Source organism: Gadus macrocephalus, chromosome 22 (assembly GCF_031168955.1).
Source record: "Gadus macrocephalus chromosome 22, ASM3116895v1".
NCBI lineage: Eukaryota > Metazoa > Chordata > Actinopteri > Gadiformes > Gadidae > Gadus > Gadus macrocephalus.
In genome coordinates this window covers 7,960,951-8,033,039 of record NC_082403.1, presented here as the reverse complement: position 1 = coordinate 8,033,039, position 72,089 = coordinate 7,960,951, and the positions used below count along the sequence as shown (strand labels likewise).

General features: G+C 43.2%; 1 protein-coding gene and 2 long non-coding RNA genes across 3 annotated transcripts; all 3 read right to left on the bottom strand.

The window, feature by feature from the left end:
* Window positions 1–19,522: 19,522 nt before the first annotated feature.
* LOC132450712 (oxysterol-binding protein-related protein 10-like) lies at window positions 19,523–71,261 on the bottom strand. The gene is made up of 13 exons (XM_060042769.1): window positions 70,667–71,261; window positions 58,914–59,086; window positions 55,065–55,144; window positions 53,029–53,097; window positions 48,366–48,584; window positions 41,482–41,710; window positions 37,720–37,877; window positions 27,173–27,319; window positions 26,148–26,664; window positions 24,305–24,491; window positions 23,164–23,346; window positions 22,793–22,946; window positions 19,523–21,523 (listed from the first exon to the last, which is right to left on the bottom strand). The coding sequence occupies exons 1-13, from the start codon at window positions 70,936–70,938 to the stop codon at window positions 21,479–21,481; spliced, it is 2,433 nt and encodes an 810-aa protein (XP_059898752.1). The 5' UTR covers window positions 70,939–71,261; the 3' UTR covers window positions 19,523–21,478.
* Window positions 23,551–24,298, bottom strand: LOC132450800 (uncharacterized). Its single transcript, XR_009523922.1, has 2 exons — window positions 23,841–24,298; window positions 23,551–23,797 (listed from the first exon to the last, which is right to left on the bottom strand). It is a non-coding gene; the product is annotated as an uncharacterized LOC132450800 (long non-coding RNA).
* On the bottom strand, window positions 33,521–36,595 carry LOC132450797 (uncharacterized). The gene is made up of 2 exons (XR_009523919.1): window positions 34,596–36,595; window positions 33,521–34,547 (listed from the first exon to the last, which is right to left on the bottom strand). It is a non-coding gene; the product is annotated as an uncharacterized LOC132450797 (long non-coding RNA).
* Window positions 71,262–72,089: the final 828 nt, after the last annotated feature.

Genomic DNA, 72,089 nt, shown 5'->3' with positions numbered 1-72,089 from the left:
CTGATTCGATACTTCAAAGTTCGCATTAAATTAGGGGTATGGAAACGCACCTACTAACGATTGCCCGCTTGCCCGGGGCAAGTAAAAAAAAAATTTGGGCAAGTTGAGACTTTTTCTGGTTGCCCGAACGGGCAAGTGGATTTTTGGGTGGATGTTAATATAAAGGCTATTTATTCAAATGTTTTTAGAAACTGCAGAACAAACTTTTGTTCCGCAAAAACACACAAAATAGAAGTATTTGCAATTGATCAGCGCTCTGTCTTCTCTTCTCTCGGAAAGCGAGTTAACAGACACGCATCGCTTCAGTGCGAATATAGCCCCTCCTTCTGTCACTCACTCGCAGTGCGTTCTCTGGCCGTGATTCGTAGGTGTTAGCTAAAGGTTAGCCAATACAGCTAGCATCTCAAGTGCAGCGCCTCTGCGAACGGTTAGGTAGAAGGAAAATGGAGTAGTGATGGAGGACTGCAGTTTGGAAGTACTTTGAGGCAAATTATCAAGGAAAGTCATATGCAAGAACACGGTTTTGAGTTTCATAACTGTGCACATGCACAGAAATAGTGATCTTTTTCACGAAATTGGACCCTCCACCATTTGTGAGGGACCAATTTCAACTACCGTAACAGCGCCGCGCCAATCAACTGTGACTGGCTTGCTGCAGAGTGTGAGCGTCTTGGGAATACCTGGACAATATAATGGATATAACATGGACACATAAGACAATCAATATTCAGTATTTTTATGGATTTATTGTACAAATTGCCTGAAAAGATGCACGTTCCAGGATAAATTGAAAAGCTCCCGTAAGGGCTGAGATGGCAGAGGACAGCTGATTTGGAACGGAACAACAGCTGTTCGCTTTCATGGGGGAAAACTAAGGAACTTCAACCTACTTAGGCCTACTAATTAACGTTCAAAAGCTATTAAATCTTCAACAAAATATGCAGACACTGTCAAAATCAGTTCCAGGGAGTATATAGGGATTATTAATGTTGTTTTTGATGGTGTTTTTTTCTGGAACGAGTATTCGAATATTCGTTCAGAAAAACCAACGAGTAGGCCTATTCGAAGCCTGAAAAATGGCATTCGGGCCAGCCCTAATGTTGTTTATTATTGGTTGTCATGAAAAAAAAACATAAAGGGTAACACTGTTGTCTTTGTCAAATAAAATATAAGGGGTAACACCATCGTGTTTTATTGGTCGTCATGAAAAAAAACATAAGGGGTAACAACACTGTAGATATTTATCAATTAAAACATAGGGGGTAACACTGTCGCTTTTATCAGATGAAATATGAGGGGTAACACTGTTGTTTTTTATTGGTCGTCATGAAAAAAACCATAAGGGGTAACACTGTTGTTGTTTATTGGTCGTCATTAAAAAAAAACATAAGGGGTAACACTGTTGTTTTCTATTGGTCATCATGAAAAGAAACATAAGGGGTAACACTGTTGTCTTTGTCATATAAAATATAAGGGGTAACAACACTGTAGATATTAATCAATTAAAACATAGGGGGTGTGGCATCCCGCCCCTGAAGCCTCGGCCTTCCCGGTCCCGTGGGACCGTGAAGGACGGGGTGTACCACCCCCACCCACCAGCCGGCGACGGAGAGCACCGGGTCCTTCCCCCCAATCAGCGGGATGGGGGACACCTGGCGGCTGGGAGGAGGAAGGCCCGGAGCCACTATAAGAGAGGCAGAGACACGCATGGACGGGAGAGGCAGAGACACACATGGACTGCAGAGGCTTGAGGCCCACGGAGACCCAAGCGCACCCTTATCCTGTCTTTTATAATTGCAATAAACGCCGAAGTCGGCTTAAACCAACCGTTGCCACCTGTTTTCCTGAATCCCGGCCCATTCTCCAAGCCGGATACCACAGGGGTAACACTGTCGCTTTTATCAGATGAAATATGAGGGGTAACACTGTTGTTTTTTATTGGTCGTCATGAAAAAAACCATAAGGGGTAACACTGTTGTTTTCTATAGGTCATCATGAAAAAAAACATAAGGGGTAACACTGTTGTTTTTTATTGGTCGTCATGAAAAAAAACAAAAGGGGTAACACTGTCGATATTTATCAATTTAAACATAAGGGGTAACACTGTTGTTTTTTATTGGTCGTCATGAAAAAAAAGATAAGGGGTAACACTGTTGTCTTCGTCATATAAAATATAAGGGGTAACACCATCGTGTTTTATTGGTCGTCATGAAAAAAAACATAAGGGGTAACACTGTAGATATTTATCAATTAAAACATAAGGGGTAACACTGTTGTTATTTATTGGTCAACATGGAAAAAACATGAGGGGTAACTCTGTCGTTATTTATCGGCCGTCATGAAATAAATGTAAGGGGTAACACTGTTGATATTTATCAAATAAAACATAGGGTTTACACTGTTGTTTTTTATGGGTCACCATGAAAAAAAACTTAAGGGGTAACACTGTTGTTTTTTATCGGTCGTCATGAAAAAAAACATAAGGGGTAACACTGTTGTTTTTTATTGGTCGTCATGAAAGAAAACATAAGGGGTAACACTGTTGTTTTTTATTGGTCATCATGAAAAAAAACATAAGGGGTAACACTGTTGTTTTTTATTGGTCTTCATGAAAAAAAACATAAGGGGTAACACTGTTGTTTTTTATTGGTCGTCATGAAAAAAAACATAGAGGGTAACACTGTTGTTTTTTATTGGTCGTCATGAAAAAAAACAAAAGGGGTAACACTGTCGATATTTATCAATTTAAACATAAGGGGTAACACTGTTGTTTTTTATTGGTCGTCATGAAAAAAAAGATAAGGGGTAACACTGTTGTACTTTATTGGTCGTCATGAAAAAAACATAACACTGTTGTCTTTGTCATATAAAATATAAGGGGTAACACCATCGTGTTTTATTGGTCGTCATGAAAAAAAACATAAGGGGTAACACTGTAGATATTTATCAATTAAAACATAAGGGGTAACACTGTTGTTATTTATTGGTCAACATGGAAAAAACATGAGGGGTAACTCTGTCGTTATTTATCGGCCGTCATGAAATAAATGTAAGGGGTAACACTGTTGATATTTATCAAATAAAACATAGGGGTTACACTGTTGTTTTTTATTGGTCATCATGAAAAAGTACAGAAGGGGTAACACTGTTGATATTCATCAAAGAAAACATAGGGGGTAACACTGTTGTTTTTTATTGGTCATCATGAAAAAAAATATAAGGGGTAACACTGTTGTTTTTTATTGGTCGTCATGAAAAAAAACATAAGGGGTAACACTGTCGTTTTTTATTGGTCGTCATGAAAAAAAAACATAGGGGGTAACACTGTTCTTTTTTATTGGTCGTCATGAAAAAAACCATAAAGGGTAACACTGTTGTTTTTTATTGGTCGTCATGAAAAAAAACATAAAGGTTAACACTGTTGTTTTTTATGGGTCATCATGAAAAAAAACATAAGGGTTAACACTGTTGTTTTTTATTGGTCGTCATGAAAAAAAACATAAAGGGTAACACTGTCGTTTTTTATTGGTCGTCATGAAAAAAAACATAAGGGGTAAGACTAGTTTTTTATCGGCCGTCATGAAAAAAAACACAAGGGGTAACACTGTTGTTTTTTATTGGTCATCATGAAAAAAAACATAAGGGGTAACACTGTCGATATTCATCAAAGAAAACATAGGGGGTAACACTGTCGTTTTTTATTGGTTGTCATGAAAAAAAACATAAGGGGTAACACTGTAGCTTTTTATCGGCCGTCATGAAAAAAAACATAAGGGGTAACACTGTCGATATTCATCAAAGAAAACATAGGGGGTAACACTGTCGTTTTTTATTGGTCGTCATGAAAAAAAACATAAGGGGTAACACTAGCTTTTTATCGGCCGTCATGAAAAAAAACATAAGGGGTAACACTGTCGATATTCATCAAAGAAAACATAGGGGGTAACACTGTCGTTTTTTATTGGTCGTCATGAAAAAAAACATGAGGGGTAACACTGTCGTTTTTTATTGGTCATCATGAAAAAAAACATAAGGGGTAACACTGTCATTTTTTATTGGTCATCATGAAAAAAACATAAGGGGTAACACTGTCGTTTTTTATTGGTCATCATGAAAAAAAACATAAGGGGTAACACTGTTGTTTTTTATTGGTCGTCATGAAAAAAAACATAAGGGGTAACACTGTCGTTTTTTATTGGTCGTCATGAAAAAAAACATAAGGGGTAACACTGTCGTTTTTTATTGGTCGTCATGAAAAAAAACATAAGGGGTAACACTGTCGTTTTTTATTGGTCATCATGAAAAAAACATAAGGGGTAACACTGTCGTTTTTTATTGGTCATCATGAAAAAAAACATAAGGGGTAACACTGTCGTTTTTTATTGGTCGTCATGAAAAAAAACATAAGGGGTAACACTGTCGTTTTTTATTGGTCGTCATGAAAAAAAACATAAGAGGTAACACTGTTGTTTTTTATTGGTCGTCATGAAAAAAAACATAAGGGGTAGCACTGTTGTTTTTTATTGGTCGTCATGAAAAAAAACATAAGGGGTAACACTGTCGTTTTTTATTGGTCGTCATGAAAAAAAACATAAGGGGTAACACTGTCGTTTTTTATTGGTCATCATGAAAAAAAACATAAGGGGTAACACTGTTGTTTTTTATTGGTCATCATGAAAAAAAACATAAGGGGTAACACTGTTGTTTTTTATTGGTCATCATGAAAAAAACCATAAGGGGTAACACTGTTGTTTTTTATTGGTCATCATGAAAAAAAACATAAGGGGTAACACTGTTGTTTTTTATTGGTCGTCATGAAAAAAAACATAAGGGGTAACACTGTAGATATTTATCAATTAAAACATAAGGGGTAACACTGTTGTTATTTATTGGTCAACATGGAAAAAACATGAGGGGTAACTCTGTCGTTATTTATCGGCCGTCATGAAATAAATGTAAGGGGTAACACTGTTGATATTTATCAAATAAAACATAGGGGTTACACTGTTGTTTTTTATTGGTCATCATGAAAAAAAACATAAAGGGTAACACTGTTGTTTTTTATTGGTCATCATGAAAAAAAACATAAGGGGCAACACTGTTGTTTTTTATTGGTCGTCATGAAAAAAAACATAAGGAGTAACACTGTTGTTTTTTATTGGTCTTCATGAAAAAAAACATAAGGGGTAACACTGTTGTTTTTTATTGGTCGTCATGAAAAAAAACATAAAGGGTAACACTGTTGTTTTTTAGTGGTCGTCATGAAAAAAAACATAAAGGGTAACACTGTTGTTTTTTATTGGTCATCATGAAAAAGTACAGAAGGGGTAACACTGTCGATATTCATCAAAGAAAACATAGGGGGTAACACTGTTGTTTTTTATTGGTCATCATGAAAAAAAATATAAGGGGTAACACTGTTGTTTTTTATTGGTCGTCATGAAAAAAAACATAAGGGGTAACACTGTTGTTTTTTATTGGTCATCATGAAAAAAACCATAAGGGGTAACACTGTTGTTTTTTATTGGTCATCATGAAAAAAAACATAAGGGGTAACACTGTTGTTTTTTATTGGTCGTCATGAAAAAAAACATAAGGGGGTAACACTGTTGTTTTTTATTGGTCGTCATGAAAAAAAACATAGGGTGTAACACTGTCGTTTTTTATTGGTCGTCATGAAAAAAAACATAAGGGGTAACACTGTTGTTTTTTATTGGTCATCATGAAAAAAAACATAAGGGGTAACACTGTTGTTTTTTATTGGTCGTCATGAAAAAAACCATAAAGGGTAACACTGTTGTTTTTTATTGGTCGTCATGAAAAAAAACATAAAGGGTAACACTTGTTTTTTATTGGTCATCATGAAAAAAAACATAGAGGGTAACACTGTTGTTTTTTATTGGTCGTCATGAAAAAAAACATAGGGTGTAACACTGTCGTTTTTTATTGGTCGTCATGAAAAAAAACATAAGGGGTAACACTGTCGTTTTTTATTGGTCATCATGAAAAAAACATAAGGGGTAACACTGTCGTTTTTTATTGGTCATCATGAAAAAAAACATAAGGGGTAACACTGTCGTTTTTTATTGGTCGTCATGAAAAAAAACATAAGGGGTAACACTGTCGTTTTTTATTGGTCGTCATGAAAAAAAACATAAGAGGTAACACTTGTTTTTTATTGGTCGTCATGAAAAAAAACATAAGGGGTAACACTGTTTTTTATTGGTCGTCATGAAAAAAAACATAAGGGGTAACACTGTCGTTTTTTATTGGTCGTCATGAAAAAAAACATAAGGGGTAACACTGTCGTTTTTTATTGGTCATCATGAAAAAAAACATAAGGGGTAACACTGTTGTTTTTTATCGGTCGTCATGAAAAAAACATAAGGGGTAACACTGTTGTTTTTTATTGGTCGTCATGAAAAAAAACATAAGGGGTAACACTGTCGTTTTTTATCGGCCGTCGTGAAAAAAACATAAGGGGTAACACTGTTGTTTTTTATTGGTCGTCATGAAAAAAAACATAAGGGGTAACATTGTCGTTTTTTATTGGTCGTCATGAAAAAAAACATAAGGGGTAACACTGTTGTTTTTTATTGGTCATCATGAAAAAAAACATAAGGGGTAACACTGTTGTTTTTTATTGGTCATCATGAAAAAAACCATAAGGGGTAACACTGTTGTTTTTTATTGGTCATCATGAAAAAAAACATAAGGGGTAACACTGTTGTTTTTTATTGGTCGTCATGAAAAAAAACATAAGGGGTAACACTGTAGATATTTATCAATTAAAACATAAGGGGTAACACTGTTGTTATTTATTGGTCAACATGGAAAAAACATGAGGGGTAACTCTGTCGTTATTTATCGGCCGTCATGAAATAAATGTAAGGGGTAACACTGTTGATATTTATCAAATAAAACATAGGGGTTACACTGTTGTTTTTTATTGGTCATCATGAAAAAAAACATAAAGGGTAACACTGTTGTTTTTTATTGGTCATCATGAAAAAAAACATAAGGGTTAACACTGTTGTTTTTTATTGGTCATCATGAAAAAAAACATAAGGGGCAACACTGTTGTTTTTTATTGGTCGTCATGAAAAAAAACATAAGGAGTAACACTGTTGTTTTTTATTGGTCTTCATGAAAAAAAACATAAGGGGTAACACTGTTGTTTTTTATTGGTCGTCATGAAAAAAAACATAAAGGGTAACACTGTTGTTTTTTAGTGGTCGTCATGAAAAAAAACATAAAGGGTAACACTGTTGTTTTTTATTGGTCATCATGAAAAAGTACAGAAGGGGTAACACTGTCGATATTCATCAAAGAAAACATAGGGGGTAACACTGTTGTTTTTTATTGGTCATCATGAAAAAAAATATAAGGGGTAACACTGTTGTTTTTTATTGGTCGTCATGAAAAAAAACATAAAGGGTAACACTGTTGTTTTTTATTGGTCGTCATGAAAAAAAACATAAGGGGTAACGCTGTCGTTTTTTATTGGTCGTCATGAAAAAAAACATGAAGGGTAACACTGTTGTTCTTTATTGGTCATCATGAAAAAAACATAAGGGGTAACACTGTTGTTTTTTATTGGTCGTCATGAAAAAAAACATAAGGGGTAACACTGTCGTTTTTCATTGGTCATCATGAAAAAAACATAAGGGGTAACACTGTTGTTTTTTATTGGTCGTCATGAAAAAAAACATAAGGGGTAACACTTGTTTTTTATTGGTCATCATGAAAAAAAACATAAGGGGTAACACTGTTGTTTTTTATTGGTCATCATGAAAAAAACCATAAGGGGTAACACTGTTGTTTTTTATTGGTCATCATGAAAAAAAACATAAGGGGTAACACTGTTGTTTTTTATTGGTCGTCATGAAAAAAAACATAAGGGGGTAACACTGTTGTTTTTTATTGGTCGTCATGAAAAAAAACATAGGGTGTAACACTCGTTTTTTATTGGTCGTCATGAAAAAAAACATAAGGGGTAACACTTGTTTTTTATTGGTCATCATGAAAAAAAACATAAGGGGTAACACTGTTGTTTTTTATTGGTCGTCATGAAAAAAACCATAAAGGGTAACACTGTTGTTTTTTATTGGTCGTCATGAAAAAAAACATAAAGGGTAACACTAGTTTTTTATTGGTCATCATGAAAAAAAACAGAGGGTAACACTGTTGTTTTTTATTGGTCGTCATGAAAAAAAACATAGGGTGTAACACTGTCGTTTTTTATTGGTCGTCATGAAAAAAAACATAAGGGGTAACACTGTCGTTTTTTATTGGTCATCATGAAAAAAACATAAGGGGTAACACTGTCGTTTTTTATTGGTCATCATGAAAAAAAACATAAGGGGTAACACTCGTTTTTTATTGGTCGTCATGAAAAAAAACATAAGGGGTAACACTGTCGTTTTTTATTGGTCGTCATGAAAAAAAACATAAGAGGTAACACTGTTGTTTTTTATTGGTCGTCATGAAAAAAAACATAAGGGGTAACACTGTTGTTTTTTATTGGTCGTCATGAAAAAAAACATAAGGGGTAACACTGTTGTTTTTTATTGGTCGTCATGAAAAAAAACATAAGGGGTAACACTGTCGTTTTTTATCGGCCGTCGTGAAAAAAACATAAGGGGTAACACTGTTGTTTTTTATTGGTCATCATGAAAAAAAACATAAGGGGTAACACTGTCGTTTTTTATTGGTCATCATGAAAAAAACCATAAGGGGTAACACTGTTGTTTTTTATTGGTCATCATGAAAAAAAACATAAGGGGTAACACTGTTGTTTTTTATTGGTCGTCATGAAAAAAAACATAAGGGGTAACACTGTTGTTTTTTATTGGTCGTCATGAAAAAAAACATAAAGGGTAACACTGTTGTTTTTTAGTGGTCGTCATGAAAAAAAACATAAAGGGTAACACTGTTGTTTTTTATTGGTCATCATGAAAAAGTACAGAAGGGGTAACACTGTCGATATTCATCAAAGAAAACATAGGGGGTAACACTGTTGTTTTTTATTGGTCATCATGAAAAAAAATATAAGGGGTAACACTGTTGTTTTTTATTGGTCGTCATGAAAAAAAACATAAGGGGTAACACTGTTGTTTTTTATTGGTCATCATGAAAAAAACCATAAGGGGTAACACTGTTGTTTTTTATTGGTCATCATGAAAAAAAACATAAGGGGTAACACTGTTGTTTTTTATTGGTCGTCATGAAAAAAAACATAAGGGGGTAACACTGTTGTTTTTTATTGGTCGTCATGAAAAAAAACATAGGGTGTAACACTGTCGTTTTTTATTGGTCGTCATGAAAAAAAACATAAGGGGTAACACTGTTGTTTTTTATTGGTCATCATGAAAAAAAACATAAGGGGTAACACTGTTGTTTTTTATTGGTCGTCATGAAAAAAACCATAAAGGGTAACACTGTTGTTTTTTATTGGTCGTCATGAAAAAAAACATAAAGGGTAACACTTGTTTTTTATTGGTCATCATGAAAAAAAACATAGAGGGTAACACTGTTGTTTTTTATTGGTCGTCATGAAAAAAAACATAGGGTGTAACACTGTCGTTTTTTATTGGTCGTCATGAAAAAAAACATAAGGGGTAACACTGTCGTTTTTTATTGGTCATCATGAAAAAAACATAAGGGGTAACACTGTCGTTTTTTATTGGTCATCATGAAAAAAAAACATAAGGGGTAACACTGTCGTTTTTTATTGGTCGTCATGAAAAAAAACATAAGGGGTAACACTGTCGTTTTTTATTGGTCGTCATGAAAAAAAACATAAGAGGTAACACTTGTTTTTTATTGGTCGTCATGAAAAAAAACATAAGGGGTAACACTGTTTTTTATTGGTCGTCATGAAAAAAAACATAAGGGGTAACACTGTCGTTTTTTATTGGTCGTCATGAAAAAAAACATAAGGGGTAACACTGTCGTTTTTTATTGGTCATCATGAAAAAAAACATAAGGGGTAACACTGTTGTTTTTTATCGGTCGTCATGAAAAAAACATAAGGGGTAACACTGTTGTTTTTTATTGGTCGTCATGAAAAAAAACATAAGGGGTAACACTGTCGTTTTTTATCGGCCGTCGTGAAAAAAACATAAGGGGTAACACTGTTGTTTTTTATTGGTCGTCATGAAAAAAAACATAAGGGGTAACATTGTCGTTTTTTATTGGTCGTCATGAAAAAAAACATAAGGGGTAACACTGTTGTTTTTTATTGGTCATCATGAAAAAAAACATAAGGGGTAACACTGTTGTTTTTTATTGGTCATCATGAAAAAAACCATAAGGGGTAACACTGTTGTTTTTTATTGGTCATCATGAAAAAAAACATAAGGGGTAACACTGTTGTTTTTTATTGGTCGTCATGAAAAAAAACATAAGGGGTAACACTGTAGATATTTATCAATTAAAACATAAGGGGTAACACTGTTGTTATTTATTGGTCAACATGGAAAAAACATGAGGGGTAACTCTGTCGTTATTTATCGGCCGTCATGAAATAAATGTAAGGGGTAACACTGTTGATATTTATCAAATAAAACATAGGGGTTACACTGTTGTTTTTTATTGGTCATCATGAAAAAAAACATAAAGGGTAACACTTGTTTTTTATTGGTCATCATGAAAAAAAACATAGAGGGTAACACTGTTGTTTTTTATTGGTCGTCATGAAAAAAAACATAGGGTGTAACACTGTCGTTTTTTATTGGTCGTCATGAAAAAAAACATAAGGGGTAACACTGTCGTTTTTTATTGGTCATCATGAAAAAAACATAAGGGGTAACACTGTCGTTTTTTATTGGTCATCATGAAAAAAAAACATAAGGGGTAACACTGTCGTTTTTTATTGGTCGTCATGAAAAAAAACATAAGGGGTAACACTGTCGTTTTTTATTGGTCGTCATGAAAAAAAACATAAGAGGTAACACTTGTTTTTTATTGGTCGTCATGAAAAAAAACATAAGGGGTAACACTGTTTTTTATTGGTCGTCATGAAAAAAAACATAAGGGGTAACACTGTCGTTTTTTATTGGTCGTCATGAAAAAAAACATAAGGGGTAACACTGTCGTTTTTTATTGGTCATCATGAAAAAAAACATAAGGGGTAACACTGTTGTTTTTTATCGGTCGTCATGAAAAAAACATAAGGGGTAACACTGTTGTTTTTTATTGGTCGTCATGAAAAAAAACATAAGGGGTAACACTGTCGTTTTTTATCGGCCGTCGTGAAAAAAACATAAGGGGTAACACTGTTGTTTTTTATTGGTCGTCATGAAAAAAAACATAAGGGGTAACATTGTCGTTTTTTATTGGTCGTCATGAAAAAAAACATAAGGGGTAACACTGTTGTTTTTTATTGGTCATCATGAAAAAAAACATAAGGGGTAACACTGTTGTTTTTTATTGGTCATCATGAAAAAAACCATAAGGGGTAACACTGTTGTTTTTTATTGGTCATCATGAAAAAAAACATAAGGGGTAACACTGTTGTTTTTTATTGGTCGTCATGAAAAAAAACATAAGGGGTAACACTGTAGATATTTATCAATTAAAACATAAGGGGTAACACTGTTGTTATTTATTGGTCAACATGGAAAAAACATGAGGGGTAACTCTGTCGTTATTTATCGGCCGTCATGAAATAAATGTAAGGGGTAACACTGTTGATATTTATCAAATAAAACATAGGGGTTACACTGTTGTTTTTTATTGGTCATCATGAAAAAAAACATAAAGGGTAACACTGTTGTTTTTTATTGGTCATCATGAAAAAAAACATAAGGGTTAACACTGTTGTTTTTTATTGGTCATCATGAAAAAAAACATAAGGGGCAACACTGTTGTTTTTTATTGGTCGTCATGAAAAAAAACATAAGGAGTAACACTGTTGTTTTTTATTGGTCTTCATGAAAAAAAACATAAGGGGTAACACTGTTGTTTTTTATTGGTCGTCATGAAAAAAAACATAAAGGGTAACACTGTTGTTTTTTAGTGGTCGTCATGAAAAAAAACATAAAGGGTAACACTGTTGTTTTTTATTGGTCATCATGAAAAAGTACAGAAGGGGTAACACTGTCGATATTCATCAAAGAAAACATAGGGGGTAACACTGTTGTTTTTTATTGGTCATCATGAAAAAAAATATAAGGGGTAACACTGTTGTTTTTTATTGGTCGTCATGAAAAAAAACATAAAGGGTAACACTGTTGTTTTTTATTGGTCGTCATGAAAAAAAACATAAGGGGTAACGCTGTCGTTTTTTATTGGTCGTCATGAAAAAAAACATGAAGGGTAACACTGTTGTTCTTTATTGGTCATCATGAAAAAAACATAAGGGGTAACACTGTTGTTTTTTATTGGTCGTCATGAAAAAAAACATAAGGGGTAACACTGTCGTTTTTCATTGGTCATCATGAAAAAAACATAAGGGGTAACACTGTTGTTTTTTATTGGTCGTCATGAAAAAAAACATAAGGGGTAACACTTGTTTTTTATTGGTCATCATGAAAAAAAACATAAGGGGTAACACTGTTGTTTTTTATTGGTCATCATGAAAAAAACCATAAGGGGTAACACTGTTGTTTTTTATTGGTCATCATGAAAAAAAACATAAGGGGTAACACTGTTGTTTTTTATTGGTCGTCATGAAAAAAAACATAAGGGGGTAACACTGTTGTTTTTTATTGGTCGTCATGAAAAAAAACATAGGGTGTAACACTCGTTTTTTATTGGTCGTCATGAAAAAAAACATAAGGGGTAACACTTGTTTTTTATTGGTCATCATGAAAAAAAACATAAGGGGTAACACTGTTGTTTTTTATTGGTCGTCATGAAAAAAACCATAAAGGGTAACACTGTTGTTTTTTATTGGTCGTCATGAAAAAAAACATAAAGGGTAACACTAGTTTTTTATTGGTCATCATGAAAAAAAACAGAGGGTAACACTGTTGTTTTTTATTGGTCGTCATGAAAAAAAACATAGGGTGTAACACTGTCGTTTTTTATTGGTCGTCATGAAAAAAAACATAAGGGGTAACACTGTCGTTTTTTATTGGTCATCATGAAAAAAACATAAGGGGTAACACTGTCGTTTTTTATTGGTCATCATGAAAAAAAACATAAGGGGTAACACTCGTTTTTTATTGGTCGTCATGAAAAAAAACATAAGGGGTAACACTGTCGTTTTTTATTGGTCGTCATGAAAAAAAACATAAGAGGTAACACTGTTGTTTTTTATTGGTCGTCATGAAAAAAAACATAAGGGGTAACACTGTTGTTTTTTATTGGTCGTCATGAAAAAAAACATAAGGGGTAACACTGTTGTTTTTTATTGGTCGTCATGAAAAAAACCATAAGGGGTAACACTGTCGTTTTTTATCGGCCGTCGTGAAAAAAACATAAGGGGTAACACTGTTGTTTTTTATTGGTCATCATGAAAAAAAACATAAGGGGTAACACTGTCGTTTTTTATTGTTCATCATGAAAAAAACATAAGGGGTAACACTGTCGTTTTTTATTGGTCATCATGAAAAAAAACATAAGGGGTAACACTGTTGTTTTTTATTGGTCATCATGAAAAAAACCATAAGGGGTAACACTGTTGTTTTTTATTGGTCATCATGAAAAAAAACATAAGGGGTAACACTGTTGTTTTTTATTGGTCGTCATGAAAAAAAACATAAGGGGTAACACTGTAGATATTTATCAATTAAAACATAAGGGGTAACACTGTTGTTATTTATTGGTCAACATGGAAAAAACATGAGGGGTAACTCTGTCGTTATTTATCGGCCGTCATGAAATAAATGTAAGGGGTAACACTGTTGATATTTATCAAATAAAACATAGGGGTTACACTGTTGTTTTTTATTGGTCATCATGAAAAAAAACATAAAGGGTAACACTGTTGTTTTTTATTGGTCATCATGAAAAAAAACTTAAGGGTTAACACTGTTGTTTTTTATTGGTCATCATGAAAAAAAACATAAGGGGCAACACTGTTGTTTTTTATTGGTCGTCATGAAAAAAAACATAAGGAGTAACACTGTTGTTTTTTATTGGTCTTCATGAAAAAAAACATAAGGGGTAACACTGTTGTTTTTTATTGGTCGTCATGAAAAAAAACATAAAGGGTAACACTGTTGTTTTTTAGTGGTCGTCATGAAAAAAAACATAAAGGGTAACACTGTTGTTTTTTATTGGTCATCATGAAAAAGTACAGAAGGGGTAACACTGTCGATATTCATCAAAGAAAACATAGGGGGTAACACTGTTGTTTTTTATTGGTCATCATGAAAAAAAATATATAAGGGGTAACACTGTTGTTTTTTATTGGTCGTCATGAAAAAAAACATAAAGGGTAACACTGTTGTTTTTTATTGGTCGTCATGAAAAAAAACATAAGGGGTAACGCTGTCGTTTTTTATTGGTCGTCATGAAAAAAAACATGAAGGGTAACACTGTTGTTCTTTATTGGTCATCATGAAAAAAACATAAGGGGTAACACTGTTGTTTTTTATTGGTCGTCATGAAAAAAAACATGAGGGGTAACACTGTCGTTTTTCATTGGTCATCATGAAAAAAACATAAGGGGTAACACTGTTGTTTTTTATTGGTCGTCATGAAAAAAAACATAAGGGGTAACACTTGTTTTTTATTGGTCATCATGAAAAAAAACATAAGGGGTAACACTGTTGTTTTTTATTGGTCATCATGAAAAAAACCATGAGGGGTAACACTGTTGTTTTTTATTGGTCATCATGAAAAAAAACATAAGGGGTAACACTGTTGTTTTTTATTGGTCGTCATGAAAAAAAACATAAGGGGGTAACACTGTTGTTTTTTATTGGTCGTCATGAAAAAAAACATAGGGTGTAACACTGTCGTTTTTTATTGGTCGTCATGAAAAAAAACATAAGGGGTAACACTGTTGTTTTTTATTGGTCATCATGAAAAAAAACATAAGGGGTAACACTGTTGTTTTTTATTGGTCGTCATGAAAAAAACCATAAAGGGTAACACTGTTGTTTTTTATTGGTCGTCATGAAAAAAAACATAAAGGGTAACACTTGTTTTTTATTGGTCATCATGAAAAAAAACATAAGGGGTAACACTGTCGTTTTTTATTGGTCATCATGAAAAAAAACATAAGGGGTAACACTGTTGTTTTTTATTGGTCGACATGAAAAAAAACATAAGGGGTAACACTGTTGTTTTTTATTGGTCGTCATGAAAAAAAACATAAGGGGTAACACTGTCGTTTTTTATTGGTCGTCATGAAAAAAAACATAAGAGGTAACACTGTTGTTTTTTATTGGTCGTCATGAAAAAAAACATAAGGGGTAACACTGTTGTTTTTTATTGGTCGTCATGAAAAAAAACATAAGGGGTAACACTGTCGTTTTTTATTGGTCGTCATGAAAAAAAACATAAGGGGTAACACTGTTGTTTTTTATTGGTCATCATGAAAAAAAACATAAGGGGTAACACTGTTGTTTTTTATTGGTCGTCATGAAAAAAACATAAGGGGTAACACTGTTGTTTTTTATTGGTCGTCATGAAAAAAAACATAAAGGGTAACACTTGTTTTTTATTGGTCATCATGAAAAAAAACATAGAGGGTAACACTGTTGTTTTTTATTGGTCGTCATGAAAAAAAACATAGGGTGTAACACTGTCGTTTTTTATTGGTCGTCATGAAAAAAAACATAAGGGGTAACACTGTCGTTTTTTATTGGTCATCATGAAAAAAACATAAGGGGTAACACTGTCGTTTTTTATTGGTCATCATGAAAAAAAACATAAGGGGTAACACTGTTGTTTTTTATTGGTCGACATGAAAAAAAACATAAGGGGTAACACTGTTGTTTTTTATTGGTCGTCATGAAAAAAAACATAAGGGGTAACACTGTCGTTTTTTATTGGTCGTCATGAAAAAAAACATAAGAGGTAACACTGTTGTTTTTTATTGGTCGTCATGAAAAAAAACATAAGGGGTAACACTGTTGTTTTTTATTGGTCGTCATGAAAAAAAACATAAGGGGTAACACTGTCGTTTTTTATTGGTCGTCATGAAAAAAAACATAAGGGGTAACACTGTCGTTTTTTATTGGTCATCATGAAAAAAAACATAAGGGGTAACACTGTCGTTTTTTATCGGTCATCATGAAAAAAACATAGAGGGTAACACTGTTGTTTTTTATTGGTCGTCATGAAAAAAAACATACGGTGTAACACTGTCGTTTTTTATTGGTCGTCATGAAAAAAAACATAAGGGGTAACACTGTTGTTTTTTATTGGTCGACATGAAAAAAAACATAAGGGGTAACACTGTTGTTTTTTATTGGTCGTCATGAAAAAAAACATAAGGGGTAACACTGTCGTTTTTTATTGGTCGTCATGAAAAAAAACATAAGAGGTAACACTGTTGTTTTTTATTGGTCGTCATGAAAAAAACATAAGGGGTAACACTGTTGTTTTTTATTGGTCGTCATGAAAAAAAACATAAGGGGTAACACTGTCGTTTTTTATTGGTCGTCATGAAAAAAAACATAAGGGGTAACACTGTTGTTTTTTATTGGTCATCATGAAAAAAAACATAAGGGGTAACACTGTTGTTTTTTATTGGTCGTCATGAAAAAAACATAAGGGGTAACACTGTTGTTTTTTATTGGTCGTCATGAAAAAAAACATAAAGGGTAACACTTGTTTTTTATTGGTCATCATGAAAAAAAACATAGAGGGTAACTGTTGTTTTTTATTGGTCGTCATGAAAAAAAACATAGGGTGTAACACTGTCGTTTTTTATTGGTCGTCATGAAAAAAAACATAAGGGGTAACACTGTTGTTTTTTATTGGTCGTTATGAAAAAAAACATAAGGGGTAACACTGTTGTTTTTTATTGGTCGTCATGAAAAAAAACATAAGGGGTAACACTGTTGTTTTTTATTGGACGTCATGAAAAAAAACATAAAGGGTAACACTTTTGTTTTTTATTGGTCGTCATGAATAAAAACATAAAGGGTAACACTGTTGTTTTTTATTGGTCATCATGAAAAAAAACATAAGGGGTAACACTGTCTATATTCATCAAAGAAAACATATGGGGTAACACTGTTGTTTTTTATTGGTCGTCATGAAAAAAAGCATAAGGGGTAACACTTGTTTTTTATTGGTCGTCATGAAAAAAAACATAAGGGGTAACACTGTTGTTTTTTATTGGTTGTCATGAAAAAAAACATAAGGGGTAACATTGTCGTTTTTTATTGGTCGTCATGAAAAAAAACATAAGGGGTAACACTGTTGTTTTTTATTGGTCATCATGAAAAAAAACATAAGGGGTAACACTGTTGTTTTTTATTGGACGTCATGAAAAAAAACATAAAGGGTAACATTGTCGTTTTTTATTGGTCGTCATGAAAAAAAACATAAGGGGTAACACTGTTGTTTTTTATTGGACGTCATGAAAAAAAACATAAAGGGTAACACTGTTGTTTTTTATTGGTCGTCATGAATAAAAACATAAAGGGTAACACTGTTGTTTTTTATTGATCATCATGAAAAAAAACATAAGGGGTAACACTGTCGATATTCATCAAAGAAAACATATGGGGTAACACTGTTGTTTTTTATTGGTCGTCATGAAAAAAAACATAAGGGGTAACACTGTCGTTTTTTAACGGCCGTCATGAAAAAAAACATAAGGGGTAACACTGTCGTTTTTTATTGGTCATCATGAAAAAAAACATAAGGGGTAACACTGTTGTTTTTTATTGGTCGTCATGAAAAAAAACATAAGGGGTAACACTGTTGTTTTTTATTGGTCGTCATGAAAAAAAACATAAGGGTAACACTGTTGTTTTTTATTGGTCGTCATGAAAAAAAACATAAGGGGTAACACTGTTGTTTTTTATTGGTCGTCATGAAAAAAAACATAAGGGGTAACACTGTTGTTTTTTATTGGTCGTCATGAAAAAAAACATAAGGGGTAACACTGTCGTTTTTTATTGGTCATCATGAAAAAAAACATAAGGGGTAACACTGTCGATATTTATCAAATAAAACATAGGGGGGTAAGACTGTTGTTTTATATAACCTCAGACAAAATTAAATTACAAATCTCAGTGGGAAGTGGAGAGAGCTGTGAGCTAACCCCCTCGAGACTGGGGTTCAAGTCCGGTTGATGTCTTCTGTTGGAAGATTCATGTGAATTATAAAGTCCAGTATAACCTTTGTGATGACTTTATCCGGTGTCTTGATGGTGCATTGTTAAGTTCGGAGGTTAACACTCTAAGCAGCTCATGTTCGGATCCCCTCAAAAACGTAGACAGGGGAACTACTGTTGTTATTTATTGGTCAACATGGAAAAAACATGAGGGGTAACTCTGTCGTTGTTTATCGGCCGTCATGAAATAAATATAAGGGGTAACACTGTTGATATTAATCAAATAAAACATAGGGGGTGACACTGTTGTTTTCTTTGATCGTCATGAAAATAAACAAAAGGGGTAACAATGTAGTTTTTATCAATTGAAACATGCGGGGTAACACTGTCGTTTTTTATTGGTCGTCATGAAAAAAAACATAAGGGGTAACACTGTCGTTTTTTATCGGCCGTCATGAAAAAAAACATAAGGGGTAACACTGTCGTTTTTTATTGGTCATCATGAAAAAAACATAAGGGGTAACACTGTCGTTTTTTATTGGTCATCATGAAAAAAAACATAAGGGGTAACACTGTCGTTTTTTATCGGTCGTCATGAATAAAAACATAAGGGGTAACACTGTTGTTTTTTATTGGTCGTCATGAAAAAATACATTAGGGGTAACACAGTTGTCTTTGTCAAATAAAATATAAGGGGTAACACTGTCGTATTTTATCGAAGTTAGAAAATCCAGTATCGTGACTGACAACACTATTAGAAACGCGATTGTGATTATTCAGTTAGAGCTACAAGAAACTTGAAAGTTAAAGTAAAGTTGCTACTACCTCTGACATTTAGTTATGTATATTTGCATAAAATCATGCAGGTCTACATATAACTTGGCGATAGCTTTAATAGGTTGCAACGGTGGACTGAAATCACTTCATGGCACGATGTGACCGCTCGATAAATAAGGAAAAAAAGAGAAGTTTGTTCTTTTTTAAACACAACATGTGTGGAAGCTAACATTCAGCTTCAGTCTGAGCTAGGATGATTTTTCTGAGCCCCCCCAAAACCAGGCCGGGTGCCTGGCAAAAAGAGGCCTGTTCATGATTCGGATTATAATTTGGGCAAGTGAACATTACATTCGGGCAAGTTGAACCTGACCTGTACTTGCCCGATGGGCAAGTGCTTTTGAAACCTTAGTGTCAACCCCAGATTGTGTTTATTTCCTTTAGTACATAGTATAAAGTGGAGTGGAAAGCACAAGATTAAGTAATAAAATCTGGAAGTTAAATCGGTCGATTCAATCATACTATACTGCAGCAGTCAAAAAATGAGATCCATCATTTAAATTCCACATTTATTAGAACAAAGATTCTACTAAACCTTTTTATTTTTCTTCAAAGTCTCCTTCAACCTATGGTTTGTGGCGTTGCATAGGTATTCTACCTAAAGAGTAATTCGGTCATGGGTCAAGAAAGAACAAGGACAATACATTCAGGATATCGAACTGAAGTGAAATTAACGTTTGATCAAATTAAGACAAATGGATGTGTGTGTGTGTGGCGTGTATTCTAATGCGGACACCTTCTCTCCGTCTCACATCTCACATCAGCATTTCCTTCTTTTAAAAAAGTGCTCGCTAGTTTCATATAAAGCTAGTGTTCATGAACAATGGAACACAGTGGTTGTTGCCTGGCAGTTTGTTGGTACCTGTGATTACACGTTGACGACTTTAGATTCGACAGCAGAGTGTACCGACGTTGTGTTGAAACAAAAATGGTTGAGAAGTATATAGGTTTGGGTACATCTCGCTACCTAAACATCACCAATTCGGGAAGGAATCGAGCAATGCTTGTCTCTAGGTCCCTGCATTGCTTTGTCCACTAACACTGAATAAACAACACACTGACCTACATTTTCCTTCTCACCGTCATAAGAATATTTGAGAAATTGTTAAAAATACCACACAGCAAAGGGTTACATTTTTTGGCAATGGCAGGAATACATGGTGAAAGAAAAAAGGCATGTGGATAAGCGTATTCAGGATTCAAGTTGTAAATAGATTACTGGAAACATCTCCTTACACACGTGGCTTCCCTCTTTAATACTCTGGGGAGCTTAATGCCTTCTTTCATCTTCCTGCAGCCAAACAGTGGCTCCCTCGAGTGGGGTACTGGGGGTCGTGTCCTTCCCCGTATGCATCCCCTCCTATGCATGTTCAAAATATCTCTGGGCTTCATCCAACAGAGATATATTTGCATCGCCGAGCGTGAGCTGAGTGCACCCTCTGCCTAATCACCTCTATGCTACGCAGAGGATACACACACTCGAACACACACACACTCGAACACAGAGGACCCCCCCCCCCCCTCAGGGTAAACGTAATATTGTGTATTGCACAGGAAGTGTGTCTGTGTGTGTGTGCATGGTATTATTATAGAGCTAATGCCTGTGATTAGAGGGTGAACGTAGTTGGAAAACAAGGGTGCATTAGGAAGGGGTGGGGAACCGAGATGAGAATAAATTACTAGGCTGATGAAAGCTCACCGTGGCACAATAACAGACATGGAGACAACACACTGCCGTTCACGTCGTGTAAAAAATCAATGAGACACCTAGTACCAACATCGTGGTGTGACCGGGTACATTCATGTTCTAGCGGTTAAAAATAAAATAAAATAAAAACATCCACAAACGGTGAGGTGTCCGGTTTTGCCGCCGGCCTCGATGACAAAGCGGCGGCCATTTTGTTGTTGTCGCGCGCGCTCGGAGGAACCACGTTAAGCCTGGCGACGACAACGCTTTGTGTGTGAGACGCACATCTGCCGTCCCCCGAGCGGATCTGTGATGGCGGCCTTGCCAAGCGGTACGATTTGGATTTGTTTTAAAGCTGCATGACAACGAAAGGCTTTGGAATGTGAAAAAATAGACACTGAGAGCGCACACACACACACACACACACACACACACGCACGCGCGCACGTGAGGAGAGCAGCACAAACACCGGTGGCGAATGTCTTTGAGTGCGCAAGAAAAAAAAACTAAATATATATAGAAATACTCTCACGCGATACTATCATATAAAAATGTATACTATATTTGTCTGATAAAGAACCCTGCAACGAGAATCACCGATACAGTGATGACCCCCCCCTCCCCCCAACCCCGCCCAAACCATTTGGCACCTGGTTCCCTTCCACGTTCCTCCTCAGTGTCTTTGCCATCAGAGTGGAGGAGGAGGAGGAGGGTGGGGCGAAGGGTTTTTATTGATAGTCCAGGGGGTAGTGGAGGTGCTGTGGTCAGGGAGACTTCCGCAGTGTGTTGTTGAAGGTCCAGCCTTCTCCCTGCACATCGAGGGAAGAAGAGAGTAGGTGAACTGAGAAAATATATTTTCTGTATTTTTTTTAGTTTTCGCAGGTCACAATTTTTTTGGACGTCTTCTCAACTTGGATCGCTGCAGAGTTTGGCAGAACGCTACAATTCCCTCGGCTCATTATTTTATCCTCGTACTCCAATCTGCGCGGAGGTCACGGACGGTGGGGCATACAAATTGAAACTCGGGACCGGCTTTCGTGATAATATCGTGTTGACGGCAAAGTGATAGTGAAACGTTTTGAGGAACAAACCGAGGAGAGCAGACAACTAGCTGGAGGGGAATTTGGAAAATGTCACTATTTGGAATGTCTCAAAGTCATGTCGGAAACATCACTGACATGATACTTTGTGTTACCCAGCCCTACAGAATACATTCAAATATATCTCAGTAATTGTCCGATGAAGTCATCAGTTCAGAACTCAGACAACAACAACACAACATACCAAAACAACAGGACAACAGTATATGTCCTGTTCCATACCAAAATATGGAAGATCAAGGGCAGCTTATCGCACATCCCCCCATAGCATGACATGGCATGTTGTTTTAATGTTCTAGTAAAGAATCCTTATACAGCAGTTAAAAAATCAAGGAAAAGGTCCAGAAAAATGATGGAGAGAATATTTCTTGGGGTAAAAGGAGGTATAAAAATATATACCTATTGTGGTAACCCGTCTCTGGCACAGCGCCCCTGGAGGCCAAGGGGGCAGGTTGTGGAGGCGGTGTACCACCGATTTTCAACAGATGGCGCCAGTAAGAGCATTGGTGCCAATCATTGAGATGCGGAGCACCTGAGGAGCAGGTGGGGAAGCATGCTTTAAAAAGCATGCTTCCACACTCATTCAGGGCTCTCCTGGTTCGCGTGTGCGGAGAGACCAGTCTCTGTGGGTGGTGTGATTCCACCCGGAGGAACAAGACTGTGGATTCCTCCAAAGCTGAGTTTTGTTTGATTTGATAGATATATAATATATGTTTGAATAAAAGTGTCATTTTGGCTTTAAGTAAGGTCCAGTTCGTGTGCTGATTGGAAGGAGGCGGCTCACTCACCAAGCCGGGTTACCACACTATATAATATTATTCTCTCCATTAGTTTTCTATACCTCCTTTCCCCAAAAAAATATAATATATATCTTGATAAAATGATAGAAGATCCAGGACAGCTTATGGCACATCCCCCCTATAGCATGACATGGCGTGTTCGAGTGTTCTAGTATAGATCCTAGCAGTAGTTGTGTACCTCCTTGGTGAAGTGTTTGGGGGTCCAGGGTGTGTTGTTCCCCGCTCTCTGCTTCTCCTCTGCCCTCTGGCGTTCCTCCAGTTGGTGCTTGTGTTCCGTGGCCTCCTCCATGTTCCCCTCCTTCAGAGACCTGGTGACGTGCTGCCACAACCGCCTTGGACACACACACACACACACACACACACACACACACACACACACACACACACACACACACACACACACACACACACACACACACACACACACACACACACACACACACACCATTTTAGCCCATTGCTGATGTCCCAGCTCAAAATAACACTGTATCCATTCCAGATGTTGTCATTGTTCCAACAGCAGCAGTGTGCAGAAGGCTCCCGGCTCACCTGGACTCGGTCCGGCCCTGCTTGTCCACCGGCCGCAGCTTCTTCTTGATGACGGGCAGCCTGGCCGTGTCCATCACCTTGGTCTCCCCGTTGCTGTAGGTGAACTCCAGCGTGCCGTTCCACTCCCCCTGGGCCTTACAGACCACCACGTTGGTGGGGTTGTGCTTCACCTCCGCAGTCACTCTGCCCAGCAAAGGAGGAAGAGGAGAGTTGGGTTTCGGGACGTGCATCTACCCCCTTATTCCCAAAATACATTCTCCATCATTTTCTATACCTCCTTTTTCTCAATTTTTTATTCTCTCCCTCATTTTCTATACCTCCTTTTTCTAGATTTGTTATACCTCCCTTTCCAAATAATTAATTCTCTCCATTTTCAAAAAAAAAAAATCTAGATTTTTTATTCTCTCCATAATTTTCTCTACCTCCTTTTCCAGATAATATATTCTCCATCATTTTCTATACCTTATTTTTCCCAAAAATATATTCTCTCCATTTTCTAAACCTCCTTTTTCCCCAAAAATATATTCTCTTGATCATTTTCTTTACCACCTTTATCTCGATTTTTTTATTCTCTCCATAATTTTCTATACCTCCTTTTTCCAAAAAAAGATATTCTCTCCATCATTTTCTATACCTCCTTTTTCCCAAAAATATATTCTCTCCATCATTTTCTAAACCTCCTTTTTCCCAAAAAATATATTCTCTTGATCATTTTCTATACCACCTTTTTCTCGATTTTTTTATTCACTCCATAATTTTCTACACCTCCTTTTTCCAAAAAAAATATTCTCTCCATCATTTTCTATACCTCCTTTTTCCAAAAGATGTATACTCTCTCAAACATTTTCTATACCTCCTTTCTCCCTATTTTTTATTCTCCATAATTTTTCTATACCTCTTTTAAAATTAATAAATAAAATATATACGTTTTCTCTCCAATTTACTATACCACCTTTTTCTCGATTTTTTATTCTCTCCATCATTTTTCTAAACCTCCTTTTACCATAAAAAGTATTCTCTCCATCATTTCTCTAATGAAAATCATGAGAATATTTTATGGGAAAAAATTTGCTATAGAACAATGATGGGAGAGAATAGAGGAGAAACACAGCGCTAACCTCCAGAAACCCCTGGGCCTTACCGGTGGACCTTCCCCCCGTAGAAGGGCTTGGTGTGGAAGGTGACGGTGGCCGAGTAGCCGCTCTTGGCACAGCTGATGGAGACCTTTCCCCCCAGCTCCACCCAGGGCACGGTGAGGATGGAGCGGGCGAAGGCGCTGGGCAGCGTGAACACGTACTCCTCGTCGTGGTCCAGCAGGCTCAGCACTCCTGGGAGGGGGGAGGAGGGGGCAGCAGGGTCAAGCCAGGGGCAACGCTTTTTGATGTGTGAAAAAAAAGATAATTGCCAGGTTTCATTTCCAATAAATTATAAGACGAAAATACAATTAAAGCATTAGCTGCTTTTTATTACTTATTAAAGTTAAGGGGCTGTCTGGTTCGGATTCTGAATACGAACGCACTGCATGATGGGTGACATGTTTCGATTACTATTCAGTCGTTTTGGAGCGGATATCATCCAGAGTCAATTGGTTTCAGCAGGTAGTGGTTTGGCCCTTACAGGGAGACTGAACCCAGGAGCCTTTCAGCTGGGAATCAAACCTCCTAACCTCTCTACACTATCCATCCCCCCCCCAGTGTTGTAATAGATGAGTGCGTCTCAGAGAGTGCAACTGTATTAGATATTAGCATATGTTAAACAATATGTTCAAATATGTGACATACCATGTTTACCTAGTAGGCTTACTTTGCCTGCCAGCTAGTGGTAGTACTGTTGGCTGTGGGAACCACTAACCTCCTGACACCCGCCATTTTACCAGAGTTTAACAATTGAATTCCACCAGACACTGCATGGCTTTGTTACGATATTTAACTCAATAGTCTCAAACAGTAATTGAATCTCCTGATTTAACCTGGTATGTGGACTGATGTGTTCCCCCCGGCACGGAATCAGTAATAGCTTTAATGCATTAGCACCTATTACTTATTCTCCTTATAACACCACCGTGGCAGGGATCACTCTTTGTAGGCTGAGGTAGAAAATACATTGTGCTGCAGAGCAAGTCCCCAATTTTAAGCTCTGCATTTCATTTATAAGGCCTAGGAGATTATCACAAGCAGAGATGTTATTCATTGTTAAGCAACAGTATTTGTTATTTTATGTTCAAATAAAATCTATACATAAAAAAGGTACTTCGTTCTCATCAATGTTGATGTTTCAGTTACCCTCTGTGATCATATTTTAATAAAACGTGTCTATGTGTAACGGTGCTCCTCCTCAATGGCTTCCAGCAGCGTCATAGCTGATCAAGTGATGGGTGAGAGGGGAGAGGTGAAAACAGGAGCCGGCAGGTTTCACTACAGCTAAGTGCATGAATAGCATGTCCGTCATCCATCACTCTTCCACTCAGGTCAATCCGGTACCAGAAACACCAAAGAACATCCAACACAGACGTAGCCGTCGAGCAAACAGAGGTGTGACTCAGCGGCAACGTATTTATTTCTGGCTGCAAGTAATATTTTCCCAGGCATTAGTTTTTCCCTCGACGCCCCCGCGGAACGACGGAGCAGCAAGGCCTATTGATTTCTCTGTGAGCGACGGATCACGTCTTTCTCTGAGTCATAACCCCCGAGACGAGGGGATGTCTTGGGGCCTGTATCGCTAGCGCTGCAGTGACGCACACACAGCGCACGTCTGAGTGAGAACGTCAACACTCTCTGGTACGCCTGCTGCTGGACTTCATTAACTAGGGTGCATTGTGTTTCTCCTGGCCTGCAGACACTCAACACTCTCTGCTGTTGAGTTGCCTTGTGATTCTCTCCACAACCACAGACAGACAGACAGACAGACAGACGGACAGACAGACAGAGACAGACAGACAGACTGAAAGCAATACACATAAAATAGGTTGTGAGACGCTGGCCTACCTTCCCCCACCATGGACACCCCTATGGACATCCCCATGAACTTGCTCTTGGTCCACACGTGGGCGTTCACACACATGTTCCTCTCCCGGCACTCGCAGTAGAACCCGGACACGGGCGGGTGGTGGGACACCTGCTCCGCCACGAAGCCCACCCGGTAGCAGCCTCCCGGGTTAGGGTCCTCCGCCGCAGGGCTGGGCTGGGGGCTGTTGTTAGGGGCCCAGGACGGATCCCGCCCGTGGGACCCCTGGTTGGACCTCACCAGGGGCTTGACCTTGTCCCGCGGCACCTCCCAGGAGCAGTGGAAGCTCTCGCCCAGGACAGGGTTGTAGGGCTTCTTGGCCACGGCGCCCTTGCGGCCCTCGTGGAAGGCGGTCAGGTAGTACTCCACGAAGCGGACCATGCGGTCCTCGGGGGTGGTCCCGGCAGTGATGGACAGGAACATGTCCGGATGGGCCATGAAGTTGGCGTACATCTCCAGCAGCGAGCGCTTCTCCAGGATGAAGGTGGGCAGCACTACCTGGAGGAGAGACGGAGAGGCAGGGAGACCGGAATTAGGCACACTCCAAAGAAAACTGTGTTTCGATGTACGCCATTGTGTTTATTGTGTTAATGACATTGTGTTTATTGTGTTCGATTTACTCTGATGTTTCTGGCTTGGGCTGAGCAACTGTAACAAGTAATTTCCTTCGGGATCAATAAAGGTGTCTGTCTCTGTGTCTGTACGTTACAAGCAAACTAAATTCTCTACAGGGTTGCAAAGTTTAATATTAAACACAGCGAGGGAGTGAAACTGGAAAGCGGGGGAAATTAATCCTTCTTCCTGCAGCTTAATTTCACAAACATCACATCCTGACAGATTTCCTGCCACTGATTAAACCCCTCTAAAATGGCCACCAATATGTATTTTGTCATAAAAATGTCTTGTTTATCTCACAACTTTTTGTTTTCTCCCTCGGACCAGGGTTCCGAGCAAAAAAAAGCGATTTCCGAATATCCCCAATGTGTGAGTGAACGTCGGCCCCTACCCGCGTCAGATCCATGCCCAGTTTGAGCTGGGAGAGCAGGTGGAGGATGATGCTCCGCTGGTCGTCCAGCACCCCCAGGTCCTCCTCCTCGTTGTCCTCCACGTCCGTCATCTCCTCCCTGGATCCGATGTCCTCCAGGCTCGGCTGCTGCTGGACACACAGGGAGCCAGATGGATTCACGTACAGGATAAGGGAACCCGGGCCGTTTAAAGGGGCAGTGCACCAATTAAACACGTTAGGACTACTGTCTGCTAGCTGGAAAGTTAATAGGTTTCAATAATTTAGTAAACAATAGGTGTCACTGATAAAATGTTTGGCATCACTTTGCGTAAAGGATGTGAAATGTTATTGGGCGGAGTCTCGGCACCAGTGTTTTTTTCCTTGTTTGTCAAACATAAATAACTGTTTGTAGTCAACATATTCCTTGTAAACTGGTTATTGAAATATAGTTACACAGATTATATTTGAAGGCGGCATTACAATATTGAATGACCCACAAAGTATGGTCAACATGTAAAATCAACAAACGTTCCCTTTAATAATGGTGCAATCCACAACACCAGTTCCTCCATACGTTTCCAATGCATGACTTTGGTTTACAACTTTAATTACCACACAGAGAAGGATGGACTACACAAGGGCCTTGTCAAAGTAATGAAAGCCTCACAGATAAATTTGTACAGCATTGTTTACAGTGACACATCTCGGTCTGAAATGCCACCGAGGGAAACATGTACACGGCTGGTTGAGTCTGGAGCGCTGCTTTCCCTAAATGGAACCAACCCTCCATTAATTATACGAGCGGCACCTGGCCTCCCTGTTTGGACACCTCTGTGACTCGGCTCCATATGGTTTTCAGGGAGCATTGAGCACTAACAAGAGCCTTGATGCCACCATTTATATGCATATCAACCCTACTTAGCAATTGGTCGAATTGCACCGCTGAGAAAGCAGGAAGGGGGAATTCCAACATGGAAGACCTATTCCAATATATCCAGGTTCCAGTCTGGTACCTGGTTATAGACTAGTGAAGGACCCATATAAAAGGGGCCTGTTTGGAGCGGACCGATAGCTTGGGCTTCGGTATTGCTGCATGAAACAAACAACGTCAAACCCGACACTGCATTTCCTTTAGTCCTCAGCAGTACTCCCACCAAGGGAAGGGAACTAGATCAGATGAACGGTTGTTGAGAAATAGAGAAAAGGTCAGACAAACAAACAGAAGCTCAGCTAATATCCGGGAAGTCAATTCTAGAAAATTCAGTTTTACTCGTGAACATGGATTAGAAGCTAGAAAATGAATTATCACTGACAACTTAATTCAAAAGGTAACAAATAATTACTAAGACTATCAAATTCTAACACTTTCTTTCAAAACTTTCACCTTGAGTGTTAATTACAAGTCAAACCACTAAGTTGGTAGTTTAGTTAATAAGATGTCTAGCACAATGTTCTTTAGACGCAGCAGAAGCTCAGGGTTCTTGATTGACAGGAGTAGGAGAGGGTGGGGAGCTGTGTGTAATTGCAGCGTTCAGCTGGCAGCAGGTCCCATGATCTGGGTCAGGGGGAACGCTCTAAGCATGTGATATTGTGAATAGAGAGGGAGAACAGAGATGCAGGATGATATGAATATATGTAATGCAAGATGAAAGTGCTTCTCACCCGTGGGGCAACAAATACTCTTCTATGCTTTGATTCTTAGCAAATGTCTCTCCGTCTCTCCCTTTCTCCCTCTCTCCTTATCCTCTGTCTATCCAAATCGTGAATCAGGCTGAAAGAGGGCTAAATAATGTACCATTTTGTGGTTGGATAGGAAAATGTATTGGAAATGTGTACTATTCACATCCAATTACGTCAGGGCACAACATGAACAACAGAAGTATCCCTTGTGGGCGGCTGCCACAGCTTGTATCGGTTCGCAGCCTTATTAATGTGTGAGGATGATGCTTTGGTAGAACCGTCTGGGACACAAACGTATGGAAATAACGATGAAGATAAACACACGCAAATGCAAACAGAAACACATTGTACAAATACTAGGCTTGAAAACATGCAGAGAAACATGCAAAAATCGAAGACATACATATGTCAAGACCAAGAACAACAAACTGGTTGTTGTGTGAGCCTGTTTTGTCTCCCTAACGGCCATGGTTGTTTTCTATGTCTTGTGTATACAGTATGTGGTGGTCGTCAACATTCTCTTTTCTCACATGGAGCTTCTCCATCCATTCAACCATACAACCTTTTCAGTCCTGCAACGTAAACGCATCATTTCAGACTGGTGACGATAACGAGTGTAACCTTGAATGAGCGGTGGAACCTTGATTTAAAAGAAACCGTCTAGCACGGTTTCAGATCAGTCTGAGATAATGAGATCACGCCCTCTTCGTGATCTCATTTAAACGTTTAAACGACCAAGCGATTTCGTTGTTGAACTTCAGACAGCTTTCCACTCATTGTCACCTTTATTCAAAATGTTTGGTTGCTATGGAGATTCCTGCTTTGGTCAGGCATACACTGTCGCAATAGAAGTGTATGGATCATAGCGTGATAAGTAATTTCTGTCATAATTAATTCTGACTTTGCAATTAGGGGGGGGGGGCACAGTGCCCGCCTAGTTATGGAATTATTTTCACAGTTGGTGTGGAGCAACTGTAGGAATAAAGATGTAGGGAGGTGGCTGCTGTCATCGGAATATTTCATCCCATGCATCACGTGAATCTGATGTATAGGTCGTTCATCACAGCAAACGCAACACACACACTCACACTCCTTGTAACTTTCAGTGAGCATGGCATGCCATGAAGCCTTTTTACGTTCAACATTTGTTATGCACACGTGCGCACAAAAAACATTGACACACACACACACACACACACACACACACACACACACACACACACACACACACACACACACACACACACACACACACACACACACACACACACACACACACACACACACACAACCAAGTAGCTTGTACATTTTTCCAAGTTATAAATATAATTGAGAAGCAAAGGGGAGAAGGGACGGGAAGGTGTGTGCACGTTTGTGCGCCGGTGCGTGCGTGACACCAGCACTACTAACTGATTAAACAGCCTCTTGATAGCAGCGGGAAATTAATGTTCAGGAGGAAATGAGCAGTGAGGGGTTCTGAGTCGCTCAACCTCGCCCTGATCGGGCATCTCACAGGGCCCATCACGTCCAGAGCAGCGCTGCTTAAGGACATTTATTCAGCTTGGGAAAGGATAGGAAGTGACACATAGAGGCTGGGACTTTGTTTTGTGAGGAGGGTTTAATGTGGCAATCCTGAAGATTGTCCATCATATGGTTATCTTCTCTAGTTCTCGAGCAGCCTCTGATGAGGAACGTTTGGTTAAGCTAAATGTTTATAAGATGGTTATACACAACCTCACATACAGGGAGGTACAGGTTAAACCTAGCTTGCCATTACCAGACACACCAGTGCTGAAGATTAGAGATTGACCTCTGACACAAGTTGTACGAGGGATCCTTCAGACCAATGTTAATTTGATCAGATTCAATCAGGTTAAATTCCACATCGGCAGTCCAGTAACAACTATTTAGTAAAATTAGGTAGATAAGAGTTTCAATATTTAGCAAAGTTTTTTCCTTTTTTTTTTTACAACTTTTAAGGGTTTAGGTGCAGTCAATAAGCAAATGACATATACAGTACATAACAATACTAAGGAAATGATTTCAAACACATACATACAAGTAAACAATAACACACTTGAATATTCACACACACACACACACACACACACACACACACACACACACACACACACACACACACACACACACACACACACACACACACACACACAGTATGTTTGGAAAGTACTGCCTTGAGTACTTTCCAACCACAAGCCTGTACTGATTGTACTGGACCGCAAGTCCAGCACAATCTATACTTTTTCACAATCAAAGTCCAATTAAATTCCCGCCGTTCGAAAAAAACACCCACACTCACTTCTTGAGGTGATGTAATATCCAAAAATGTTCCCCAAGTCAAATGGTGCTGCCTCGCCTACAAAAAAAGCTCCAAAATGAACTTTTGGGAGCAAATACACAGGCTCCTTCCTTCCTTCCTTCCCCTTTGCTTATCCCAGGCCACTGCAGGGCTGCATGTGATGGCAGGCTTCTGTATAGAAGGCTCTGTGAGAGGCTTTTGTATGTGGAGGTGACTCACAGAGGCAAACAGAGAGAGAGAGAGAGAGAGAGAGAGAGAGAGAGAGAGAGAGAGAGAGAGAGAGAGAGAGAGAGAGAGAGAGAGAGAGAGAAACAGAGAATGGCCTGTGAAATGAGACCTAAGCAGAGAGGGAGTGAACGAGAGTGCGAGAGAGAGAGAGAGAGAGAGAGAGAGAGAGAGAAACAGTGCGAGAATGCCCTGGGAGATGAGAAATAAGGATCGCTAGAGAGAGAGCGAGAGCGAGAGTGAAGCAAGATAGAGGGACCTGCCGACACCAATGACTTCCTCTGCCGTGATAATTGCCCCCCCCCCATCCCCGACAACACACCACCTCTTCTAACGTTCACGTGTTTCCCTGCTCCTCTCCACACGACCCCACCCACTCACCGACGTCACTACTCCCCCAGGCTTCCCCCGTGCCCCTCCCCCTTACTCACAAGCCTTTCTCCACACACGCGTGTCGTTTTCCTTTCCGCCCGCCTTGGCTCGCTCAAATTTCTGTGTCGCCTTTTCCATGGCGCTGTCAATGTCTCCACCACCTCCTCCACCACCTCCTCCCCCCGTCTCCATCCCTCTCTCTCTCCCTCCAGTGTCCCTGTGTCTCTCGATCGCCCCTCTCTCTGTCGTCACCTTGGCGTCCACCCGTGTGCCTTTCATTGGAGACACACATCCCTTCCATTTCCCATTCATCCCATACACTCTCTTCTCCATTGTTCCAGACAGTCTCATCTCGATTGTTTCTTCTTTCATTCACAATTCCAGTCTATGCTTGCTTTCCACTTCCCCCACCCCCCCCCCCCCCCGCCGCGCACACACAGACACACACCTCCTCCACCACCACCACGACCACCATCCCATTCATGCCAGCCACTATTCCATTCTTTTTCATGCGTCGCCCTCATTTCAATTCCCTCGTTCTCCAACCTGCTTTCTCTCTCTAGCCCGCCGCCACCATCCATTTCTGTTTCTTTATCTCACACCTAATCTCTCTCCGCCCCCTCTTCTGCTTCCCCTTTATTCCTCCTCTTCTCTCTCTCATCAAGGACTCAGGGGAGGGGGGGAAGAGAGAGAGAGAGAGGTTATAAATGTATTGCCATCTTCAAAGGCCGCTGCCTGCCCAAGCTTCCCAACGAGACCTAACCTTTAAAGGCACAGGGCCTTCCTCATCCTCCCCCTCATCCCTACCTCTCCAGAATGTCAGCCCTTATCTCTAACTGCCCTCCCCCCTCCGCCACACACACACACACACACACACACACACACACACACACACACACACACACACACACACACACACACACACACACACACACACACACACACACACACACACACACACACACACACACACACACACTTTCATCCGGTAGCTTTGCTCATCGTCGTCGTGTCCCCTGTCTGAGGAACAGGAATGGATAGGGGGGTGGAGGGGGGGGGTATGTGAGGCTGGACAGTGGAGGGGTTGCCAGCCAGATGACCTTTCGCTAACAATGGTCTCCGTCCGTAATAAGGGGACCCCTCTTGGCGCTCGAGGGAGACTAAAATACTGACAACGTCTCGTCTCATACTCTAAACTCATACTCATAATCACTCCTCCTTGACAGCGACGTCAACGTTTGTCTTCTTTCCCCCCCTCCCATCCGGACATGGTGTGTGTGCAAACCATCTGTGCGTAAGTGTTTCTTAATGAGCGTGCCCAGGCCTCGTGTTCCAAACCCGCAGTCCTCTGCCCCCTTGTTGACGTACCCCCCCCCCCTCCTTGTTTGGTGGAATAAGCCAAGCGATTTCATAGCCAGCGCTGTGGGGAAGCACGGCGGCGCACACCACTTCAATGATGGGGGGGGGGGGGGGGTTACACAGTAGCTTTGAGCCACGGCTCTGGAGAGCGTCGCTGTTAAACTCAAAGTGTGACTCACTGAACAGCTGTGCAGAAGTATCATTACATTACAGACGGGTACAAAGCGTTGCCGAGATGGAGTGATTTATATTCGAGCTAAAGTGAGTTATGATAAACTGTGTGTGTGTGTGTGGTGTGTACGTACGATGGGTGTGTGTGTGTGTGTGTGTATCTGTGTGCGTGTTTGTATCTGTGTGTGTGTGCGCGCGCGTTTGTATCTGTGTGCGTGTGCGTATCTGTGCGTGTGTGCGTATCTGTGCGTGTGTGCGTATCTGTGCGCGTGTTTGTATCTGTGCGTGCGTGTGTGTGTGCATGTGTGTGTGGGGGAAAGCTGGTGTCTCGTGGTGTTGTAGGGGGTGAATGTGATACGTGGAGGGCCTTGTTATAGCGCAAGTGTGAACAGGAGGCTGAGACCTGTAATTAAAATATGTGTTTTGTACTTTGATCAAACATCTTACGAGAGAACGGGCATAAAGAAATGCCCCCTCACCACACACAAGCACACACACAGTAAGTGTGTCTAAAGGAAAACTGAGGAAAACATTTTAATTAATGGTAATTTATGTTAAATAAAATGTCCATAGTTAGGGATGTTGTTCATTATTGAAAACAAGTTTTTAGGTTCTTAAAGCAGGCCTGGGAATATACAGTATTAATAATTCATTCAAAAAAGATATATTCCAGGGAATTCTGGATTTCAAACGGGAAACAATGAAGTCGTCGACACTTCTTTCTCGGCAGATGCTCTCGGCACAGCTGGGCCTTTCACAGGTGCTGCTGGGGCAGAACAAGATGATCTAACCTTCATCAAAGCCCCTGATCACAACATCAAAAGCTTCCCAGCAGCCAGTTTGTCATGCTTCAGGTCATGATTAATATCAGTGTGCCGCTGTAAATCAGTGTTCAGCCACCCAACACACACTATGCTCCATAATTGGCACATTCTTGTGGGACTCGTGTGGGACTACTTGTCATGGTATATTATAGACTAATAATGAGTGTCAAATTAGTAAAAATAAAAAATATAAGTTTTTGTGTACTACTAAGGAGAATGCAAATAAAACATGCGTGTCCTCAGTTCATTTTCTCGACACACACACACACACACACACACACACACACACACACACACACACACACACACACACACACACACACACACACACCCTTTCTTCCGGTAGCTTTGCTACTGAACGAGAACAGCTTGGATATGGGGTGGGAGGGGGGAGAGGGGATATTTGAAGCTGGACAGTGGAGGGCTGGCCACGCACACACACACACACACACACACACACACACACACACACACACACACACACACACACACACACACACACACACACACACACACACACACACACACACACACACACACACACACACTAAAAGAAGAATAACTCCAAACAAGGCTCTTCTAGAATATCTATGTTGAGTCGGCATGGTAACGCGACGGTTACCCGGGGAGATATCTCCGCGTGCGTGAAGAAGTTTAGTTTCGATTGTCGGGTGTCACCCTAAGCTGCCCACCGAGTCGCTGAGCTAAATAAATCCGGAGACGAGAAGCAAGCAGTGAGTCACGACCGACGCTTCCCCACACACAGAGCTCTGCCACCTACCTGCCTGAAGAATAGACCACCAACACGCACTAGCCAGTCGCTAACCGGTACGCAGTCTTTTAATGAGAACACTTCGCGAGTCCGTATTTTTAGGCAGGCCTACGTCTCATTAGGTAGCAGTGGAGGTAAAGGCATCTTGCTCGAGGAGGCTTACAGGGAGAAATGGGCAATTATCCATCAAAAGTCGAGAAATTATTTTATTTGGGGCAAGTGAAAGGCCGCTTTTCAGAGGCCTCATCGTAACACAAACATATAGGTGTTGCTCTTTGTATGTGGCCGGGCACAGCTAGTAGACTTATCTGCACTAATTTAGCCTCGTACCCGTGCCCTGGTACATAAAAGCAGCAGACCGATCATTAGTGTAAGGAGTGACACCGGTGTTGGTCCTACAATGACCCCTGTGCGAAAAGGGTCTGTGGTACAAACGTATAAGAATCAATACATTCAGTCCTTTGCTGCCTTCTGCTGGAGACAAGTGGAACTGCAGCCCGGGTGACCACTGACGTGTTTGCTCTGGAGAACATGTGACCCGGTGGGCCAAGCTCCGGCTGCAGCATGACTCGATTATTACACCTCCATTACCCCTATTGAGCATGCACTCCAACCCATAAGGCCATTTCAATCTACGCCATCAAAACATTCTCGGTGCCCTATCAGACCGCATCAACGTTGGGCCACTGTCACTTGCCTCCCCTAAACGTTCACACCTCGAGGTGCACAGCAGACCGCCGATTGATTTTATGTCATTCACTGTCACCGCTGCACCGGGTGATCCCATCCATAACAACCGCTGGGCTTCAGCTAACAGGTACAGTGCTACTATTGGAAAATGCATAAACAGTGACAACAATTCTGCAAGCGTACGCACTTTCATCGCGCACGCGCACGCACGCACGCACGCACACACACATTGGCCCACTGCCAGGTGAAAATAGAAGCAGGCCTACTCGCTCTTGTTGTCTGTTGAATTTTAACCAGACGGGCAACTGGAAAGTGGAAGGCAGCAGAGAGGACGAGACCTCTTTCGTTTTGCTCTCACCGCTCTTCAGACCACCAAGGTCGTCGTCCGGACCACTCCAGTTTTGGAATCCGCTTTCCTGCCCTCAGCCAACCAAATGCTTTGAGCTCTTCTTCGGCCTTGACAGGGGGTCAATGTCTCATTAGAGAATGGACCGGAATCGGTATTGAGATAATGAAACAGTTAGCTGCTCTGATTTGACTGAAGTAGAGTAGCGCATGTAACCCTATCACAGTCCTCCTCGAACCGCACAAAACATTATAACTGATAATACAGACAAAAAAATGATTAAATTACATTAATGGCTTACATCCCATGTAACGTTCATTTATTTTCTACGTGGTGGGCGGCATTCAACCGAATAAATCCATCCATCTATTTCATGTCAAACTGCCAAACGGTCTCTGTTCTTCAACAGCTTAACAATAGGTCTGAGTCACTTGTCAGCGCTGACTGTGAAACCCCATAATACCCTGTTTTACAGCCATCCGTCAATAGGAGGAGGATCGTTATCTTGATGGCTCACAGTGCTGCTCCCCAGCTGTTATAGCGCAGCCTTTGTGGGACAGAGAAACATTGCCTGGCTCCCGTTCGTATACCTCACCCCCCACTATGGGAAACATGCTGAGGTAGTAGGATTCCCCCCCCCCCCCCCCCGGGTCATTAAGTGTTATGTTTTATACAACATATTAAATTGTGTGAAGGTTTAATATCTTCGATGAGTGCCTTGACACATAATTGCATGTTTAAATACATATTTAAACCTGCGTCCTCCAACTCTTTTCCATTGCAGTCATCACTTTTGTTTTGAAATGTGATTAGTTTACCATATTTTCCCCTCCACGGACCCAATTGAACAAGAGAAAATATCCAACTTGGCGTAGGTGCGCATGCATGGGTGTGATGGGTGTCACATCACAATAGTTATCGTTGCAGTGAAGCAGGCAGGGGAGCCGTGTCAAAGGGACAGCAGTGAAATGAATTTGCAGCACATGCTGCTCAGTCGGTTCAGCTTCATCTTGGAATCGATCAACGCAACAAACATTGAAGTGCAACGCTTTTAAATACCTCAACATTAAGGGACAGACATACAGCGCTCAAAGCTACACAAAACGTTAAATCTAAATGTGGTTCAAGGGCAAGGGGGCTCCACGCATTACACAATCCTCCTGCGCCCCCCCCCCCTCTCTCTACATACAGGGCGGCCCAGATACCGCACGCTATTCACGTGCATTCGGAGAGCTAGCGTGTGGCTGAGCCCCAGCGCATCGTGACCCACTTATTACACAGCAGATCTGCTCCAACCCTCAGCAGCCTGAGAGCACTCTCCCTGCGTCACACGAGACCGAGGGCAAGACATCTCTGAGCGTGACGGGGGAGGATGGAGCATGTAGGGGGAAGCGGGACTCCCCCCCACCCCCCTGTCTCCGGGGGGGGGCGACACCGCCCGCTGACGTCGGCGAGCCCTTCACGAGGGCTGAGGAAAACATGCGTCTTGTTTTCTTCAAAATGGCTTCCGCCTTTGCGCATAGCCCAGACCCACTCGTACAAACTGCGGCCGCACCGAAAGAGGTGGCCGCGTGTCAACAGCATTCGGGAAACAGGGAACCGTCTGGAAAGGGAAAGAAGGACGCCCGGATGCCAACGCTAAAGGAGAAGCAACCTTTACGGTTCAAGATGATTCACGTTCTTAAAAACAATGACAACCGTAATAGGGCGTTTCACCGCAGGTGACCTGTGGGAGCCAGGGCGTGGCGCCATGGGGACGGTGAGGGGGAGAGAGGCGAGTGTGGACACCAGAGAGAGTCGGCAGGCCATCCTCACCTCAGCACCAGGGGACATTCCCTTCTTCCTGAGGGACGGGGAGGGCTCGGCCAAGCGCAGGGGCGTCGGGCCGCCGTTCTTCAGGTGCTCCCCCGAGGGCGACTTTGGTACAGTCCACACAGGTGCACCATCTGGAAGGAGATGGGGGAGGTTAGGACCAAGTCGGAAGGAATGGGTGCGGGGGGATACGGTGTGTGTGTGTGTGTGTGTGTGTCTGGTGTGTGTGTGCACGCGTCAGGTGTGTATGTGCGACTGGTGTGTGCGTGTGCGTGTGTGCGCGCGAGTGTGTGATATATCGGTTCATTGTTAATTTTAGATCAACAAGAGCTCGCTTGAGGCAAAGAGAAAAGAATTGTCTGAATTAAAAAACAACCGTTTGAGAAGTGTCTCTGGGCAACCGTTCAAAAAGAAATACAACATAAATATACACTAATATCAATGATACATTTCCATTATCAAAATACCTTCAGTGGTATGGTCTATTAAATACCATTCATTATTTGACATTAAATTCTGAATGCGTAGAAACCAAGGCGTTTGAGTGAAAACTTGGCCCCAGTCTGAAGAGGACACTTGAACAGGCAACTCATCCACTACACTGCATTAAAACACACTTTGGAATTGCTTCTCATTAAAAGATCCTATCGCAATCCACTGCAAACAGACTGATATTAAGACCAGCCGCCGCAGCCTCCTCTTATTGCATATCCCAGCAGCCAAGTAAGGTTTAATGTCTGAACGCAACAGCCCCAGTCCACATTATCCATTAGCGAGTAGAAAGCGGTGCTGACTGAGACTGCAGGACGTGCTAGTAGGGGAGGTGCCTGCGGCGGGCCCATCCAGATGAAATGCTGTTAAGGATCGCTGGGGTCAGTCTTCCAGTCAACCGACAGGGCGATTTAAAGTGCTAGCCTGCCTGCTCCATTACATACCAGCTGTCTTGGTATACATACCAGGACAGGCATAGACGTCTGCCTTGCTGGCATGCACGCTGGCATATGGTACGTCCGATTAAGTCCCAAAACATTTACTGTTGGAAATTAGTTATTACATGGCTTTATTACCCTGGTCCCTGAGCATTCCCAATCAGAAACAGCATCTGCAATCACTGGTGTTTCTCAAGAGGTGGTGCTGTCCCTGCAGTTCAATTGGAGTGTTTGATGGGTCTTTAATTTGAGCGGAGACTTTGCTTTGGGATGTCACCGTCAGCACCAGAAGTAGAAATGAGTGGGCTACAGAAGCCATTGAACCTGGCGCATGCAGGTGAACTGAAAGGTCTATGCAGGCCAGTGGTGGAAAATCTCAGGTTCAGAGTCAAAAGTGTGGCCATCGTTTTTTTACCTCACCCATGCAGCAATGCCGCTTGTCTGAATTATCGGTTGTGCATTTGAATTGCGGCCTTTCGAAAATGACGATGCTGTACTCAAAACAGGGAGGACTTTCATGTTCTGAACCCGGAAGTTCCAGCTTTTGTGCAGACCAAAACATTGAACAGACAAACGTTCATGCCTATTTTTCAATGACTTTACCTTCTATTTCTGGGCTTGGACACCAAAGTAAATACAGTTATAAGTGTGCCCCTTTTCTTTGTTTCTCAGACAAAAACACAAAACACACTTGATCAAGAAGTACACACAAGGTTACATGCCGTTGTCATATCTTGATTGCACACCAACCAATATCGCTTTTCTTCATGGTAAAGGCGAAGGGACCGATAGGGCTGGTGCATGGTTGGTGAGCTAAATCCAATTCTTCATGGATTCAACATGTCCTTAAAGAAAATCAGGCAGTGTTGGAGGACCAAAACAAACTTTTCGGGGGGGAAAGCGATTAAGGTAAGGGGAAAATACGTCCAATAGCCACCCAAGACCCCCCTGTCAAACCCAAATCTGACAAGGTATTTGGTACACCCCTCAAAGTCCCGGTCCATAACATTCCCTCTCAACAAACCAAGCCTAGAACGCTTGTTCACTTGGCTGGTACTCTGGTTCCACGCCAGAGTAGGCCATCCCCCCCCCCCCCCCCCCCCATGTGAACCCCCATGCTCAGCTTGCTAGTGGTGAGCAGTGGCCATGCAGTGGCTGCACTGTAGCGAGAATCTCCTGCAGAGGAATTGCTGTGAAAAATAAAAAACATCAAGCCAAAAACCGACCGCGTATCCCCGTTCACAGCTGCTTCAACGTGTAACACTGCCCATGCCATCGTGCCAGACCATGAACAACATTTGGCCAAACAGAGCGCACAGAGTCTCTCGATGTAGAGGAGTGTCGTAAGAAAATAAGCTAAGTTACAGGTTGGTGTGTGAGGTACATGCCGGGAGCAGGGAATGCCTGGACCCCCGCGGGCCCTGTCGTCCAGGCAACAGACGGAAAGAGGTTTGTACTTGCGACTGGGCGGTCCCATTCCGCACCACCCCCTGTCTGACGAACAGGCAGAGGGCAGGGTGACTGCTGACGCATATGGGACAAAAGACCAACAAAGTATGAGGATTAACATGGGATCTGTCAGCCCGACCCAAAGATAAGGCACGCACCAAACGCAACACCAGGAACCACAATTTGCGTTCTGAATTCTGTTACGTATTTGGATTTCTTCACACCAAAGAAGCAAATGCAGTTTCAAACAGGAGGGACATTGGCCCAAAATCTAATCTAGTTCCCCCTTAATGTATATTTGTGTTTTGTTTCTTTTGATTAGAAAGGGAATCCTGTAGCAAGCATGCTACAGGATGCTTGCTACTTATAAGTCAAATAATTTATGAATGAGATGGTGTGCATTTGTTTAGTTTCCAAAAGACAATTCGCTAGGGAGGGGTGATTTTCACGGAAAATAATGACATGTGTGAGATAAGGGCTACGGACCACCGGATTTTGAGACAACAATAAAAAGAGCAGAATTTCCCCAGAATGCCTCTGTTCCAAGGAATGTGCAGTGTTCCTGATCTGTTGTATTCAGCTGGTACACGTGTTAAGCCATTGAACGCAGACATCTACAAACATAGAAGCACCCCATGGCTGCAAAGGATTCCTTTAAAAGAGCTTTATTGATTCAATTTAAGTTTGGCACAGTAGGTTGAACATTGTAGCACGGCCCGACCCGTAGGCAACAAGGTGGTGTTCTTTGGTAAAGACCGTTAGAGACTTAGGTTTACTGGACTTTAGACTAAATTAAGAAATACCTGCATAGTATTAGAGAAATAGGTTCACTTATTTACACATACCCCTATATTTACATTTTCTTCACATACACTTAGCAACACAAGTTTGAAATGCTTTAATGAACTTTTGTAAACAGTGTTGTCTGTAAGTGAACTTCCACACGCATTCACTCATGCATACACCTGGCACGCAGTAAAGATTTTCAGAAGGAATCATTTGCATTTTACTTCATTTGACAGCAAGACAAACAGCAATGAATGGGAAAAACATCGAAAACACAAAAAAACACAAACAACAAGAGGAACAACAACAAATACATTCACGAAACAGAGGTTCAAGTTCGAAAATCACTGTTTGAACGGAGACAACACTCAACAACATTTACCGCAGACACTCAAGTCCACAGACCCCAACAGGTAGGGACAAAGGCCACAGTCTAGCAGGGCCAGGGGAGCCTTGACGCTGGGGTCGGGCCCTTGATGGGGGGACTGGGGGGAGACGGGGGACGGAGGAAATGGGGATGTAGGTGTGGGGGGCTCCAGAAGCAGAGCTGGAAGGGGACCCGGGGCCAACTCACCCGACTGGGCTCCGAGGATGGTGTGGTTGGGCTGGGAGGCCTTAGAGAGGGGCTGGCCCTGGCTCTGCTGGAGGATGTTCAGACACTCCCCCAGGCAGCTGAGGGTGGCCGCCGAGGTGGCCTTGAGCAGCAGCAGGTCCTGGTCCAGGCAGGACAGGGGTCCCTTGGTGGGCAGCGCGTCGATGGAGTGGACCAGGTTCTTCTGCTGGCCCTCTGCCTGGGACATCACCTGGGGAGGGAGCGGGAGGGACCCCGGTCAGGGTGGTACACTGGCAGGGGAATCATACCGCAGTTTGAACACGAGTGAACGAAGTGTTGACATATATTGCAGTCTGCTGCAGAACCCCTTGCCCTAGATACCTTCTCTTTTTTTAACAGAGTAAACAACTCCAAACTAAATATGCCCAAGTCCAAATGCAGACATTTTGGAGAGACCTGCCTGTACCGGAGGCACACCTCAAGCCTCCAAGAGCTTCAATGTGTTCCCTGACAGTTCGGGAGGGATAAAATAAGTTACACACAATCAGTTCAGCCGAAGGTGTCCAATGCTGTTGCATTCCTTTGGAAATACAAAATATCATTTTTCGGCGATGTCCTTGGTCAAGGGGAACCGCGTCTTGCCCTGGGTCCTTGTACTCTGAAAAAAATATATCGGGTTCTCACAACGATTGATCACGCTGATATCGAGTGCCAAAGGTATATTCGAAATGTACAAAAGCCATGCCTGAACGTCTACCACTTGCACATTTGCGATGCCGGTCACATCGTCCTCCATCACTTAATAAAATCTCCCAGTACAACGCCAGCCGACCGGTGGACTTCAGGTGGAAACGATTTTGTCGGGGGGAGGATGTGATCAGCATCGCTTATAGGGGACTAGATCATTTGTCATGCATTTCTATTAGGATGTTCAGGTACAAATGTACCTTTGTAACCGTGGGTACAGACCAGTGTGAACACACCCAGCTACAACCCAAACACCCCACGTAAATACACTCACATACACACACACTTGACATAAAAACATCATAGCTTCTCAGGTGTGAATCTTTTTCACACACACACACACACACACACACACACACACACACACACACACACACACACACACACACACACACACACACACACACACACACACACACACACACACACAGAAGTGAAACATTCTGCTATGACTCACCTATAAGGTTTACAAATTGTCAGTCCAGCTGGTAGAATTCATATTTCTGCTTTGTAATGAATCTAGGTTAAATAAATATGTTTTATTCATTATCATTGCCTGGTGTCACAGCTACATCCGTACTTTCTTCAACATTAATATCACATCTGCCTGAAACGGTACGGTGAGCTATTTCCAATCAATTCACACCGCTTCACGCAGATCAGTAAACACGCCTCTAAAACAATGTATGGTCACCATGCAGTCAAGACTTATTTCCCATACATTAATACTGATTGTTTTCTAATGGGAAGTAATAAAGTCCTTGATATTGCTAGATCCAACCTTCAGAAAGTACAGAACCACAAAAGAACAGATGCCTTGATTATAATGGAGCCCAATCAAAACCAATAGACCATAAGAGGTGGCTGTTTTTAGTTTACAGTGCAAGACTGCAGGTTTATGCGTTGCTATGCAACCCTAAAATAATATGTAGGCTACGGCTCAGAGATTCAAAACGATTACAACACAAACAAACTACAACCCGAAAATAGGTAGGAAGCCTAACACCGCTTACGGTCAAGTCCTAATGACTGAGTAGAGAGAACGGCAGAGAGGGAAAGAGGACCCTTAAAGCAAGTAATTAACCACAATCCCACACAAATAGCTTGTTTAATCATGCTACGACTTTCGTCGGTGTACTCCAGATATAGAAGCTGCAAATTAAGGCTACAAAGGGCCGCACAAACGCTGGCAGAGAGGGGTTTTTAAATAGATTCCTGGGTGGGTTTGACCAGAGTAATACTCATGAACTTCGATGATCAAAGTTCCTTTATCTTCCTTCAACAACTTATTTATAATATGGAGTGCTCTGCTCTCCACACCGAGCCTGTAATCATCGCCGGGTATGAAGTGTTATCGGTTATGTCAGTGAGACACAGCCTCCACCACCATCTGAAGTGGGCTTTATAAGTATAAAGGACTGTGTAAAGTTACTCTGTCTGCAGTGCCATGGTTACATTTATTGAACACCTGTCCCTACGTGGACCAACCGTCATCCCACACTATGTTACATTCAAATGAAAGTTAAAGGTTGAGTATGGAATTCTCTTTTTTGACAATTTTTGCAAAATTATTTGAAATCCTTATCATAACCCACTGAGTTAGAAGTACTGACATGAAAATTAAACAAGTCAATCATCTGTGGAACGGGCAGGGCTCGAAAAACTCCAACCAATGATTTCCAGAACCACCGGATGGCATTGGACAGTAAGTACGTCAATCAAATGGTCGTACTGCACTCCCCCTCCCCCGCTCCCCGCGCGTGACCCCTTCGTGCGCATACCCAAAGTTCGTGACCCAGAGCAAGCTTCTGTTGTTATCCTGCAGTAGCTACTGGAGCTAGCTAACCAGCTAATCTACATTTGGACCTAGCACTAGAAGACAACCCTAAAGTCCAACCTAGCTAGCCTGGCTCGCTCTCGCGCATCTGTGTTCGCGCTCGTGTATGATTGCGCGTCCATGTACTTGGAATGGGTGGAGTCAGAGTGAGTGTTGAAGGAGAGGGGGTAGGGCTATTGGAGTTGTGTATTTTCAAAATCTGCTGGCGTTTCACAAATCCCATACCCAACCTTTAAGCGAAAAAAACTAAATAAATTATAACAGATAAAAATCTTGCAAATACGCCACAATACGTAGACTAACGCAAGATATTCTTAATTCCCATTCATTCTGGGACACAAGCACACAAGACACTACAGCAACTGTCATCCGACCGGAAAAAGCCTGCAGCAAACCGGGACCAGAAGGCCTCCAATAAGGAAGCTAAGTGGTTGGGCTCGGAGCGAGCCCTTCCCCACAGCAGGCTCACTGCAGAGCCAGCAGGACCTGCCCCGCTGCCAGAAATAGCCTGACCCTCAGTGATCTTACTCAGCCATGGCAGCACAGAGCACCGAGTGGAGAGAGAAGGGGAAAGGCGTTTGATGGGTTCACGCGTTGTGACAGGCAGGGCCGCCGCCGCTGCTACCAAGGCGAGGAGGAGTGAGTCGGGACGCGGCCGTCGGGGGATGTCGACGGATGGACGGACGCACGACCCGTCTTACGATGGAGCTAAACATAAACGTGTAGGGAGATGGATGCGCGGATAGGATTGTGTTTCAACAGCGATACACGGCTGTAAGGATAGAGGGGCGGATAGGATGGAGCTATAAATGAAGAGACGGATGGACGGGCGGATCGGGTGAACGATGAGGCTTACGCCGTTACAGTGGGCTGCATTTTTTCCAAACCCAGGTCTGAGCGATGGACCTCTGCGGTACAGATATCGGTAACAGTAGAAAGAACAATGTCCATCTTCCCTCAGATGAACAGCCGGAGGCGAGTGCCTTCCTTGAGGGTGGGGGTATAGTGCTGGAGCAAAAGGTTGTTGATTCAAAACCCATCGCAGGCGTCATCCTAGGGGGGTGATCCCCGCAGGGGTAGTGACACCAAACGGACGCTTCGGAAGGTTGGTAAAACAAGTCACAGCAAATTACAGGAAGGTGAATCCCGCTGTGGGGAGTTTTCCATGAGCTAATGAGCTCCACACTTTGAATAAGTGTGTAGCTTCTGCTGCCTTCAAAGTTCCTTAATGACCTTGCATAGAACAACGTTAGAACTTGAACATGCTAACAACGCTTACAAAAGCACCGCCCCGTGAATCAACCTAAAAGGCAGCCTTGCTATCAGCGTAATGGAAGACAACGTGGAACAGTGGTGCATAAATCGCATAAATCACACACACACACACACACACACACACACACACACACACACACACACACACACACACACACACACACACACACACACACACACACACACACACAGGGCCCTGTGCCAACCCTCCGCGGGCCAGGTTTACAGGCCTGGCCAGGGAAAAGAAGTGCAATAAAAAGGGGTGAAGGATGAGGCCGGAAGAAGGTCCCAACCTGGAACGTAGGAGATCACTTTGACAATAAGACAGCAGGCTGGGTTTCCATCGGAGAGCGGCGGCCTTATGGAAGAAAGGAAAAGAACAAAGGCCACCGCACTCACACTAACTGGGATATGGATCACACGGTACAAGGAGACCCATTTTCTCTTCCACATTGCGAGGCCATCTGTGGTGATGTCGCACTTGAGGAAGACAAATAAAAAATGACCAAAAAACGAGGGAAACACCAAAAGGCTGTGTGTTTTGCCTCCGCGGCAGACACCATCTGCTCAGTGTTTACCCTGACCGTTGGCGGTTCACTTTGGGGAAAAGAACGCCCCCACTTTGGAGAGGTGAGAGAGATGACGTGCCTCCCGCTGTGGCTGAGTTCCTTTCCTTTTCTGTGTCAGACCGAATCTCATTGAGCAGAGTTATTATTAGTGCCACAAGGCAGGGACTTGGCAGAGGCTGGGCTGGGCTGGGCTGGGGTGTCGACATCCCATCCAAACCAGCCGGGGATTTCATGTACAACAGCGGCTTAGAAAGAAGGCCGGTGTGAAGAGAATGCCAGATTCATTGATGTTCCCGATATCTGGTTGGGTGATCTATTTCAGATCTAATTTAAGTGTAAGCCACAATCGTTTCAGTGTTCCCGATGAAACAGTCAAACGGTGGTTGTACGCTAGTCGTCTGTCAGCGCGGCGCGCGGCTGTCCTCGAGGGAACCATTACAATGTGGTTTGTTAGAACACCTAATAATGTGTCTTTGTACCAACCAAACCAAGGCCTCAAACGGAGACGTCCTTGTTTTTATTTCAGAGCCACCGACCGTGTCTTACATTAACAGGTAAAACGATTCCTCTCAAGCTGTGCCCTCGGATTTAGATCTGTACAGATTCGGAAGATTTGGTTTCTAAAGAGGACAGCATGTCCCTTGTGCCAACGGCATTGAAGGGTTTTTCCAGTAAAACGATCTAATCATTTCCAGAATCCAGACATTTTCAAGGATTTACCAATGCAGACACAATATAGACAAAAGTGCCATAGATGAAAAAATTATGTATATACGATGCCAGCAAAGGAAACGGGCCCTCAAAGCCCGTCCTGACAGAGCTGGTGCAACCCACTTCTCCCCCGTCACTCTCCATTATGCCCCTGACTAGAAAATGTTTCTTTTTCATGCTTCACATTTTCTCTTCTTCAGAATTGTCCATTAAGGTCCCCTTCTTGGTCCCTCTTCCTCCTCTCCCCGTGTGCAGCCCAAACAATGGGCTCGTTCATCATTTTTGAAAGCCTTTCCATCAGCTAAAAATGTATTGAACTCACCTTATCTCCATAATTCAGCAGCCTAGTGCACAGTTCTCTGCCAACTACCGATAGAGCCCTAGCTAGCAGCTAGCTAGTTATTTCCCACCTTGAACACCTTGCTTCAGGTCTAAAACATTTGGATTGGTTCACTATAAAGACAAATACCAAAAGAATAACAGGATGAGTCATGTGAGGATGTATTATACCATTTGTTTGAAAGATAAGGTGGAAATACTGACTGGATGCGCAAGAAGACTACAGAGACATAGTTGTTGTGTCTGGAACGACACATCTTAAGTTGAGTAGATTGATGAGTAATTCAACTTGGAGAATGGCCAAAAAGGAACATGAAGTTCCAAGAGGAGATGTATGAATAATTAATCATGTTAAAAGGTGCAGGTAACAGGTTTGACAGTTTATGTAAGCAGAGGAGGCATGTAAATGTATTGACCTTATTTTAAATATCCTTAGGATTGGCATATGTCCATCCCTACGGACAGAAACACCCCTACGCACACACAGTCTTGCAAGAATTACTTATCCTCCGCAAGGATTTAAGTCGAGCACATTGTCCACAAGTTGACCCTATGACCCCTGTGGGTCATATGGGCATTGGCTTATCCCAGATCTATCTCTTGACAGCTGTCCTTTGAGTGTAGAAGAGAAGAACCACTGGACTCACTGTGACTTTAGCCCGTGAGTCAGCCATAGAAATACTGTCGAACAGAATATGCCTTATCAATATTCTCTGCAGTGGCCTTTGCATTAGGCATCAAGGGTCAATTGAATCTAACGGAAACTGAATAATTGATCAGTAAGGGAGATGCTGATGGAAGGCCTCCCCTGTAATTATTGTTTGGGTGAACGTTTTGTCTTTGTGGAATCATTCATAATAGGGTTGCGCATTATGGATCACACTGCATATGCTTTTTGATAGATTATGTTACATAGCACTTAGCCCGGACAACAGGCCTTATTGGGTTAGAGCTCCCCTACTGAGCATCCCTGCTGGGGATCTGGACTATTTTGGGGCTTGCCTCAAAATGAAAGAAAAATATTCACAAAGACTGACTGTATTAATCGAGTGCCATATTACAAACACTGCAATTAAATGCCATTTGACAGGAATTTAAATGCCAATATTGTGCTAAACTACAGCCAAAATGTTTCAAAACAAAAGCCTTTTTCTTAATGCCGATGAAATTTAATGCCGTATTGGATGAAAAGATAACCCCATTATTCTTCAGTCCATTTAAAAACCAAAAGAAACCACCAATGTGTGCGTGTGTTTGTGTTTGTGTGCGTGTCTGTGTGTAGTTGTGTATGTGTATGTAAGTGTGTATGTATGTGTGCAAGTGTGTGTTTGTGTATGCATATGTATATGTGCATGTGCATGTGTGTATATGCATATGTGTACGTGTACATGTGCGTGTGTGTGTGTCACGGATGGGGCGTCACAAACCTCTTTGACCTCGTGGAGACGCGGGGGACACTGGCTCCGCGAGCGCCGCGCCGCGGCGGGGGACTTGTGGTGCGTGATGGAGACGATGTTGGTGGGCGGGGCCACGTTGGCGCCAAAGTGCCTCTGGGAGCTGGGCGAGGAGGAGGAGGAGGACGACGGCTGAGGGAGGTGGGGGAGGAGGGAGAAGCTCCGGGTGCGGCCGCCACAGGAGGAGGGGCCCTGGGGGAGGGGGAGAGAGAGAGAGAGACAGAGACAGAGAGACAGAGAGACAGAGAGACAGAGAGAGAGAGAGAGGGACAGAGAGAGAGAGAGAGAGAGAGAGAGACAGAGAGACAGAGAGACAGAGAGACAGAGAGACAGAGAGAGAGAGAGAGAGAGAGAGAGAGAGAGACAGAGAGACAGAGGGACAGAGAGAGAGAGAGAGAGAGACAGAGACAGAGAGGGAAAGAGACAGAGACAGAGAGAGAGAGACAGAGACAGAGACAGAGACAGAGAGTGTGATAAAACAAGTAATAATACAGCACAGCCAATGGCGGCACATGTAGAATCTCCCTGTTTCACTGACTGCAGTGTATTACGTTTCCTCACCTGGTTCCCTTCTGTTAGATTTCAGCTTATTTCTAATCTATTCGTGTAAACTCTGCTTTGTGTATTTTGAGGCCCAATCACGTTACAGAGAGAGAGAGAAATGATGGCGCCCAACGCTTTTGAAATAGAGCCCTGTGCATATTGTTGCAGAATGATGCATTACCTTGCAAGCAACCAATACGCACGATGTAGTGGGAATGTGAGGCACTAAGGAGTGTGAGGAGACAAGGAGGGGAGAGAGGGAGGGTTTATTCACGTCTCCACGGCTTCAATGCGACTCTGTTGAGAAGGAACTGTCTGTATGTATACTGCAGGGTGATATTTTACCATGCAGGCAACAAATATAACAATAAAAACAAGACAGGGAGGAGAGAGAGAGCCAGAGCTAGGGGGAGAGGCTTTGGAAGAAGGGAAAGGGAGGGAGAAAAAGGTAAGGAGGATTTATCTTAATGAGAGGAACCTGAGACATCACTCAAATCGGCCATTAGGTTAAAGATGACTCTTACTGATTGAAAAAAGGGTTTTAATGACCTTTGGCTAAAGGTCTCTCCTGATGCTAGTGAGAATTCTCTTAGCGGTCGCTTTGGCAACGTTATTTATCATTGATAGTTAAAAAGAATAGGAAGTAGTAGAAGATAGGAGACAGGAGTAAACATCATTATCAAACCTTAAATTCCACCAAAGTGCTATTTGAGGGGTGAAATGGGCGTGGAACAGTAAATAGTCCCAGTGTTTCGCAGCTATAAATAGGAAAACAACAAGCCACATCTCATTCATCATGTCGGGTCCCCTCCCTACCTCTTGTCTACAAGGCCTCACCTCTGCTTCCCTAACAGACCTCAATGGCTGTTCTGTTTGGCAGCGGCAACCCCCCCCACCCCCCCCCTCCCTGGACCGTGGTGGTCACATTGGCTCCAACAAAGGTTGGATGTAAACTATAGATCAAGTCTCGCTCCGTCGCTCCGTCTCTCTCTCTCTCTCTCTCTCTCTCTCTCTCTCTCTCTCTCTCTCTCTCTCTCTCTCTCTCTCTCTCTCTCTCTCTCTCTCTCTCTCTCTCTCTCTCTCTCTCTCTCTCTCTCTCTCTCTCTCTCTCTCTCTCTCTCTCTCTCTCTCTCTCTCTCTCTCTCTCTCTCTCTCTCTCTCTCTGAAACAACTGGCGTTTGTTAAGGAATTTTGTCTTTTGTTTCTCCTGGGTGGCCACAAAACCCATTTTACACCCATAACATACCGATAGACACTGGCCAAACTGAAACTATGACGACTCTCGTGTATGAAAGGAGCAGTGCCGGGGAACCTGAGCCATCCAATAAAACGCACAATTATGAATAGTGCCAAAGGTTGTCCGCTTCCCGTCAGCCAAATGTCACATCTTCACCCAGCAGCAGGGGGATTATGAAGAGGAGGAGGACTGCAAGCTGAATCCACAAGCTGTGAGTCAGCAGAAAAATACTTCTTTCTCCTTTCCTTTCAAGTCAATCCTTAAAGTCAATCCTCTCTAGATTATCATCCAAATGAATGCCACGTTTGTTAGCGTTGCATGCTGCCATGCGTTGCCTTTGTATTATGGACGAGCCGGTGTATGTCGTGGGGGGGGGGGGGGGGGGGGAGTTCCACGACGCACCGCAATTACAGTAGGCCGGAATAATTTAAACCCAAGGAATTATGCATGTCCATTAGGGGATGAGAGGCTGGCCATTATTCACACAGCAATGCTCAGCGTGGAATGAACGCATGAATAAATGCATGAATGACTGAAAGCCCAGCACGCCAACACGCAGTCGTTTACCAGTCGTGTCACTTAGGAAGCAGACTATATTCAAACCCCATTCATCACCGTAGTTCAAAACGTTAGATCCAAATTTCGTCCTCATGCACCATTACTTCCACGCCTGTATTAATCTTGCTTTCATTCGTTTACACCGCCGCTACATCGCTATGCCGTTATCTCCTGCCTTGTACTGAAAGGTGCTGCATAAAACAAAAAACAGGTTGAAGCATCATCATTGTTACCATAGGCCACGGGCCGTCAATGACGCCACAGTCAGGAGTCAAAACATCAGAAACTGGCCGATTATGATTTCCCTCATCTCGCTTACACCCTCTCGACCACGTAGAGCGCGACAGCCCAGGCTGGGAGACCGCCGGTGGCAGGCCGTGGTCGTGTTCCTGCAGCCTCAGCACTCTTCCAGTGAGCATCAGCAGCAACCGCCACTCAACACGCCCCAACCCCAACCCCAACCCACCCACCGCCGCCGCCGCCATCACCACAGGTGCTGCACCTGCTGTGGGGGTGGACACTGCGCACTCTAAGGTGGCGGCGTGGGAAGAAAGGTTCAGCAGCCAGCCTTTTATATCCCTTTGCTGCGGGGCACAGCGCTATAGGTGCGCTTTGATGAGCTGGTGATGAAACCGCTCATTTGGATGACTGAGAGGCAGCGTATCCTTTGGGGAATAAGTGTGGTACTTGATATATATTTAGAGACGGGTGAGGGTGAGGGAATGGTGTTGGCTGTTCATTTAACATTTAGAGATGAACGGTGAACGGCAACTGGGAACATTTAGAGTTGCATTCAGATCTGCTGGAGGTAAGATTTGAGAGATGTAATGGAGCAGAAGATTTTGAAAATAAACAACCCCCCAATAAAGTCCCCCTATAAACGCAATTTCATGGTGAGGACATATTTTGGAAACATACTTGAATGTACAAATCGAATATGGTTCATGTTATTAAAGGTCCCATGACATGCCACCAGGTGTGGTGTGATTAGCCTCTTATGACATCACAGGTGGACACGCCCACCTGTGATGTCATAAGGGGCAGATTTCCAAAACGGCTTGTATCGGATAATCACACCACACCTGGTGGCACGTCATGGGACCTTTAAACGCCAGATGTGGCTGCATCTCCCACAAGAGCAGAGTCTGTGTCTGGTGGGGCCGTTGACACGAGAGGACCCCCCCCAGATGAGTCCATTGACAGACCAACACACAGTCACACCGGCTTTAATGTCTACACAGCTGATATTTTAGGGTTAAATGGGTCATAATATAGATTGAATTAAAGCTGCGTTGTACACCATTGTGCTCCTCCTGATGAAGCAAAGTGTTCTCGCGTTCATAATAAAAGTCACCCAGCGTCACCTTACATTAGATATTTTCACAGACTAAAGCGTGTGTCCTTACACACGCTCTACAGTGACGTATGGAGGTTGCAATGCTGTGTGAAAAGATGCAGAATATGCAGCTCAGCCTGTATGATTTAACCTTGACATAAACAGGTTTTTGACCAAGGTATTTAAAAACTACAAACAGGTTAAAAACAGAACGACCGGGCAGAACGACTCTGATTGCGATCAGAGAGGGGGGACGGCTGGCTCAGGTCAGTATCGGACCAGCGGGCGCCATAGTGACCACGGCTGCCGCGGCGATGCCCAGGGGCCAACTTTTAGATAGAGGAGCTCGGTTAATAAAATCAATGTCAAAGACAACCCGCTGCGGCCACCTCGGGCTGCAATGAACACCACAGATGCGAGGGGACGGATCACAAAGGGAGGGAACTAAAGGATGAGAACCGCACATCGAGATAAGTCGTGTCTATTTGTTCATGCCCTCACCCGTCAATTTGAAGTAGTAGGAGTAAGAGCACAATATGTATGTTATGAGCTGTGAAGCCAAATAAGTAGAGTGGGAGAGTAAAGAAAAAAAAGAAATGTGAAAGATGATTGAAAAATAATTTCAAAAAGGACCACTCCAGCCAAAAGCTCACAGAGTGAGAATGTTGCCTTGTATATGGCATGCGGCGCAGTAAGGAAATAACCTCATATTGTTTTAACAGAGCTAAGCAAACACAGAGCGCGAGTGTAACAGGACTGTTTGTTTCCACTCGCCTCAAATAGAAGTCTATTCTGGTGAAGTGAAATTTAAAATACATAATCTCACGTCAGTTCCGACACCTGTGGTGTTCTTGGGACGTTAAAATTAAAGCTTTGTTTAAGCTTGTGTTCATTTGTTGATTCATGAATAGAATACGTCTGAATGGACAGGCTTTCTAAGACGGTCTCATGTGTGGACTTACCAGCCCCTCCTGGCTCCCTCCAGCCCTTTCCACGCTCAGGTGTTCATCGGATCCCTTCAGCTTCCTCACCTGAGAGCCCAATATATGAGAGAGAGAGAGAGAGAGAGAGAGAGAGAGAGAGCCCAATATATATATGAGAGAGAGAGAGAGAGAGAGAGAGAGAGAGAGAGAGAGAGACACATACACACACTCACACAGTGAATTAGGACTCCAAACATGTTGCAAACACCACCAGTTATCTGGACCTCGAGAAGTTTAAGTTTCAGGAGCAATCGGTCACGTGGTTCGTGATGCATGTGACAGTTGTTACGACAAAGTGTAAAAGCTGAACCAGGACTTCACTGAAGAACCCAGTCTACCGCTCCATGTTCCCTCTTCCAAGACGTCAAATAGGGGAATAGCTATGGGAAATGCATAGGGCTTTAAAGTGAGCTGGCTCAGAGGGAGCCGTTTGTTAGTGGATCTGTGTGTCGGAGCGTGTTCTCCTTCACACACTGATGGTTTCCAGGCCAACAGGAAGGACAGTAGGGCCTCCCGCACCAGGTCTGGATAACAAGCAAGGTTCACCACCAAAATCACTGGATCAGGCAAACAGCTCCATGTCCCACAGAGAAGACACGCACACGCACGCACACGCACACGCACACGCACACACACACACACACACACACACACACACACACACACACACACACACACACACACACACACACAGCGCTACTCTCTCGCTTGCAGACCTTAGTTTCAGGCTCTGTGCCGTGTTCCCCCAGAAGTTCTGCTATAACGTAGTAGGAATTCTGGATCTGAGATGCAGCATAATAGCAGTGTAGCAGCATAATACACAAGGAAACCTTGGACAATGCAAGGCTTGCTCAGATTCCAAGGAAATACTAAATAACTAATGTACCCTTCAAAGATGGGGAGTTTCAATCCCACATGCACCTTTGTGAGAGGCTTAAGCACACACAAACCCACACACACACATTTAAACACACCGTGAAATAGCGTCTTATATCCATAATATCCTCACAACACATTTCCAAATGAAACAGGTAAATGGCCCGGAACAAAACATAAGACGCTTACATTTATGCCCATACATTCTTTAATATGAAAGCGGTAGAAGTGATAAAACTGATAGGCCGAAAAACACTAAAGTACAATGATGTTTTTACTAATTGATAATACCATAACAGTAAGGATTTTCTAAATTGTCCTAAAACCAAAGGAAATACAAACTGGTTGAGGTTCTGACAATAGCTAGTTTCTATATAAAATCAATATTATCACCTTGAAAAACCTTTTAGGTAGAGTGGCTGTTTTGTACAAACGTACATTCATCTCAGAAGCCAGCGCTGACATGTGTTTGGTCGGGTGAGAAACAGCCTCCATCACACTCACCAACAGACAAACAGAGACACCGGGCCGCGAATGTCACAGCTTTCTGCACGCAATACTTTCTGAAGGAAAGGCTCATCTTATATACACGTCTGTGTGGGTTTATGTGTGAAGACGGCGGTGGTAGTTCACCATCTTGTCTTTGTGTGAGAAAACCAGGCTAATAATGTATTCTCAGCACTAAATTACACATTCTTTTTTAATAATAGTGATAATGACTGAGCGATACCAATCCAAACATCTAGTGAAACCTAACTCATCGGTCGATACCATCTCTCAATGTGAGCTATTCCTTTTACGAACCACCATTAACTTTTACTGTTTGTTTTGCGGAATTTACAACATCATGGTTGACAGATAAAATCTGTCGTTCGAAAAACACTGGGTAGGCTATGGCTCTTTCGTAACACGGAAGGATGTGTCGTAACACCAAAATTGGACCAACGACAGCATCTGTACGGGTGCATGGCTAAAATAATGCTATACGTAGCGAGAGCTAGTCCATAATGGTGCATTTGTGTGATGGTCATTTTGTTTATCTGTTGCTTGGGCAGCCATTTATGTGTGCGTGTGTGCGTGCGTGTGCGTGTGCGTGTGCGTGTGTGTGCGTGCGTGCGTGTGTGTGTGTGCGTCCACACCTTGGCACTGGAGTCAGAGTGGCGTCTGGCACAGGCTTGGAGTTGGCTCATCCAGAACTGCTGCTCCTTGGCGTCAGAGGCTGCGGAGACACACACACAGCTCATTAGCTGAGACCGGAATGAGGACACGTGAAGAGGAGCAACACTCGATTCCCGTTGACATTACCATTCCTCGGTACAGTGAGCCAATTAAAATTATTATCAGCAACACCAGTTCACGGACGAGTAAGTCCCCGCTGTCAAGAACGTTGACAGAGCTACAGTATGCCCAAAACTTGTGCTTAAACTCTGCGTTATTTGTTGAAATGATTTTCAACCTGTAACACCCGACCATCAAATGTTTCCCCTGTAGCAGGCCATCATGTGTGTGTGTGTTGTCCCTTTCACGTGATCATTCAAATCCTCAGTGATCCCGTTTCTCCTACACTTGGTTCGCCATCACTGGGCGGAAGTCCAAATTAAGACGTACAGCTGATACTAATTGAAATGGTTCAATGCCCCCTGAATCCAATCAGAGAAACCCCCTCACGGAACAGGTTATGGTGGGCGTAATGTCTTCTTCAGATCCATACACCTACTGGGTCCACATAATCACATCCTGTCTCAATGCAATTATGAACGTCCAATTATGAGCGTCTGGCAAGACAGGGGCTCTGCAGGTCTCCATTTCAAACCAGACGGCTGGATGCTCGCCTCCAGCTCCTAGAGGGAACTAATATGAATACATTTGATTTTAAACCATTATGAACCAGACTGGGCGTCAGATTAAATCCATGACATATGTTTTTTTAAGAAAGCTGTCGATTTTAATTGACCAAAGACTTCATTTCCCAGGAGGCCCTGCTGCCTCTTGTCACAAACACTGCCTCAGGCGATTGCCTGCGTTTGTCTTGGGGTTTGGGTTTAGGAGAGGTGAGAGGAAAACGGCTCTGGAATGCAACATGCGTCGGGATCTGGGGACAGAGCTTGTCTGTTCACCATCCCCCTGAGACTGCTTTGACAGATTTCACAGACAATCTGTTGAATATATTAAAACAACAAAAAAAATCTCCCACCTGCACTGTTATTATACGCATCCAAAAAGGAAATCTTACAAATGAACAGTGAAAGGCATTCGCTTATGACTTCATATTGTTAAGACACTTCAATAAACGCCACCTCAATAAATAGCAGCCTCATCTAGGTCAACTGAAAGCGTTAGGGGAAGGGGAACGTCTGACTCAGGCTGTGCTCTGATATAATGTGTACGCTTGAATGCTGCCATTGTTTTAATATTCACTTTCCATAACTGACTAGGGCTGGATATTTTGCACCTGTCGGTGTCATCCCTCTGTACCGCGGTCTGATACTCGCGGTCCCTTGGCCACCCATACAGCCATGCCTCAACTGGTGGACGAAAACGTAAATAACCATAGCAACCCTGATGATGCCCGTGCCCAACACCCCGGACACACGCACTCTAACATTCATAGTAAGACAAGGGACACCAGCTCAAAGTCTGAAAACGCCCCGTGCAAATTATAAATGATTATGAATTAAATGATGATACATTATTCATGGTGCTAATTACACAGCGGACATGGGAATCACTGTGGCTCATGGTAAAACCCTAATTGTGCAGCACCGCATTGTAAAATCACAAATGAGGCAAACGCGTGTTAATCTTCATTAGGCATGGACAGATTTGCACATCAAACAATTACTGATACGAAAGGCAGGGCGGGGGGGGGGGGGGGGTCATTATTCAGACGTTAAAACAGAGTGAGGCCTTCGAATTCGGCCATTTAAAATCCACCCTTGGTCAGTTGCCTTCTTGCAGACTCACCCGGGCGTCCAGTGATGTCCGGCTGAATGTACACTCAAACGCAATTATAATCCTGCTGCACTTGTGAACTCTGCTGTGCCTACACTGCAGCGCACTATGTTGCCTCAAAGTCTCTGTATTGGAGAATGAAGCCCAATGGATTTCACTAATCCTCTCTCTCTCTCTCTCTCTCTCTCTCTCTCTCTCTCTCTCTCTCAGGATGTGGTTGCTCAAGGCACTGGAGAGCAGAGTATAAATACAAAAGTGAGAAAGCAGGAATGAAAAATACGACGGATTGTGACGCATTTTAGTATGATGCCCTGGGGTTCTTCGGCTCCCCTCTCTTTGTCTCCCCCTCTCTTTGTCTCCCCCTCTCTTTGTCTCCCCCTCTCTTTGTCTCTCTCCCTCTCTCCCTTCCTCCCCTGGTGGCAGTGGTGAAATTCACAACTCAAATACCACTATTTACAATAACGGATATTTATCCCAGTGCTCCGATTCCTGCCCTTTCAAGACTAACCCTAGGGGAATGTCTCTCAAACAATTACTCACCACAATAGTGCACTCTCCATATTACATCGCACAAGTTCTGTGGCTGAATAAATAGAATGACTGAATAAACACCGGCTGCCACGTTTGCTTTGCCATCCTGCAATTGAAATAAGCTCAGGTTTCCTGTGAGTCAGTGGTGTCCTTGTGCTCTGATAAGACAAAACCCATTTTCCACTCACGTTTGCACTAAATCCAGTCTGACTACCGCCCGGGTCAATAGTCTTCAGTTAACATTTGCAAAAATATAGCTGCATGTGAGCTTCTACATCATCATCATCATCATCATCATCTCCATGTCTCTATGGAATTATTGTTTCCGCTCAACTCAATAGGCGTGGATCAAATGAACAGGGTTATTTGTGGAATATAGGCCAAGTTATTCCAATAAGGCCCTCTGGGAGATTCAAGGGACATTCCAGGCCCAGCTCAAGTAGAGCGACGGTTACAAGGAATCTCGCTCCTCATTGGAGACCGCTGAAGCACATAGGCACATCGTATTTAGCATTTTGCTCTAATCACTAATCACATGGGTCTCTCCGTGGGCCATGTGTGGCCAGCACTGACCAAACGGACTGTACGGGGAACAGTGTTGATGTTGTGATTAAACAAGTCTTCTATGGCATTGGCATTGACCATTCTACTAATGTTTACGCTCGGCCATTGACATTTTAAATGTACACATAAATATACATTTAGCAGACGCTTTATCCAAAGCAACTTACAATAGGTACATTTGTCAGATAAGAAAGAGAAACAATAAATCGCTGTGGGAACAGTAAGGATGTTACGGATTGACAGCACTAGAAATGGCTGGCAATGAGCATTTCACACTCATTCACGTGAAACATTGAATAGCACAGAAGGACTATCACACTTGTTGGCAACTACAGAGAAATAGAGGAGCTGGATCAGTTAGTCTTTTCAATCGTTTTTAAAGCACGAAAGGGTCAATGGTTGCTTGTTATCCCTCTCATTAAAACTAGAACATTATACGATAAAAATGTTTGAGAGTAAAAGAACACTCACTGGAATCCTACTGAAGAGAACTAGGCCTGCTACCTCAATGGCATTCAATTAATCTCTGTAAGAATAGTAGATTTTAAACAATCACCGCCGTCACACAGGGTATTACAGGTAGCAGTAGGCCTACGTAGAACCATAGGCAGTAGAGCCTACTCGCCGTTGGGAAACAATACTTAATTCAATTATTTTAAGCATCTCAATATTTGAGGCCTACATCATCTGCTCCAAGAGGCCTTCAGCGACTCAAATATTAAACATCCAGCCCGGCTCGTCCTACCGAGGTTATCCAAAACATAGCACGCAGAACGTCTCCTTAAGACGTGGCGCCACAGCTCTGTGGCAGCACCACCACCACCACCACCACCACCGCTGCAGTCTCCCTCTGCTTCCAGGGCACTTGGTCCCTGACAAGCAGCGCGGCGTGTGTATCCTCTGGGGGTCCGACACGGGGGACCACGGGCGGATGTCCATACCTCGGAGTTTGTACAGCTCGCCGTTTGAGTTCACCACGAACATGTGTGGGGCCTCGTCGCTGGGGGTCACCGAGGCACCGATCAGGGGAAGGGACCCCCTGGGTTTCTGGCTCTTTCCCTGCTCGCTGACAAAGTACTGCAAGTGCCCCGACTCCGGATCCAGGACAAAGTACCTGCGGAGGGAGAGGAGAACAGAGGGGAGAGGATGAAGGAGGAGGAAACGATCATGGGAGACAGCGGGGGGCATGGGGGGGGGGGAGGGAGGAGGAAGTAAAAAATTATGTTAGGTAGCGAGATAAAAGGGGAGGGGATATAAGAGAGTTCATTAATGATCTCATGGTTTTGTTTTATGGTCAAGCTGTGCTCACTATTCTCTTCTCTATTTTTTGCTCTTAATTGAAAAAGTGTGTGTGTGTGTGGGCGAGGAGGAGTGGTGGCCTATAGAGAAAAGGAGAGGCTATAGGCTGATATTAGGCCTACTACACCAAGCTCAGTCCCATAACCCTGATGTAGCCATGAGCAGTTGGATCAGCCAAACCAAAAGCTACAAATTCACAGATTACATTTTAAAGTTTCCACTTTATTGGATTCAAGCCTCTCCTGGAACCGTCACCTTATCGTGGTGGAGAGGTTTGCGTGTCCCTGTGAACCTGAGAGCTGTGTTGTCTGGAGCCTTGTGCTCCTGGTAGGGTCTCTCATGGCAGAGTGGTCTCAGGTGAGGGGCCAGACTAAGAATGGTTCACAAAACTCCAATGAAGAACGAAAAAAGAGGAGATGTGACCCGGCCCGGAGGAAGCCCGGGGCCCCCGTCTGGAGCCAGGCCCAGACGGAGGGCTCGATGGCGAGCGCCTGGTGGCCGGGTTTGCCACGGAGCCCGGTCGGGCACAGCCCGAACAAACTACGTGGCACCCCCCCTCTCTTCATCCCATGGGCCCACCACCTGTGGGAAGACCCGTTGGGGTCGGGTGCGCAGCCACATGGGTGGCAGCGAAGGTCAGGGGTCTCGACGGACCAGACCCGGGCGGCAGAAGCTGGCTCTGGGGACGTGGAACGTCACCTCGCTGTGGGGAAAGGTGGAGCGCTATCAGTTAGATCTGGTGGGGCTTACCTCCACGCACAGTCTCAGCTCTGGTACCGTACTCCTGGATAAGGGTTGGACTCTATTCTTCTCCGGAGTTGCCAAGGGCGTGAGGCGCCGGGCGGGTGTGGGGATACTCATAAATCCCCAGCTGAGCGCCGCGGTGTTGGAGTTTACCCCGGTAGACGAGAGGGTCGCCTCCCTGCGCCTAAGGGTTGTAGGGGGGAAAACTCTGACTGTTGTTTGTGCGTATGCACCAAACAGCAGCTCAGAGTACTCGGCCTTCTTGGAGACCCTGAATGGAGTCCTGTATGGGGCTCCAGTAGGGGACTCCGTAGTTCTGCTGGGAGACTTCAACGCCCACGTGGGCAACGATGGAGACACCTGGAGAGGCGTGGTGGGGAGGAACGGCCTCCCTGATCTAAACCCGAGCGGTCGTTTGTTATTGGACTTCTGTGCTAGTCATGGATTATCCATAACAAACACCATGTTCGAACATAAGGGTGCTCATAAGTGTACCTGGTACCACAGTACCCTAGGCCGAAGATCGATGATCGATTTCGTGATCGTGTCATCTGATCTGAGGCCGCATGTTTTGGACACTCGGGTAAAGAGAGGGGCGGAACTGTCAACCGACCACCATCTGGTTGTGAGTTGGATCAGGGAATGGGGGAAATTTCGGATAGACCTGGTAAGCCCAAACGAGTAGTGCGGGTGAACTGGGAACGTCTGGAGGAGGCCCCCGTCCTAGGTATCTTCAACTCACACCTCCGGCGGAGCTTTTCTGGCATTCCTGTGGAGGTTGGGGGCATTGAGCCGGAGTGGGCGGTGTTCAAAGCCTCCATTGCTGAAGCTGCGGTGGCTAGCTGTGGCCTCAGGGTCTTAGGCTCCTCAAGGGGCGGTAACCCTCGGACACCGTGGTGGACTACGGTGGTCAGGGAAGCCGTCCGACTGAAGAAGGAGGCCTTCCGGGATATGATATCCTGGAGGACTCCTGACTCGGTTGCAGGGTACCGACAGGCTCGAAGGGCTGCAGCGGCTGCCGTGTCGGAGGCTAAGCAGCGGGTGTGGGAGAAGTTCGGAGAGGCCATGGAGAAGGACTTTCGGTCGGCACCAAAGTGTTTCTGGAAGACTATCCGGCACCTCAGGAGGGGGAAACGGGGAACCATCCAAGCTGTGTACAGTAAGGATGGGACTCTGTTGACCTCAACTGAGGAGGTCGTCGGACGTTGGAAGGAACACTTTGAGGAACTCCTGAATCCGAATAACACGCCCTCTATGTTTGAGGCAGAGCTCGAGGTTGATGGTGTTTCGTCGTCAATTTCCCTGGTGGAGGTCACTGAGGTAGTCAAACATCTCCGCAGTGGCAAAGCCCCAGGGATTGATGAGATCCAGCCAGAAATGCTAAAGGCTCTGGGTGTTGAGGGGCTGTCATGGTTGACACGCCTGTTCAACATCGCGTGGGAGTCGGGTACAGTGCCAAAGGAGTGGCAAACCGGGGTGGTGGTTCCCCTGTTCAAAAGGGGGACCAGAGAGTGTGTGCCAATTACCGGGGTATCACACTTCTCAGCCTCCCTGGTAAAGTCTACTCCAAGGTGCTGGAAAGGAGGGTTCGGCCGATCGTCGAACCTCAGATTGAAGAGGAACAATGCGGTTTTCGCCCCGGACGTGGAACTACGGACCAGCTCTTCACTCTCGCAAGGATCCTGGAGGGGGCCTGGGAGTATGCCCATCCGGTCTACATGTGTTTTGTGGATCTGGAGAAGGCGTATGACCGGGTCCCCCGGGAGAAACTGTGGGAGGTGCTGCGGGAGTATGGGGTAAGGGGGTCTATCCTCAGGGCCATCCAATCTTTGTACTCCCAAAGCGAGAGCTGTGTTGGTGTTCTCGGCAGCCAGTCAGTTTCGTTCTCAGTGGGTGCTGGTCTCCGCCAGGGCTGCGCCTTGTCACCAATCCTGTTTGTGATATACATGGAGGGGTTGCAGTTCGGTGGTCTGAGGATCTCGTCACTGCTTTTTGCAGATGATGTGGTCCTCATTGGATCATCGGCCTGTGACCTTCAGCACTCACTTGATCGGCTGGCGGCCGAGTGTGAATCGGCTGGGATGAGGATTAGCACCGCTAAATCTGAGGCCATGACTCTTAGCAGGAAACCGGTGGATTGCTTACTCCGGGTAGGAAATGAGTCCTTAGCCCAAGTGAAGGAGTTCAAGTACCTCGGGGTCTTGTTCGCGAGTGAGGGTACTATGGAGCGTGAGATTGGCCGGAGAATCGGAGCAGCGGGGGCGGTATTGCGTTCGCTTTACCGCACCGTTGTAACGAAAAGAGAGCTGAGCCGCAAGGCAAAACTCTCGATCTACCGGTCGATCTTCGTTCCTATCCTCACCTATGGTCATGAGGGCTGGGTGATGACCGAAAGGACGAGATCGCGGGTACAAGCGGCCGAGATGAGTTTTCTCAGAAGGGTGGCTGGCGTCTCCCTTAGGGATAGGGTGAGAAGCTCAGCCATCCGTGAGGAACTCGGATTAGAGCCGCTGCTCCTTTACTTAGAAAGGAGTCAGCTGAGGTGGTTCGGGCATCTGGTAAGGATGCCCACTGGGCGCCTTCCTTGGGAGGTGTTTCAGGCACGTCCAGTGGGGAGGAGACCTCGGGGAAGACCCAGGACTAGGTGGAGAGATTATATCTCAACACTGGCCTGGGAACGCCTCGGGATCCCCCCGTCAGAGCTGGTCAATGTGGCCCGGGAAAGGGAAGTCTGGGGCCCCCTGCTTGAGCTGCTCCCCCCGCGACCCGACCCCGGATAAGCGGATGACGATGATGATGATGATGATGATGATGGATTCAAGAGTGACATTTAAATCAAGTTAAAATGAAAACATCAAATAGAAGGCACACATAGGCCTCGTCATATCCTACTTGTAGCCAAAACTGCACTTCATAATAATGGGCTACTTATTATCAAGACGGCCCTTCAATCCTCTATTTAACACGTATCGAGAAAACTAAACAACTCCCCACAATATAAAAAGAAGGCAGGCAGCCCGACTGAAGACCATCCATCGGCCACCCCAGCAGCAGCAGCAGTAACGTGATCTGGAATTAGCCGACTTTCCGGTGCAGCAGCCCGAGGGAGCAGCCTCTTTGCTTTGTCCCATCATCACATCCTCCTACAATCCTTTTCGTTTTCCTCTGCTTCTGCCCTGTGAACTAATGCTCGCTCTACCACAGCGCTTTTCAGGGATCTATGCTATTGACTCGGTCCTCTCATCCAACATCTAACCATAGCAGGGGGTTTACATAAGTCAATAAACTCTGCTGGAGAACCCGCCGGCTCCTGCACAGATGAAAACCAGTCTGCATGTTGATGTTTTTTTATACAGTTATGATCGATTTTGATTTGAAGATATCACAGACTGCTATCACATCACTATTTCTGCTCCATCTTTTTATTTATTTACCCTGGGGAAAAGTTACCAAACACACAAACATGGGGAGACTGTATGCATTTCTGAGGAGACCCAGGTCACTGCAACGGAAGTCGCTTTGGGTCAACAGGTGATATCACTTGGCTGCTAATTTCAGCCAATCAGAAAGAGAGGGTGTGGTTGGCAAACCGAGCCAAAGCGACCTGTACGTCTGGATTATTCTGCAGGTTTGGTTTCACACAAAACAATAAAAACAAAACAATAAGAATGTGCTTTTGGCGTACTACATTGAAGGGTATCCCCTTTCTCCTTTTCCGAAATGCTAGACGTTGTACCTAGTTTGTTTCTACATAACTGAGGTTCAAACTAATGGCAAAACAGTTTTGCATTATTATTTTAACGTCAGCAAAATGTTTTAGTTATTTAGGGATGAATAAAAAACACTCTAGGCCTTAGCAGTTAATGTGGAGATAGTGGGAAGTAATGTCAGGCACATGGGCCCATAAACGCAAGCATATGGCATTTCCCACTGACAAAGACAGGTGGCTCTTAACAAATATGTCTGCCTGCTGAATCTCAAGTGAATCCCCTGGGTTTCCCCCTGGCAAATAATGCTGTTCAGAAATTGATCCTGCCCCACCCACGACCTTGCACCCCGCCCCCTCCATTGTAAGACAATGTGATTCATGTATTCTCTTACACCGTCAGCATAGGAACTTTTGGGATTTACGCGCACACACACACACACACACACACACACACACACACACACACACACACACACACACACACACACACACACACACACACACACACACACACACACACACACACACACACACACACACACACACACACACACACACACACACACACACCGCCCTGTCAAGTCAGCAAACAGATCATAGCGTCACGGCTGACCGCTGTAGGTAGTCTTTCTCTTGTGCTCTACTACAGCACAGGTGTAACATGCTGTACTGCTGGTGGTGTGTTGACCTTCTAACAAGCGGCCCAGTGTTTCAGGACGGCTACGCCATCCGCCCGCTCACCCTAGCGAAAAGGTCTGCCGGCGCACGCTGCGGAAACCACGTGACTGGGGCCGGTTCTTAGAAGAGCGCTCAAAAGTTCAAATGTGACTCAGCTATTGCATGGTCAATATTGAAGCAGGACTCAATTCACGTTACATTTATCAAGGGTTAAAATACACATTCATCAATCATTCATTCGTCATTTTTCTGGGACCAGTTCCGATAAAAATGCTTATCAACAAGACTCTTAATAGAAATGAAGATTATTTATATCATTAATATAATTGATTTGATAATATCTCAAGTCCAATAAAAAAACGTTCAGAAAGGTCAGATCAGACAGGATACATAATGTGCATAAAATCTCAAAACATAAACAAATGTTAAAAACAAAAATCATAAAAAATGATTGAATAGATTTGCTTTCCCACATTGGGTAGAATGCAAGTCTAAAACAAATAAATACTCATTTTCTTTCCTCAATGACTGCACAGCCAGTCGGACACAATTCAATTACACCCCTGGCTCTCACTTGTTGTTCTAATCACATGTCTTAACAATTATAGTTTCCTCACATATCCCTTATTAAACCACCTCTGGCATAAATATAACCCATTTAAAAAGACAAGAGGCACAACACAGATAATGTTGGAATCACGTTGCCTCGCAAGTGGTGGGTGTTCAAAATAGTAATAATATAATGGTGTTAAAGGGAAAGAGACGGGCAAAACATAAAAGAGAGACAGAGACAGAGACAGAGAGAGAGAGAGACCATACAAGAGCGTGCCTGCAACAAATCCACAGAACAATCTGCAGACTCACATTGTTGGACTTCCATGTATAAACAGGATATGGTAACCATGATAAGCAGCAGACCAAAGGCGGTTCAGACAGGAAGCTGCTGGTGTCGCAGCTCAGACTCGACAGCACTGTCAAGGATCCCAGACACTCGCATCGTCAGGGATTCGCATGAATTGGACGATAGTCGATAGTTTCAAGCCAAACCTACAATGCTTTCATCAATACCGGGGCTAGAGTCAATGCTGGCGGTGGCGGTTGATAGATACTGCGCTATCATAGCGCAGTATCTATGATGGTCCATGGCTGAGTAATGACCACGGCGAACGGCCAGTCACATCCACCTCACACGTGGCCAACGCTCAACCCGATGGCCCCAGTGGCCGGCTGGGCGGGAGAGACCTGCCGAGTGCTCCATCAACCCTCTGGGGAAAATAGAGCAAGAGTGGCTTGTTTAAAAAGGCTTTGCCCACTTATAATCTGTGCTGGAACACCTGCCTGACAAGGTGTCAGTGTACACCCACCTCTCCCCAACCCGGCCCCACCCGTTTACAGACACCAGCTCCACCTGTTTACATCCACCACCTCCACCTGTTTACATCCACCAGCTCCACCTGTTTACATCCACCAGCTCCACCTGTTTACATCCACCACCTCCACCTGTTTACTTCCACCAGCTCCACCTGTTTACATCCACCACCTCCACCTGTTTACTTCCACCACCTCCACCTGTTTACTTCCACCAGCTCCACCTGTTTACTTCCACCAGCTCCACCTGTTTACTTCCACCAGCTCCACCTGTTTACATCCACCAGCTCCACCTGTTTACTTCCACCAGCTCCACCTGTTTACTTCCACCAGCTCCACCTGTTTACATTCACCAGCTTCACCTGTTTACTTCCACCAGCTCCACCTGTTTACATTCACCAGCTTCACCTGTTTACTTCCACCAGCTCCACCTGTTTACATTCACCAGCTTCACCTGTTTACATTCACCAGCTTCACCTGTTTACATTCACCAGCTTCACCTGTTTACATCCACCAGCTCCACTTGTATACATTCACCAGCTCCACCTGCATACATCCACCAGCTCCACCTGTTTACAGACACTTGAGCTTCCGCCGGTATAGCGCTGAAACGCTGAATACAAAAGATACAAGTCGGTACTGACGAGTTTGCACGATACATGCCTCAACCTCACCAGAATGGGGTGTGTGTGTGTGTGTGTGTGCGCGTGTGTGTGTGTAAGCGTGCCTGTGTGTTAAAAGTCTTCGCCGAAGGCATCTGCCCAATTGTAAGGCCAGAAATCCTTGAGGCGGAACAACTTAGTACCAGTCAACCGACGGTGACTACGGTTATCCTAGAGATTTGCAATCACACAGCAGCCAGCATATGTCACTTCAATAATATGCCTTCTTTCCAAGTAAGAAAGGCTACTACTTTCGGACAAGATAATCTGACTGCGGAAGTAAGCTTAAAACTTTTAATTCAGGGTGTCTGACACGGAATACGGAATGAAAAACACGGCTGGCTGGTGGGTAAATATGTAAAACCCTACCCTTGGCGGTGCCCTTTCTTCCTGGCATATCGCTACTCTCTGTAGTCAGCTCTTGGCATGCTCTCTGCTGTCTTGTGTAAATAAACACTCCCTTACACACATTCCTCAGAGAAGAGGAGCAAGGAGCTCTTAAGTTCACCAGTCTTTTGGGTCTTTCCCGGGATGACCTCCACATGGTTCTCAAACCTTCCTTCTTCCTGCTCTTCTATTAAACCAGGTGTGACTGTGCTTAGGCCAGGCAAGGCAACTTTATTTATATAGCACTTTTCATACACAAGGCAGACTCAAAGTGCTTCAAATATAAACCATATACAATGCAAAACAATATATACAATAAAATAAAATAATAGATAAGTTAAAGAAAACATATGCAAAAAATTAGTAAAATATATAGAAAATAAAAGGCAAAGTTAGCTTACTAGTCGAATCACATCACAAGTGTCCACCTATATATGATGGATAGATAAGAAAACGGTAGCAACATTTGCTACAGTCCACTGGTTAGTCTAGTGGACTGCTCTATTCAAAATACATCTAGGTGGATACGCCAACTTGGGGTGTCGCTAAGGTACAGGAAAAGGCCGACTTTCATACAGCTTGTAATGGCCAATCACAATCACACCTGGTGGTATAATAGAGGCCCTTTAAAGGACTAAAGAACCTCACACCACCAGTCCACCGCACATTGCAAGCAGCCGGACAAGAAAAAGGGTCTCCACCCACACACACACACACACACACACACACACACGAAGAGCAATGTCCTTTTAACCCCACCTACACATGAAACTGAACCACAGGTTAAAATACCAATAACCAAACATAGCGCAGCTGAAAAACAACCACATACGACAGTTATATTTGACTTTTTCTTTAGCCAGGATTTTTTATGCTTAATGCCCTGAGTACAGACATCAAAATGCCAGACGGTGGAGGGCATGTATTCAGACCCAAGTCACTTGGCTTAGAAATGTCATGAGTTGACTAAGTGCATGGACTGGAGAGGTGCAAACACTTTTGAAATGTACTAGCCTTGGGGATAAGCATTCATTTTGGAAATGATTTTAGAGCTTTTTAATACTTTGTGTCCACCCTTCACCAACACCTCATTATTACGCTCGTTATGGATTAATTGTGCTCAAATATATCAACGTTATTTTTGCGGAACGTGAAATTACATGTACATGTAGATCTGAAAAAGTGTTTGGTGTGAATCTGTAGGCGTACAAAGCATAGTTACCCGAGTACTATTTTAAAAATGAAGTTAATAAAGTCAAATGAAAAATTATCAAAGCTATGATGTATTGGGATTTTAGCACAGGGTGATGGCATTTGCATTCGGAAAAAATAAAAAGTTTAAAATCACCCAAAATCAAGATATCTGAAGGCAGACTTTTAAGGTCCTGCTTAAATGCACAGCCAACAACAGAATTTGGGCCTTGGCAAAATAAAAGCAGGGGTAGGATGTGCTTTAATCTTGGAACAGTTACCAGAGCTGTATTCTGCAGCTAAAATGTCATGCATCAAACATCACTACTTTGATTTTGTCAAAGGCAACAGGAAAATGGGTTAGCTTTGAAGAAAGCTAAATAGGTTTTGGATAATCTATCTGAATGACCAGTCATTTTTCTGTATCTTCAGGCTGTAAGAGTATATATTTGTAAGCATAGGAATGTTTCTAGCGGTTGTATTACTGGTAGTAAAGTCACACAAAATGTTTTTTTAAAACAGAGACAAATAGTCTCTGTTTTAAAAATACATTTTGACATCAGTAGATTTGGGTATGTGTCCATGAAGGACTACTTGAGGCCAGGTTGTTGGTTACATTCAGAGCAAACTCTAGCAGTCTGCTTGCATCTGACCACAAATGTAGGCTATCTGAGCCTGGGCTTGTGCCAAGGTAACTGAAGCAGAAGGATGTGTCCTGTAAGGCTAGACTGTCGCTTCTAAGCAGGGGGTAATTGAAAGTGGACAGGAATATCAACCTTGAAGGACAAATAGATTGTTCGATAGTGATACCGATCAGCATCATAGTCAACAAGGTTGTTAGTTGATGTTACATTTTAAGATGCAAATAAACAATATAAAACATCTTGCAATTAACAACTAAATCATGGCTGCATTAACCATAAATTATGAACTGTAGCTTGATTCCACTCCAGTTGGCCGTGATGGTTTTGTTATAATTCAGGTAATTATAGCAGAATTTCTACAGCTCTTTATCACACAACAGTCAAATATGTGCCTGGGCTTCAACACTTACTGGATAATTGGATGACACATCCAAGACTAAGAACTAATGCACTTTTAATTACGTGAGAAGTAACATCCAAATCCCAGACACACATTCTCAAGAGCATGTGTGTGTGTGTGTGTGTGTGTGTGTGTGTGTGTGTGTGTGTGTGTGTGTGTGTGTGTGTGTGTGTGTGTGTGTGTGTGTGTGTGTGTGTGTGTGTGTGTGTGTGTGTGTGTGTGTGTGTGTGTGTGTGTGTGTGTGTGTACGTATGAGTGTGTACACAAAGTGCAGTACAGCTAGCTAGGTATGTGTCTAAGCACAATAATTATACAATCTCTACAACAATATATAGCAGGTGACTTCTTCCATCCATTCACAGCAATCATTTGAAGGATGCATTTTTGCAAGCATCGACTGTCACTACTGTATAGGTAATCTAACCAGTGAATGACATGTTATGTCATTCTGTTCAGATTCGGTTGATTTTTCCGTGAAAACCACTGGGTTGAGCTTGGTGAAACACAACACACCCTGTGGTCTGAAGGAATACATGGAAACCAAATAATTGTCACTTAGTGGTCCTTAATGGTTTCTTAAAGAGGCACGCTGGAAGATTCTGTTTGTTTTTGTAACAACAAACAAATCAATATATGGATCACATATCCTCTATTTTACAGATTGTGAAAATATTTAGTGTGGTAATATTAGCTAGCATCACACACACCAACAATAGAGAAGATCTTCAGAGCAGTCACTAACGGTGAATGTAGTCAACTCTTCCCCTTAGGGTGGTTGATAATAAGTTTGATGAGTCATTGAGTAATGTCCAACACTCAACATTCAACACTCAAACACTCAACTGTCTGACTTGACGAGTTTGAGGTATTAAAGAACACAAAATTAATCAACTGAGATACGCTAGACTTTAAACAATTCGCCTGTCTCATGTTTTATAGCAGTTCAGTGTACATCATATCAGTGTACAACACAGTAAACAATATGTCCTTCTTCCTTCTGTGCTATGTGTACTCTTTAAAAGGCTTAGTTCCACTAAATAGCAGACCTTGCAGTTTCCAAATAAATCGAAATGTGTCCTTTAGCCTGGTAATAATCATATAATCGGATATAAGAAACATCTAATGTTAAACCTGCACTACGCTTTTTCATTAGCAATCTCTAGTGGCATGAGTTTGAGCTACAGACTGTAGCTCAAACTCATGCCACTAGAGACTGCTAATGAAAAACTGTAGCCTACAGTTATACATTATCCCACGGAGTGTGTGCGTGTGTGTGGGATGAGAAGTGGATGAGAATAAAGCGATTAAGGAGATACAAATCCATGGCTGGGTTAGAGCATTTTAATCTCGAGAAACTTTTTACTTTCGAATTGTGCAGAGAGTAAATAACTGCAGTCCAAAAGTTACATAGTGCAGGTTTAACTATAGCCCGTCTACAAGAGCCGTTGGCCGTTGTGATTTCCGTTTTACGGTGACACGCTCGAAAGTGCAACGTGGACGGAGAGGTGTGGGGAGGGGAGAGGTGTGGGGAGAGAGAGACATAACAACACGCAGGGATGGGGTCATCTGCTTTCACGTTAACATGTACATGTGCCTTAATAAATACCCTTACCTGTTTTGCCAGCCTTGAAGGAGGTTGGTGTATTTGCTCAGCACTCCTTCCAACTGTCGTTTCCCAGCATGCTGTGAATGCATACTGTTCCCGAGTAAACCTCCCCGACCTCCCGCGACTCCGCTTGAGCTGCCGAGGGAGGCTGAACCGGGGCTCTGCGGACCCGTCCTTGCGATCTTCCTCCCGCTGTTCGTCCCCCTCTCCGCGGAAAGCGACCCAGAGTTATTTTTGTTGGCAGCTGGAAGAGTCGGACTGCAGGCTGTCTTGTCCATTCTGACCACGGGACGGCGGAGGCGGGGTGGGTTGGGGGGCGGGGGGGGGACACAGCCAGGATGGAAGTAGACCAGTAGTGAGATTCGACTAGAACATAAGTGATCCCAGGACGACGTGCGGCTACTGACCTACATGAGAAGCGTTAATTATGCAAACGCCATGGTCGGTTAAGATTTGAGCATTCTTCAGTGCGCACGAATTCCCCTTCAAAAGGACATTGCATAGCTTTTTCCCCGTGCATGTCCCGTGGTTTAGATTCTTCCACTGCGGTCGTGCTGCACCGTGCTTCTCTCTCCAAGCGTTTTCCAGCTATGGAATTGGGCAAGAAGATTGCAGACACGCCCACTCCTTTTTGGAGCCGGCCCCCCGGATATTACAATACAATCTTAGAACACATCATCACAACCCAAGACTGCGCGTATGGTTCTTCTCATAAGGCATCCGTGGTGAGGTCGACGTTTCAGGCTGGCTAGTGTATGGTCGACGAGAGAGAATGACAACGACCTATTTTTAAGTAGCTTAATGAGTTAATTTTCAGATTTCCAAATTAAACGCTTCCATAATTTTGCATTCAAATTGCTTTATGTGATTTTTTTTTTTATATCAAATGCCCCCAGGAGGATCCCAAAATAGACACACAGGGACACCTTTCTTGTCAGTATGTTGTAGCTTCATGACATCATCATTTCACTCAGGGTCACAATATTTTCCCTAAATAAATATGAGTCTATTTATACGATGATAATATTTACAATATTTTCCCTAAATAAATATGAGTCTATTTATACGATGAAAACATCTGCATCTGCAAACAACCTGGAAATGTATCCCTGGAAAGTATCACATTTTCAAGCAATTTCGGCTACTATATTCAGAAATAGCAATAGCTTGTCCAGGTGATATTTAGGCTATATAACGTTTATTTGAGATTAAATGTAGTCAATGTACCTATATGTATACGTTTACCAAAGCATACATTCTTTGTAATGCATGGTGAATATGCAAATCTCCTCAAAAAAATATGATGGATGGTTTGCTTTCTTTATATCCAGGAGTCCTTTATTAAAACATGACTCTCAGCAATATACACACACACACACTCACACAGGCAGGACTGTGGTGGCCACCCCTAAATTGATGCAGCGAAGCG

Bases quoted from the DNA above. Each gene is read 5' to 3' on its own strand.
- LOC132450712 (XM_060042769.1), bottom strand. From the start codon at position 70,938: ATGGACAAGACAGCCTGCAGTCCGACTCTTCCAGCTGCCAACAAAAAT. The intron at 59,087-70,666 runs GTAAGGGTATTT...CTCCCTCCGCAG, and splicing joins CTTCAAGGCTGGCAAAACAG to GTACTTTGTCCTGGATCCGG. The intron at 23,347-24,304 runs GTAAGGCCCAGG...TTTGCTGGGCAG, and splicing joins TACGGGGGGAAGGTCCACCG to AGTGACTGCGGAGGTGAAGC.